Genomic DNA, 72,089 nt, shown 5'->3' with positions numbered 1-72,089 from the left:
AGTAGATTTTTGGGGCCATTCTTAAAAACTTATGCTGATTTATACATGTTTACAAAAGCATTCTGAATTATGAAAAAAGAATCCCAATTATATGATCCAATATTATAAAGTGATGTTTTTCTTTTTAAAAAATATTCATTTGAACATGAAAGTGTTGCCTCATTTTTTCCTCTAATCTTTTTTTATTATAACCTTTACCCAAACTAGACTTTAGAGCAGAAATTCTTAATCTTTTTTATGTCATAAACCCCTTTGGCAGTCTAATGAAATGCATAAAATAAAATGCTACAGGGAATTACAAAGGAAATCAATTACATTAAGATACAGTTATTAAAACATGTTCATGGATTCCATATTAAGAGCTTTTATTCTTTATACATTGTTAGTATTGGGAGGGACTTTGGAAATAACCCAGTATTTCATTTTACAGTAAGGAAATTAAGACAGAAAAAGGTAAAGTGACTTGTTCATGGTCACATAACAAGATTGTGATAGAACTGGGACCAAAATCTGGTATTTTTGAGTCTCAGTGCCATGCTCTTATCTCTACTCCAAGTTGTCTTATTCCAAGTATTATAGTTGTGCTTTGCATAACAAATGTTTAGTTTAAAATTTTCACTTAAGTTAAAATTCTAATCCTATAGCGTGTTTTTTTATAAGTCAAAAAATGTTTAACATTAAATCAGATAAGTTTTTTTGAATTTTAGAGACTTTTATCTGGTTATGAAGAAATCCTTCAACCAGTATTCCTAGAGGACTTGTGAAATCTGCTTCCTTTTGGGAAACTTACATTCCTTTGAACTGCAATGACCTTGTTTTTGTACTAGAAAAATAGTCATTGAAACAACAGGTTCCAGCCAGAGACAGGAGTGGTAGATATTTGTAGCCATTGTTGGGTCTCCAATTATCCCATCACTGATAATTATGCATAGGCAGGAAAAAGAGGTTTTTAGCTGTCAGGATTTCCCCGCCTCCTTTTGGTACCAAGTTTGAAGCAAATAGATGCATCTCATGTGGTGCCTTAGAGGGGATTCCCCTTTGTCAACCCGGATGCAACAAAAATTAGCATTTGCTCATGCAAATTTAGGAACACTAGCACAAACAGAGGGAGAGTCTGAGTACCTGCTGTGCTTCCAGCTAAGCAGCTCTGTAAAGTAATTAACTATAAATTTTGTAACATAACATTCATTTTTATCAATTCAAACAAAAAACCATATATGTAAAATGCTAGGAAACTTGTCTATTGTAAGAATTTTTTATAATAATAACTTTTATATTTTCAAAGCACATGTAAAGATAATTTTTAACATTCTCACCTCTCTCTATTTTCCTCATCTATAAAATAAAGTCTTTGGAGCAGTGAATTTTTAAGATCCCAAATCTAATAGCCACACAAGTTTCATGAGTTAAAGAGCTTCAATTCTTGACCCAGGAATATCTCAATGAAAAATGTTTATTTAAATATAGCTTTGCCATTGCAAATGCCCAAAACTCAAGATTTATTTTATAATCCTAAGAAATTCAACCATTATGGTAATTATCTCATTATTGGAAGCAAATTACATGAAAGAGATCTGTTTCTCCTCTGTTTGGGCGAGATCCTCAAAAGCAAGGACTGTCTTTTCCTATCTTGATATCCCCAGCATTTAACACTGTGCCTGACTCATAGTAGGTGCTTAATAAATGCTTACCGACTGACAATTTCATTAAACTTCAAGGTCTTCCCAATTCTTCTCTCTCCTATCCTATACAAACTTGATATTATAGCCAGAATAATCTTTCTTTTACATTATAGAACCCATTTAGCTCAAAAGTCCTCAGCAGTTTTTTAGTGCCTGCTATTAAAAACTCAAATTTCTTTGTCAGTTCTACAAGATCTTTTACACTGTGGAGCTTTTCTTTCTTTCCAGGTACAATCACAGAGGCAGTCCATTTCACTTCTGTATATATATTCCCCATTCTTAGCACAGTGCTTGGCATATAGAAAAGTAATGCTTGTGGGTTGTTTTGTTTTATTGTGTTTTGTTTTTGCTACCACTCTCCTTCATGCACTCTATGATCCAGATAAATGACATTCTGCTATTATCCCCAAGCCAAAACATGTAATGTAATCATCTGTCTCTGTGCTTTTGCTCAGGCTGCATCCTCTGAGCCTGGATTGTCCGTCCTCTCTCACTGAATTTCTCCCTATTCTTTAATGTCTACTGTCAGTACTACCTGGCTACCTTCACTAATGTCCCCAGTTAGCACTGACCTTCTTCCTCAGATCTTACATATTTTGTTTGATAGAACTCAATGTACTTATGTAATGTGTATATCATAGCTTTGTGTCTTTTCTTGTGAGTTGTAAGGATTGGGAAGTAATGCAGGTAAAGTGCTTTACAAATTTTAAACCACTATATAAATATTATTCTTATCTCCTTACTAGACTATAAGGAAATAGATCTATGGCTTACCTAAAATATTTATCTTCTTCAGCATCTAGAACTGTTCTCTCCACTGAAGAGATACAAAATAAATCTTTGTTACTGTTATTATAAAAAATTTTCATTAAATTCACCAATTTTTGCATTATGGTACTGTGTAAAATAGCTACACATAGCATTTTTTTTCTTTTAAAATCATATTTGTTAATTGGTACTCTGGGAGAAAACAAATAACTGATATTTTGAAATTTTCAATTTTAGGACCTGAGGGAAGATAATTCATGGCATATAATGGGGAGTTATACAATGCTAGGTAAAATGAGAATGCACACTAAACTTCAAATGTGCAAAATTGACACACTACTGAATTCTGTTCAAACAATTTATTTTGTGTCTGCTTATGTCTGAAAGGAATTATGGTGGGAAAGCAAACAAATGGATACTTTATAACATGAGAAAGTGAAAGACAATGAATGTCTAAATTTATTATATGAATGAAAAAGCATTTACTAAATGCCCACTTCATGCTAAGCAGAATTCTAGGTTCTGCAGAAGCAGATGGCAGAGGTAGACATATGCATGATTATTTGGCTTAAGGACAGTTCATGAGCATCAGGTCCTCAGTGGAGTTTAAATTCCCTAAGCAATGTGATCCTGAAATCATAAGATTATAGATGTACAGCTGGAAATGCCTTCTGAAGCAATGTAGGTCACATCCCTTCATTTTATAGCTGAGGAAACTGATACCCAGAGGTCATATAGGTAGTGAGTGAGTTTCAGAGCTGGGATTCAAACCCTAGGCCTTCCTTACTTCAAATCTAGTATTATACCCAGGACAACATTATGAATCTGGCCTCGAGTACCAGAGAAGGAAAATCATCTAGATAGTAGCACCTTTGGAATTTGACTCTTGAGTAACCACAACTTTGTTTCACAAGTTCAAAAATTTGGAGTTCAGAATTTCTAGAAAGAGAAAAAGTTATCTTTTTAAAACTTATACTTTTATTTTTCATTACAAATGGAATTCTAAGCTGTTGAACTCTATATTTTCAAGTTCTAACACTCCATGCCTCTATTATTTCTAATTCATTGCCAATTTGTGAAAAATAAACAATTATTAAGAATGAAAGAAAATCCCAGCACTCCAGTCCTACAAAGTATGGTGATTTTTTTTCTGCATTCCATGTCCTCCATTATATTAAGCAGATGCAGAAAGAATTTAGTATCTAATTTGCATAAAATATTAGGTTATAGCATGTACATTTTACTTATGACATTATTCCTAGAACTGTAGTCTAACTTTACAGCCTTTGAAGCTATATTTATCTTCTTTAAAAGGCTAGGGAAGTGCCACCTAACTTAGTATGGATAGGAATCCAGTTATAATTTACCTTGGTTTCATTATTCCTATTCCCAACTAAGCTATCACTGAAAAAATCAGGAACTCAAGCTGATTTCACTTCTACAAAATTAATGTACATAACTTCAGCTGACCCTTGCCTGTTACTTAATATTCCAGAAATTGCATTATACTGTATCTGAAAACCCCCCAACTATATCTGGAGTTAAAAGACTTGAATTCAAATTCTTGCTTCAGCATTTCCTAACAATGAATGAAGCCAAATCTTTTAACCTCGTTAGGCCTTCATTTTCCTTATCTATATATGAGAAAGTTGGGCTAGATAATATTGAGATAGATCCCCTTCAAACCTAAAATCCTATGATCTTTTTAATCTACTCTTAACCACTCTCATTCTCTAATATCTGCTAGTCCAAATCTTTTATTTTTAACTGAAGTCCCCAACTAATCCCTCATCTTGCAGATATGAACTCTTTATTATATCAAGAAAAACGAATGTTATGAAATGTGAACTTCTGTTATATAGTTTTCACCCCTATCATAAACTTGGGCTTTTTTGTATAAAGCAAATTTAACATTGAAATTCCCACATTGTCCTGCTTATCTATGTTCCTTATACTTAACTAAACTTGCTTATATTTTTCTTCTATTTATTTTTAAAATGATTCATAAGTGCCCCTTTCTTTTCTTTTGTATCACTATCACTTTTGTATAACCACCACACTCCCAACAAAAACAAAAAAGATAAAGAAAAACCCTTTCACATATAAGCATAGTCATAGAAAATAAATTCACACATAGTCTGTGTCTGAAAATAAATGTCTTATTTTACATATCTAGTCCATTATTTCTCAGCCAAGAGCTAGGAAATATGATTAATCTTTAATCCTGGGAAGGTCTGATAGTCATCACATTGATCATAGTTCTTAAGTTTTTTACAGTTGTTTTCCTCTTCAGTGTTCTAGTAACATGCAAATTGTTCTGGTTCTATTCATTTCTCTCTGCACTAGTTCATACAAGTCCTCCCAGGTTTCTCTAAATCTATGCCTTTCATTATGTCTCAGAGTAATAATAGTCCACAATATAAATATACCATAATTTGCTTAGCTATTCCCCCAATTGATGTGGAATTCTTTAGTTTGCAGTTGCTTGCTTCAATAAAAAGTGTTGCTATAAATATTTGTATACATTTGAGTTTTGATCTCTTTGGAGGAATAAGCTTACCACTGCTATTACTAGGTCTCAGTATATATAAAAATAAGTAACTTTTGGAGTATAGTTCCATTTGTTTCCAAAATAATTGAATGACTTTGCAGCACCAAAAATAAATTAGTGTGCTTGTGAACAAATAGCATACTGATTGGCATTTTCCTTTTTTTTTTTTTTTTTTTCTCATCTTTGCTAATCTTATGGGCATAAGATAGATTCTCAGAGTGTTTTAATGGGAATTTCTCTTATAAGTGATTTGAAGCATTGTTTTATGTGACTGTTGATAAGTAGTTTTTGTTTTACATAATTTATCTATTGAGGAATAGCTGGTTTTATGTATTTGTATCAATTTCTTAATATCTTGGAAATTAGGCTTTTATCAGAGAAAATTTTCTTCCTCCTTTGAAGTCTTCAAATAAATTATTTATGTTATAATGAGAATTTTTTTGTATATGGGTTGAACTGGATGCTGCTGACACCACTTCCAACTCCTAAATCCTTTGATTTTGCCTTGTTGCATTTTGAAAATTTTGGTATGCTCTCTGATTATTGTAATTTTATATAATAAAAATATTTATTATTTCTATAATTTATTCTTTGGTCTATTTATGGTCTATTTTTGTAAAGACATGTACAGCGAACTATGCTTCCCCAGCCCTTTTCCTGTCCTTGTCTGCATCACTATTGTCTAATCACTTAATATATTTTTACACCAAATTCTTCGTGTATTTTTGTTATATTTTCATCAGGAATGCTTGAAAAAATTACATTATATTAAAGATTTATTTTCCCTTTACAATATTATATTCAGTTTTGCAAGTTAAGTTATTCTTGGTTTGAAACCTCTGCTTTTTGCCTTTAAGAAGATCATACTCCAAAATTTTCTTTCCTTTATAAGTAATTTCTGGCAAGTTTTATGTGATCTTAATTATGGTTTCTTATTATCCAGGCTCTTTTTTTCTGACTTCTTGCATTCTTTTTCCTTTAGGTTCCAATTGTGGCTATGATATTCCTAGATGTTTACAATTGGGGATTTTTTTTTTTTAGGTATGATCAGTAAATTTTTTCTATGCTCAATTTTTCTCTGGTATTAATAGATCTGGGCAGATTTCTTTTTATGATTTCTTGAAATGTGGTATTCAGATTTTTTGTTTGATTGTGGATTTCAGAGAGTTGATGATTTCTAAACTTAATAAGCTATCCAAATCACTTTGTTTGTTTTTTTATTTATTTACTTATCTCTATATCTATAAGATACTTTACATTTTCTTCAAGGTTTAAAATCCTTTTGACTTTGTTCTAATATAGTTTGCTGTCTCATGGAGTTTTTGAGTTCTGTTTGCTCCATTTCATTCTTTTAGGAATCCCTTGCTGGGTAAAATTTTCTCTTATAATTTTTGGGGGCTGTTATAGGCCAGAACTTGAAATAAGGTGCTAAGTCACTGAAATTGATAGAGACAATGATTATGTACTTAGTATTTATTAAAGTTCACACCTTTAAGAGAGCATATATAAGCTAGGAGCCTCAACCAGGATGCACTTTGGGAGATTCAGAGTCAGGATTCACAAGTAGAGGAGATTCACAAGTCAAGGAGATTCACAATTCGGGCAGAACTATAAACAAGAAGCTCTCAGAGCCAGACCCACAAGCCCACAGAAGCCCATAAGACCACTCTTGGAGGCAGAGGCAGATTCATTCCAACTTCCACCTTTGTGCTGACTAGAGTTTCAGAGAAGGAGAGGCTGAAGCTGGCAGAGACAAAGGACTAGCGGTAAGAGCTCTCGGAACCAAGGAGAAAGATAAGCCTCTTTATTAAAGCTAACTGGGCCCCAGGAAAAGATTCAAGACTTTGAAGGAGAAAATAAAGATTTTGGACTCTTAACTCCTGGCTGCATTTGAGGTGATTATTGAATTAACCTGAAACTAAGGCTGCCTCCAGAAGCTCCCCAAGAAATCTGCTTCCAGAGAAGATTATATTTTAAAGAAGAACATTACATTTTGGCACCCAATGTGGGGCCAATAACCTTCATCTGTGACCCAGAAATTAGGGTGAGCACAACAAGGAAACTTTGTTAAAGAGTTAAAGTAGAATTTCAACTGAAATGGAACAGATGTTTAGAAAATAGCCTTCTGTTTCTCTTCAAGGAAAATGTGTAGAAAACATTGTAAGACCTATGAAAAGCCAATTTGGGATTATAATTTGGGAGTAGATCACTGAACTTTTAAAAGCTGTATAGTGCATATCTCCTTGGTTCTCTCTGGAAAAAGAATTGTATCTAGAGGAGTGGAAATTAGTAGGAGAGCAACTTTGTCAATTTTATAATGATAATGGACCTGACTCCATTTCCAAAGACACACTTACATACAATTTAATATAACTGGCTTTAGGAAATTATATAAGTTATAAAATAAGGAAAAAGAAGGAAGAGCAGGAGGAGGAGGTACCAACTAAACTATGTGAAAAGGATGAAGGATCAGATAAGAATGGAGTTAAGTACAATTCTGAGTGTGGCATTTCACTACAGGAGCATTTCCCATCCCCTGACCTCCCTCCCTCAATTAACCCTTCATGGGTGGAAGGAGAAGGAGGAGGGGGAGAGGCAGTAACACAAACAGAATACCTATTAAGCAGCCTATGATAAGATTACAAAAAGCACTGGTCAAGGCAAAAAATGGACAGGATGTATTGGATTTTATAAATGCATACCCTGTGATTGAAGAGCTTCACCTTTCAGGCCAAAAAAGGAGAAAAAACACTCCTTTTATCTGGAAAAAATAAGGATTTGAAAAATGGGTTGCACTCTTTATGGGGCTACATTGTCTTATGTTAAGATGTTACTAGATAGTTTGGCTTATGAAATCCTAACCCCAGTGATTGGAAATCCATAGCAAGGACATGTTTAGAACCTGGACAAAACTTGTTGTGGCTTTTGGAGTATCATGAATTATGTAGGATTCAAGCCAGACACAATAGGCAAACAGAAGTTAATGTACAAATCACTTATGACCAACTAGCAGGTGAAGGTCAGTATGGAGAGAATTCAGAACAGATTAATTACCCCATAACAGCTTATGAGCAGATCGCAACTACTGCAACAAAAGTTTGGGGTTCCTTTTCCGGACAAAAAGATTAAGGGGAAGCCTTCACAAAAATAGAGTAAGGTTCCAATGAACCCTTTGCAACTTTTGTGGGATGTCTGCAAACAGTTGTCACAAGAACCATTGGAGAAAATGCAGCTACAGAAATAATGACCAGACATCTGGCTAAGGAAAATGCAGAAAAGTTGGACATCTAAGAGCTCAATGTAAATATGGAGATAGAGTGAGAAGACAGTCTGAGAGAAGACTTAAACCTCTATGTCCAACATGCCACAAGGGCTTCCACTGAGCCTCAGAATGACCCAGGGAAATGAAAGGCAGTGCCCAGCCCCAAGATATCATACAAAAGAGAGATGGGGCATGATGGCAGCTGAGTTTACACCTAGAGAGTCTTTAGAAGGTCAGGACTTTGATGTGATCAATCAGCCAAAAAGCAATCACATGGCAGAAAAGGATTACATGAGCAACCAACAGAAAAGCAATCAGATAGCAGAAAGGGATTACAATTGGGGAGAAAACAGGCTTTTTAAACCAATAGGGCAGTGTCCAGTGCAAACAGCTCCAGTGTAATTGCCAGATGATGAGGAGAAATCTAGAAAATGGTAAATAGAAGGGAATTAGATAGGTTAACTGCTTGGGAGAAAGGGTTTGCTTGAATTCCTACAGATGGAGAAGGAAACAGATGGAGAAGTAAACAGATAGGTGGCAATAAGCACCTGGAGAGACAGAAAAAGAGAAAAATCTGGAAACAAAGAAGACCTAAGAACAAAATCTGCAGGAATCATTGGATTCCCCAACACAAGACAAGACTGTTGCAGGACTTGAAAACCAGAAGGTATGATTAGATCCCTTGAGATGAAAAATTGTTGATGAGACTATTACAGGACTTCAAAATTTGCAGGAATTATTGGATTCCTGGCACATGAATTAATGGACAATGGATTCCTTTTAGACTATTTCTAAGACTTATGGACATGTATAATTCCTCATGTTGATTCATGTTATTTATTACATCACTACTAGCTTATGTGCTTATGTAATTTATGTAATTATGTGTAATACCTCCCATATTGATGGGTTTATGTATACCTGTTTTAAGAGTAAGCCCCTTCAGAAACCCGCTAATCTGATTTTATTTCCCATTTCCTTTGGTGTTTTCATCTCCCTTCCTGAGATGTCAGGGAGGGAGTAAACACCTTCTTTTTATGATGTTTTCACTCCTTTTTTGAGCAATCAGGGAAGATGTGATCACCTTCTTTTTTGGGATTCTCACCTCCTTGAGAAGTCAGAGAGGTCATGATGACCTATGTTCTAAATCAAAAGAAAGTGGGAGATGTTATGGGCTAGAACTTGAAATAAGGTGCTAAGTCACTGGAATTGATAAAGACAATGATTATGTACTTAGTATTTATTAAAGTTCACACCTTTAAGAGAGCATATATAAGCTAGGAGCCTCAACCAGGCTGCACTTTGGGAGATTCAAAGTCAGGATTCACAAGTCAAGGAGATTCACAAGTTGGGCAGAACTATAAGCAAGAAGTTCTCAGGGCCAGACCCACAAGCCCACTTTTGGAGGCAGAGTCAGATTCATTCCAACTTCCATTTTTGTGCTGGCTGGAGATTCAGAGGAGCAAGAGCTTTCAGAACCAAGGAGAGAGATAGGCCTCTATTAAAGCTAACTGGGCCCCAGGAAAAGATTCAAGACTTTGAAGGAGAAAATAAAGGAGTTGGATTCTTAATTCCTGGATGCATTTGAGGTGATTATTAAACTGAACTGAAACTAAGGCTGCCTCCAGAAGCCCTCCAAGAAATCTGCTTCCAGAGAAGATTATATTTTAAAGAAGAATTTTATAGAAGGCTACCCAAGGTTTATCCCTTGGATTTTTCTTTTAAAATTGTATTCCTTGCATGCCCATCAGTTGAGGAATGATAAATTATGGCATACAAATATAATGGAATATTATTGTTCTGTAAGAATTGATCAGCAGGCTGATTTCAGAAAAGCCTGGAGAGACTTACATGAACTGATGCTAAGTGAAGTGAATAGAACCAAAAGAACATTACACACAGCAACAGGAAGATTATATGATGATCAACTATGATGGACTTGGCTCTTTACAACAATAAAGTGATTCAGGCTAGTTCCAATAGACTTGTGATAGAGTTATCTCTGTATCCACAGAGAGGATTAAGAGGACTGAATGTAAATCACAACATAGTATTTTCATATTTTTTTTATGTTTGCTTGTCTGTTTTTTCCTCTTTTTTTCTTTTTTGATCTGATTTTTCTTGTGTAGCATGATAAATATGGAAATATGTTTAGAAGAATTGTACATATTTAACTTATATTGGATTACTTGCTGTCTAGAGTAGTGAGATGGAGAGGGAGGGAGAAAAATATGAAACAAATTTTTGCAAGGCTAAATGTTAAAAACTATCTTTGCATGTATTTTAAAAAATAAAAAGCTATTATTAAAAACTAAAATAAATTTTTAAAAATTTGTATTCTTTCACTGTGTTCATTTTTTTTCATCCATGTACTCATATTTTCACCCTCAGTTATTGTTTTGAGACTTTGCATTTAAGCCAGCCCTCTCCTATACTCTTGGATATGATGTATAGGCTTTAATGGCTCCTGATATTTGTAACGTGCTCTCCTGGCAGTTACAATTACTAGTCTGTCCTAGACCCACCAGAGTACCTTTGACCACTGTCCTTTGCAGTGTGAACTCTACCCGGCTCGCCTCCTCTGAGGCCTTCTAAGGTCTCTGGCCACAATCTCTTAAATCTATAGCTTAGTAACCGGTAGCGCACTCAAGAACAACCACATGTAATCTTAAAAGCCTTTATTATACCTACTCACATAATGCCCTAACTGATGCCCTGACTTGTTGGTTCCCGAGTGAACACCTGGTCAGAAGACCCATGTGTTCACTACCAAAACCCTTACCTCTTTTGGCTACCCATCTTGGCTTGGTATTAGTGCCACTGCCCCTCTATATAGGGTGCCTTAATCCTTGTCTTCTGTTTGTTGGGGGTCCACTATCAGTTTTATCCTTGGCCAGACTTTGTCTTTTTGCATGATTCCAAAACTCAAAAGTTGGTTCCATCTTCTGCTACAGTTCTGATAGCTTGTATGTTGAAAATCACACTTGCCTCAGACTTTCTGCATAACCCTTGAGGGCTGACACCAAGGTACTGAGTTGACATCATCTCTTGATGTAGCTTCCCATGCTCCAAAGAATGCATGGTCTCACTTTGTTTTCCTAGGTGTAGTGATTTTAAAGTCCTATTCTTTCTCTTTTTCTCTTCTGAAAGCCCAGGTTGAGGACTTAACTTTGTATTCCCATTAATGAAGTTTACAAGAGTATGAAACTCCCCTACCAATGTAGTCTGGATGATTTCAGGTCTGTTTGGATGAATTCATGTTCATATCCTGCCAGAGATCTTTGCCTATTCTGGTTTCCTTGGCATGTTCCATCTCCCTGACCGTATTACTTCACATGTTTACTCATATTCCTGCTTGTTGTCTGTCCTTGGACAGTGACATTGGGAAAATGATGCTGTGACTTGCAAGTGAATTGGATTTAAGTGCAGGAGTCATTGCATAGTTACTTGCCTCACTTTCTCATCCAGAGTCATCTAGGACCACTGGCAATATATAGAATCAAAACAACTGGAGAAGGCTTTGTTTGCAATAGGAGACCTTGGCCTTTTTAAACTAAGGTCTTTAACAGATCTCAATCTGACTGAGGTAAAGTCCATTCAATGATCAAGATTAGGTAAGAAGACAAAGAATGGCTTCTTTTACCTAGTTTAAAAAAAAAGAAAAGAAAAAGAAAAATCAAACTGGGAGGGTAAAAACCTCAGGGTCTCTGGCAAAACAGAAACAATTGCTATTTACATTATTCTAAGCAATCAGGGCCCAAAGACTTGGATTGGGACCTACTGGTGGACAATCATTGAGAATCAAAGTGATTTGGGTTTACTGCATGGTCCTCAAGAAAGAAATCTAGCAGGATACAAAATAAATCCACATAAATCCACAGCATTTTTATACATTAACAACACAATCCAACAGCAAGAGATACAAAGAGAAATTCCATTCAAAATAACGGTCGATAGTATAAAATATTTGGGAATATATCTACCAAAGGAGAGTCAGGAATTATATGAGCAAAATTACAAAACACTTGCCACAAAAATAAAGTCAGATTTAAATAATTGGAAAGACATTCAGTGCTCTTGGATAGGCCGAGCGAATATAATAAACAATACTCCCTAAACTAATCTATTTATTTAGTGCTATACCAATCAGACTTCCAAGAAACTATTTAAATAACCTAGAAAAAATAACAACGGAATTCATATGGAACAACAAAAGGTCGAGAATTTCAAGGGAAGTAATGAAAAAAAAATTAAGTGAAGGTGGTCTAGCTGTACCTGATCTAGAACTATATTATAAAGCAACAGTCACCAAAACCATTTGGTATTGGCTAAGAAATAGACTAGTTGATCAGTGGCATAGGTTAGGTTCACAGGACAAGATAGTGAATAAAAATAGCAATCTAGTGTTTGACAAACCCAAAGATCCCAAATTTTGGGATAAGAATTCATTATTTGACAAAAACTGCTGGGAAAACTGGAAATTAGTATGGCAGAAACTAGGCATGGACCCACATTTAACACCACATACTAAGATTAGATCAAAATGGGTCCAAGATTTAGGCATAAAGAACGAAATCATAAATAAATTGGAGGAACATGGGATGGTTTACCTCTCAGACTTGTGGAAGAGGAAGGAGTTTGTGTCCAAGGGAGAGCTAGAGACCATTATTGATCACAAAATAGAAAATTTTGATTACACCAAATTAAAAAGTTTCTGCACAAACAAAACTAATGCAAACAAGATTAGAAGGGAAGTAACAAATTGGGAAAACATTTTTATAGTTAAAGGTTCTGATAAAGGCCTCATCTCCAAAATATACAGAGAATTGACTTTAATTTGTAAGAAATCAAGCCATTCTCCAATTGATAAATGGTCAAAGGATATGAACAGACAATTTTCAGATGATGAAATTAAAACTATTTCCACTCATATGAAAGAGTGTTCCAAATCACTATTGATCAGAGAAATGCAAATTAAGACAACTCTGAGATATCATTACACGCCTGTCAGATTGGCTAAGATGACAGGAACAAATAACAATGAATGTTGGAGGGGCTGTGGGAAAACTGGGACACTGATGGAGTTGGTGGAGTTGTGAAAGAATCCAACCATTCTGGAGAGCAATCTGGAATTATGCCCAAAAAGTTATCAAAATGTGCATACCCTTTGACCCAGCCATACTACTACTGGGCTTATATCCCAAGGAAATACTAAAGAAGGGAAAGGGACCTGTATGTGCCAAAATGTTTGTGGCAGCCCTTTTCATAGTGGCTAGAAGCTGGAAGATGAATGGATGTCCATCAATTGGAGAATGGTTGGGTAAATTATGGTATATGAATGTTATGGAATATTATTGTTCTGTAAGAAATGACCAACAGGAGAAATACAGAGAGGCTTGGAGAGACTTACATCAACTGATGCTAAGTGAAACGAGCAGAACCAGAAGATCATTATACACTTCAACAATGATACTGTACGAGGATGTATGCTGATGGAAGTGGATATCTTCAACACAGAGAAGAGCCAATCCAATTCCAATTGATTAATGATGGACAGAATCAGCTGCATCCAGAAAAGGAACACTGGGAAATGAGTGTAAACTGTTATTTTTACCTTCTGAATCCAATTCTTCCTGTGTAACACGGAATTCGGTTCTACACACATATATTGTATCTAGAATATACTGTAATATATTTAACATGTATAAGACTGCCTGCCATCTGGGGGAGGGGGTTGGGGGAGGAAGGGAAAAAATCTGAATAGAAGTAAGTGCAAGGGATAATGTTGTAAAAAATTACCCATGCATATGTACTGTCAAAAAAAAAGTTATAATTATAAAATAAAATTAAATTAAAAAAAAAAAAAGAAATCTAGCTTGAATATCTTATGAGGTTTCAGCAATCAAAATTCAATATCTTTTGGGTAGAGCACCCTCAGGTAAGGGTATGATATCCTATGTGAACAGAGGGAGAAGGGGAGAGAGAGGGAGAGAGAGAGACAGAGAGACAGAGAGAGAGGGAGAGAGAAAGAAAAGGAAGAAAAGGAAAAGAGAGGAGAGGGATAGGGGAGAGAAAGAGAAAGAGAAGAGAGAAAGGAAGAAAAGGAAGGAATAGAGCTGTGTTGCCCAACTAAAACCGGCTAGTTGGGTCTCCAGTGGGAGGGTTTATTTCTACTACTCACAGATTGTTGTATGTCCTTTGCACTTGAAGACTTGCAAGTGAATTAGATTTAAGTGAGGAAGGGCTCTCTCCTCCAGGGTTATCTGAGTTCAGTGGTAAGATAAAGATCAGGGTGACTGGAGAGGTCCTGGAGGCAATGGGAGACTGTGGCCTTTTAAGTTAAGGTCTTTTCCCACATCTCAGTCTGACTGAGGCAAAATCCATTCAGTCGTTCACTGTAGCTTTCTGGGGAAGTTCTCTTTATTTGCCTCTCTCTTTTTGTATAATTCTAAACTGGATTCAGGAGCTTATTTCTCTTTCTTTTCCATTTCCTCTATCATCGGACTTTCTGATGTCATTTTCAGATATTTACTTGCCAGATTTCATTTGGGAAGAGTCTAGCATCTTAGAAGGGGATGTGGAGGTGGGTCTTGAATCACAAGTATTATATGTGCCAAATATTACCAACACAGAGAAGCATAACAGGGAAAAGAAGTTAGGTGTTCCCATTGATTCCTATATAATACTATATGAAATTGAACAAAAATTTGCTGCACAGATCCAGAGCCAATTTCAACCTAAATAAATCTAAAGGCCTAATGCCCAACCTGGTGTAGTGATGCAGTTAGTGGCAGTGCAGAGAGTTGTGAGAATTGGAGTGGGGAATCTCATCTGGACAGTGCACAGGTCCAATGTGAAAGAATTAGAGAACCATAAAAGTCTGAATGGAAAAATGGATTTTTATTGGCACTGAGAAGTCAGCTTTGCTAGGAAGACACTCTCCTTAGTGGCGAGGTCCTGTTAGAGATATAAAAAAGGTTATCACTGAGAAGAGCATCTCTTCACAGTGGACAAGAGACCTGGAAGGCAGCTGTGCCAAGAAGAGAGGTTCCTTGGCAAAGCATAATCCTGCTTCCGACTTTTGCAGAGATTTGGGATTCAGAGTTATCTTTTTTATTGGCAGTCTGGGACTATGGCTTCTATTGAATGAGATTCTTTCAATGTTGCCAATGCCCCCAGACCTAGATTTCCAGTTGAAAAGAGAGTATTTTGGAGTTTCAAGCCACTCAATAGGAATATCAGGCCCAGATCTCCAACTGAACAAAATCATTTTGAAGGCTTTTTCCCCAAAGTCTTGGGAATTTCTTGAAGGGGATCCAGGCCACCCCTCCCCCCTAAAAAAAAAAAAAAAGATCAATGAAGGGTGATTTGACCAAGATCTCCAATCGAATGAAGTCACTTAACTTGTCTGGGAAGATATGCTTTCTCAGAAGAGGGCCTGAGACTGTGAATCTCCCTTCTTTTACAGATTAAAGGGAATACTGTTTCAGAGTTCAACCCCATCAATAGAGTCTTCCAAATCTGTATTAGACTACTTAGCCACAGCTGACCACATTGTATCCTGACCACATCATGATGTTATGGCCCTCTTTGAAAATTTTTTTTTGAAAAAAAAGTACAAACCACAAAATGTTATGAGATCCTGAAGAAAATCTCTCGAACAGTGTATGAATCTTCTTGTATAAGATTTATAGGGCAGAAAAATAGTTACAAAGAAAGAGAAGTTGAGGATAGGTTGCTATCTATAGTAAAAGCATATAGTATTGCTAATATCAAAGATCCTATCTTGTAAAGGCACACAAAAAAAAACAAACCAAAAAAAAAAAAACCTGGGGATCCCCAAGCAGAACTGAAATATACTAAGAACAGAAGATTACTATCAATATTAGTTATAACCTTGGAGCTTTGTCTGTAAGCTAGCAATGAAAAAGCAATCTATGGGTATATAACCTACTTATTCTCATAGAAACTACTCAAAAACTACTGTAGCCTACAATTCATATCTAAGCAGTTGCCAAGTCCTGTTCTACCTTTACCATTTATTCCATTCTTTCCTTTTTCAATATCACCCTTAGGTGACCTAAATAGATTCTTTTCTTCTCCTCTCCTTCTCTCCTTCTCTTCTCTCCTCTCTTCTCTCCTCTCTCTTCCCCTACCCCCTTCACCCCACCCCCACATGGAGTCTCCACCTATTCTAATCCATCCTTCACATTACTATGTTAATTTTCCTGATGAATATAAAAATCATATCTATAAAATTTCGCCATCATATTGATCAAAAACTTTAAATGGATTCAGTTTGACTCTGAACTAAATATAATTTATCTTTTCAACCTTACCTTACACCAATCTGTACATCCCCTATTTTCTTTTCTTTTTTTTTTTCCCCCTGAGGCTGGGGTTAAGTGACTTGCCCAGGGTCACACAGCTAGGAAGTGTTAAGTGTCTGAGACCAGATTTGAACTCGGGTCCTCCTGAGTTCAAGGCTGGTGCTCTATCCACTGCCATCCCCTATTTTCTAAAGGCTTTCTCTGAACCCGCCATTTTTGCCTGTTAGAGATCTATATTTCCTTCAAAATTTGTCTCCAATATCCTAATCTCAATGAATCAGTCTTTCCTGATTCATTGTTGAAGTGATCTCATAATTCTCACAGCACATAGAATTACAAAATGTTAGACCTTAGAGATAATGTACTCTTTCATTTCAGATGAGAAAATAGAGGATAAGAAAGAGTAAGGCTATTTTCTGAAATTTATAAAGTTATTTGTAGCTCAAATTGTTTTAAAACTTACAACATGCTTTCCTCACTATAAACTGTGAAGATAGTGAAAATATTTCCATTCTACAAATGAGGAGACTGATGTTGAAAGATAAATGATTTTCCTAAGGCTCTTGGTGCAATAGAAAAAACACTGGATTTGGAGACCATGAATTGGAGTTTAAATTGTGGTTCTGTTTACTATTTACAAAACCTGGGGCCAAGTAATTTTCTCTCTGAGCCTCAGTTTCCTCATCTGTAAAATAAAGCTGTTTTTTATGACCTTTAAGGTTCTATCTCTGTATCTATGATCCTACATACTTAAGTTTTAGAATTGGCATTTGAACCCAGATCTTCCAACCACAAGTTCAGTACTCTAATATCATATTATTAATGGTAGGACTAGTGCTAAACAGGTTTTTGACTCATACAGTTTCATGTTTACATGTATATGTGTATATCTATCTGAAAGATTTCTTTTCCTCTTCCTGAATCTGTTGATATACCTATAGGGCATTGAAATTATTTTGCTATTATAATAACCAATTATTAAACTAGGATCCAGGTTGTTTTTCTCCTTTATTTCCTAATTTAGGGCCTATCCCTTAATCAGTTTCTGAAGGACTTGGTTGATTGGTTAGATTACTTTTAATTCAAGAAACATGCTTTTCAATCTTGGGTTAGACCCCACCCAATCACAATTTGAAAGGAGGGGAGAGAGTGTAAATAGAATTCAGTCTGGGCCAGTTCTGCCTAGGAAAAAAGCCTTGTCCTTGTACTTCTCTATTAGAATTTAGCATAACCTAGATCATGAAGGAGAAAGTCAACCAGAGTGATTTGGATTAAAATGTATTCTTTTGCCCAGATTGTTGGAGGGGCTTAATCTCGTGATCAAACCATATTCTCAGCAGAAGCTTCTGAAGACTTCTAACCCACCTCCTCATTAAATGTCCCCCAATCAGGAGTGAGTTCCCCCCTCAGGAGCATCCCTTTTTACAAAGGTATTTAAAACATTCAGTGTCTCCAGTCTTATCTTTGGTTCCAGAAAGCAGTGACCACCAATTTATTGATTAGCTAGCATAATTAATAATTAATTTCCTAGAAACTTATCTAGTTTTTTATTCATCTCAATGTAACAGTTAGGACCCAACAAATATTTGTATAACTGAATTGAAATTTATGGTAAACAAATTTAATAATCATGATGTGATTAAGTAACATTTAATTTAATTTAAGTAATAATCATGATAGTGATAAAGTAACATTTGCAACAGATACTATTTCATGTTATTCACAGCAACTATGTGTTGTAAATGTATTATTACTTTATTACAAATGAGAAAACTAAAGCTAAAAAAGGAGATTCTCCAAAGAAAATCAACACTGGCATCTAAGTGACTGACTATATCCAACTACCATATTATACCATCACTAAAATATTATGCAGAAATGTCAAATAAATGTTATTTGTAAAATATTTATTTGTAGGTCATTTCTTTTTTGAAGGAGTAGAGAAGTCCAATCTGTGATTTGATGGGCATATAGAATTCCCTGGTGTGAAATGTTCATTTATAAGTGCAGGCCAACAAATTGTGACTTTTAGTCTTTGGGATTAAAGTTTTTTATCTTATTTGTTTATATATAAAATTAAAATAGAGCTAAAGTGAGGAGGACAAAATATTATGACATCAAATAAAGGAAAGAGTTCTTCCTGTTTGGGGAAGAGGAAATAGAGAAGGGGAATTCCAGGAAACATCATACAGGAAGTGGCATATGAGCCTATCCTTAAAAGACGGTTAGGATGCTGACAGGTAGAGATGAGGACAGAAGACAGACATAAAGAACAATATTAGTAAAAGTACAAAAAAAAAAAAAAAAAAAAAGGTAACTAATTTAAAGTATAATGAGTAATTTTTAAAACTGCATTTTATATTAACATTTTTTTTTGCTGTACAAGGTGAAAATTTTATGTATGATTTACATTTTTCAAGAATTATATAATAAATAGTATTATGAGATAAGATTGAAAAGATAAATTAGAACCAGGTTATGAAAGGTCTTAAATACCATCTAAGGTTTGTATTGTATTCTCAAGGCAAATGACAACTCATAAAAGATTTAGAGCAATGGAGTGATGAGTATAATAGATTTAGAATTAGAAGAGACCATAGAGATAGTTTAATTCAACCCTTCGTTTTAATAATGAGAATACTGAGCCCTGAGAGTTTAAATAACTTGTCTAAGGTCATACATGCAATTAAGTGGCAGAGACAGGATTTGAACTCAAATCCACTATCCTTTCTATAATAAGAAAGCTTACCTGTAAGAATTCCTAGGATAATGTATAGGGAGACAAGAAACAAAGGAAATTGTTAGAAAGTTACTGTAATTATATGTCAAAATAAACAAGATATTAACCAATAGAAAAACTTATAAGGTTTAATGCTGGAACTGTATTGTTAAAAGTTACATTATTAAACAGTTTTCATTTAGCAACTGGCAATTAGGACATAGTCTCATGTACAATCATTCACAACAACTTTGTGTCATTTTACTTAATCACTTATTTTTTCCTTTAGCAGTTTATGGGTATTTTTTTTTTTGCTTATGTATTTATTATACCACATTTGATTCTTTTAAAAATATATTTTAATGCATATGATAGGGGACTTGCTAATGTGAATCTAGTCCTGGGTTCATAGAAGCTATTAGAAATACATAACACAAGATGAAAGCCCATGTTTTTAACTGCTTTCCTTTCAGCTTACTAAATGATGAAAAGTCTTTTGGTTGATTGCTGAGCTGGAACTGAACAAGCATAGAAGACTCTTATTAGCATACACTAACTGACCCAGGATATCTCTCCCTTACTTGTGTTTTAGTGATGAATATGAACTGCTGTGGTCTTCTGAGTGGGGAAGAGACCAGAGCCTCTCTCATCAGCTGACATGAAGCCAGGAGCAGTATATTGTGGGGCTGCTTTTCTGATTCTCTTCTCTTCTTTCCTTTTTAAAAGTAAAAGAAAATTGGAGATATCTGTGCTCTTGTGAGCTTTGCAAGTTTGAAGGGGTAAACTTCCAGAGATCCAGAAAATGGAGTCCATATTAGTTTTGCCAGCAGTCAATTCTAATGTGCCAGCACAGAGCTGGGGAAGCTTTAACACATCTCCCCAGTGGATCTATACTGAACCCTGCAAGCAATGATCAATTTAGTCTAGAGACTATATCACATTCAGAAATGAGCTTGGGGAGCCAAAAACTTTGTAACAACCATTTTAAGTTTTAGCTTTTCCTTCCCAGAGACCAGTGATAGTGTGCCCTTGATTTAGAATGAAGAAGGGGTAGAATGGAACTGTTCTTGCTATATCTTCTCAATATTTTTTGTATATTGCTGTTAAAACAACTGGTTAAATTGGTAATGAGGTACTAAACACTGGAGCAGTTAATATATAAGGAAGCTAATTTGTAATTAGTTGCTGATAAGCAGAACACATAGGAATGGGATTCAAGCTAAAACCTTGAAAAAAGTACTCCTAGAAGCCTGAGGCAGAAGAATAACCAGACTTGTCAATGGCAATGGGAGTTGAAATAAGGATCTTTCCATTCACCTCCCAGCATCCCCATGTGTTAATGGATATCAACAGAAATTTTAAAAAATTGTATGAAGAAATGTTGGAGTCCAGCTCCTGTAGTGAGATGAAAGATGTGACATACCGGGATTAAGCGGAGAAATCCTGTTTATGGAGTTTTCGAAGTTTATTGATCAGACCCACAAATATATATACCTCAAATGCTCATAGATTTGTTATAAAGTACACTCATTTAAAATTCCTATAGCCTAACAAAATTCTACTATGATGTAAATGATTAAATCCTTTAAGCCCTGGATCTTGGTTACTTAGACGGAGATGTAAATAGTTGAGATACTCATCAGAGTAAAGTTTATTATACCATTATCTTAGGTATCTTTCTCCCAAATATCTTTAGTCTCCTAAGTAGACATTTTTTCCTGTCCTAAAATCAAAGCTTTCGCTTTTAATCCAAAGAGTAGTGTTTGCATTTTGCTTCAGTTGCTAGATTATTAATTTATTATATTGACAAGCAATCTCTGCTATTTCATAAGGGAGTTTTGGTGAGCCTATTGATTGTAAGACTCAAAATCTGGAATGGATTCTTACCTCCTGGCCCTCTACAAAGAGAAACATTTATTTTTTAAAAATGGGATATGTCAGACTTTTGAAATTAAAGTCACAATTAAAAAAAAAAAAAAAAAAAGATGGTGCCACTGGTAGAAAAGCAAGGAAGTAGACAAGGTTTAAGATGAGAGAATTGATCATTTCAGTTTTATATATGTAAAGTTTTATATATGTTGATGGTATAATCAAGTAATGCACAACAAAGTTGGAAATATTAGTCTAGAGTTGGGATGAGGTCAGGACTGGAGATATATATTATATTCTTTTGCACATGGATGGCAATAAGAACTTACTGAAAAAACAACAAAAAAATCCCAAGATCTTTAAGAGAGAACATAGAAAAGAGAGCCAAGGTCAGCTATAAGGTAAAGGGAAAATTGTCTCCCCTGTTTATGAGCTCTTTATGTATGTACTTTCTGAATATTCTTCTATTCCAGAAGTCTCTCAAAAACTTGTCACCCAATGAATCCAATTTACATGCTAATATCTATTTCCTAGTGTTTAAACAAACTTCCAATTTTGGATCACAATATGTCAGCTAAGTATTGGTGGATAGAGTGCTGAACACAGAATCAAGAAGACTTGGTTTCAACTCCCACCTCTGACACTTAGCTTTGCAGCCCCAGGGCAAGCCGCAAAGTCAATAAATTATGGATTGTAGGTCCTAGACCTATCAGTATATAGTTTGTTATTTATCTGTGTTACCTCTATTTAAAGTCTTCCATATCTCTATTTGTCTGGACTTCCTACTAAATGGAAATCCTTGGAAGACCAAGTATCTAGAGAAATACAAGCAAAGAAAAAGAATCAGGAAAATATAGGGCTTAAGTAGTACAGTTTAGAGCAATTAGAGAACATGTAAAAAGTAGTAGACTAAAGCTAGAAAGGTAAGGTAGTACCAGGTAGAGAAGAGAATTGAGGCAGATTTTGGGCTTAATAGGAATTGGCAACCTACAAAGCTATGCCATCTCAGTCTCAAGTAGAAGCTAGAAGATCATTTCTCAGTGATTCAATAAAAGTAAAAAATGATTGGCTATGGCTTAGTTCAGATGATCCCTGAATTTACCATCAATTTAGTGATTTTGTGATTCCATGAATACCAGGCAAAGCAGGATTGGAAGTCTTAGGAGGGCTGTGGAGTTACCCCAGACTGTATGGGATCAGCCAGTCAGAAGATGGAAACATCTCACCTTAATCCTCCAGTCAATCATGTTCCTTTGTCCAATACCACTACACCACTCCCTTCACTTGTAACTCAACATTGACTCCAGTCTTTGCTCCCTTGTTCAGGCAAACTTTCCCTTAATTCCAGTATATCCACAATTTGCTCCATAGATGGTTTCATGACTGCCTTGGACTCCCCTTTCCTACCCACACAGTTTTCATTTTTTAGTGGGAATGAGTAGCACAGTATAAGTAAGGACTTATCCCCTAAAACCCACCCCTTATCTGACCTCCCTATTCTCTCTTCCCAAGTATCTCAGTTTACTGGCCTGTTGTCAATCCTCATCCTTCTTCACTCTTCAGCATCTGACATTTTTGACACGCTCTCCTTTGAAATTCTCAACATTTCTGGATTAATGAAAATAATGTGGCTTTGAATCCATTTGTTTAAAATAGAAAAATGTGATACCCTCCATTTAGTTCATAAGAACAACTGAACAATCATAGGAGAGATAGATGGAATTGAAAGATTATCATGATTTGCTAAGCAGAGAAAGGTGCACTTCTATAAGTTAGATCTATCTATATATATATTTGCAAGATATCTTTTTCAGTAATGATAATCATAAAAAGCCAGTATCAAAATAACCTAAACTTAGAGCCAGACCTCTGAATAACTTTCCGTGCTAAATATTTTCTAAAATAATGAAGTATTAAATAATCATTACTTTCATGAGCAAAAAACCTATGGTAGTTTTCACATTAGTTTATATTTATTTCCTTTAAGATTTTAGTTTTGTGTATATAATATGTATTAGTATAACAGGAAATAAACATGTAATTTACAAATAATTAAATATTGGGAGCCCACATCCAATTTTTTTTTTTTCAATTAAGAGGGATGTGAACTCAAAAAGTACTGCCTTAGGCAATAGGAAGCCATTGAAAGGTTCTGCCAAAGAAGGGATACAACCAGATAGATGCAGAAGGAAAATAAATCTCTGGCATCAATGTGAAGGGCGATTTGAAAACTAGGAGAATCGAAGCAGGAAAATCTCTTTGAAAAAAACTGATTTTAAAGAGACAGTAGTGGGTGTAATGAGGATTAGTAATTGATTGGACATGAGATGAGGGAGAAGGAAGAGTCAAATATAATACTAAGGCTTCAAATCTCAGAGATTGGGGGAAAAAAAGAAGCCAGTGCCAGAAATAGAAAAGTTTGAAGGAGGAATTCATTTGGGGGAAAAGGTGTTCCAATTCTAGGGCTTACTAGCAGAAAGACAAAGCAAACATACTTTAATGTCTACAAATGCTATGCTTTTAATATGTAAAACCTATGATACTAACAAAGAACACTAAATGACTGTGTCCTTAAAAGGTATAAGTATATTCTATATAAAGTTTATGCAAATCTTCAGCTTTATTTTTTCCCACAATCTCAATTCAAGCCTCTGACTTCATATTTATATACAGTAAGAATATATATATGTACACACACACATATACTTGTTAATTTTGAAGAATTCCTTGAGGGAAGGTGATAGTTTACCTACTTCTAAGAGAAAACATTCAAAATGATAACTGTAAGATTAGATAATGACACTTTTAACTTTTCCTCTTTCAAAAGGTCATTACAGGCACTAGCAAATGTTAACGAGAAACAACTACAATCAAGTGCTCTATTCCTCAAAGCTGGTAATTTGAAAATTAACACCGGGTACATACCATAAACCTGTAGTGGGTAAGGACTAGTGAGTAAAAACCAGAGAGCAATTTCTCAAAAATACATTGGGGGGTGCTAATCACTTTAAAAGCTTCACACATGCTTAGGAACCTGCCCTTCCCCGGCTTACTGGTTTATATTATTCACCAACTACCTCTTTCTTGTTGTCATGGCAACAGGCACACCAAGGCAACTCGAATCCCCCTTTGGACCAAACATAATCCACTGCACCTCCAGCGTCAACAGACCCGTTCCTCCCCGAAAACCATGACAACTACCACACTTTATTTAATTTGTTCCCAACCCCCAAACCCTCACTCACTCGACCCTACGTTTAATTGTTTCACCCACCACGCTGGCCAGGATAGAGCCAGGATTCTTATTAACCCAGATTCCAGGCTGAATCAGACCTATTTATGGGAGAGTTTGGGTGGGAAGGCCATAAAAGGGGAGAGTGAAAAATGGCATATTAAGAAAAGGCTCCTTCTCAATCTTAGTGCTTTTCTTCTGAGATTATAACTACGCTGAATAAACATCTTATTTGCATGTTAATTTTAAGACTCGACTCTCGTTTTTTTCCTCAGCAATTAGCACATTGCTTCCCGTATACAGATAGCTAGGATTTATACTGCTTTAAGATCTGCAAAGCACTACACAAATATTTCACTTTAAACGTGGGTGTTTAATCAGTGTTGCCTTGACCAGAGGACAAGCCCACCACAGCGGAGGGTGAGGGGAGGTATCAAAAGGAGGCTCCTTAGTCTCACCGTCTGGAGTCCTAGGGGTACATAACGTTCTCCTGGAGGGTAGTGCCTTTACAAACACCACACACAGACAAACTCCAGACGCCCTTCAGGCTCTGCTCTAGTCCTGCTCGCCTGGGTGTTGGTCCCTTCCCCCCACCCCCGGGCCAAGAAGCTACTTTTCACTTGTTCTGAATTATAACGACCACCTGGGAGGTCAAGGCCCTCCTGGAGTTCGGGGGACAGCCTTTGGGGGATTTGTCTTTCACTTCTCCGGCCACTTCCTGCCCGAGTCTCCTCAGTTCCCGGCTGGAGAAGATGATCAGGAAAAGGGGCTGAGATCCACCGCCTCTCGGGGCTGCCTCCCACGCCCTCTGCGCTCGACTTTTCTAGGTCCTAGCTGCCAGCCCACCCACGCTGGCTGAGAGAAAATACTGAGGGAAGGGGAGAGCAAAATCAGATAAAAATAATACGATAAAATAAAATCTTTAGACGCAGAGCCATTTCCTGCGTAGATAGCTATTTAGCATCCTGGGCCGAGCCCACTGCCATTAGTAAAGATGGCGGCCGTTAGGCGGTAGCCCTTCCTCACGAATAGGTTCCCGGGCAGGGCAAGACGAGGTTGGAGAGGTGGGGCGGCCGCCTCAGCCATTCATAGCTAAGAGACTCCACGCGCCGCCGGCTGCCATCGCGACTTGACGCATTGCAGGTACGACGCGACCAATCGGAAGCGTCGACTCTTTCCGGCAAACCACTGCAGGGTTGCCTTGGCCTATCAGGACGCCCTTGACAAAGGGAACGCAGAGAGGCGCCTCGACCGCGCGCCAACTAAGCAACCGGCTTCCAGTGAGGGGCGTGTATTGAATGTTGCGCCTTGTCTCTCTGAAGTGATACCCCTCCGCCGAAGGATATAGTGCCTCTTCCACAGCGCGCTCTCCTTCCCGCGGTACCCTTCCCCCTATCCTATTTAATTCTCGTGCGGGTGAAGTGCTTGCCCCCAATATCCGCAAGCCCGTTGAGCTGTGGGTACCTTCTCCCCCCCCCCCTTTCTTTCTTTCTCTCTTTCTTTCTCTCTTTTTTTTTTAAAGTTGCTTTAATTGTAACTAGAAACCCATGGGCGATTCCCTTCCCTGCCTTCCACCCTCCCTTATTTGATTAGAGTTAGCAGTTTTCTATTAATCTGGCCAGCCGTATCTTATCAGCTGCGTTTGGGAAAAGCTCGTGCTTGCCACCCCCTTACAGCAAGCCCGGTGAAAGAAGAAATCTCTCCCGATTTAGAACCCGAACCCCCTAGCAGTCAGGACTCTTTCTGCTGCTGCTGAGTAATTTCCCCAGCTCCCCATTTCAGAGAGAGGGCTAGTTCTCATTTCCTTCTTGTGGTTTCCTTATCTCTCGCTGCAGCGTTTAGCTCTGGGCAATCGAGTGCTTTCAACTGAGTCGGCGGCAGAAGCTAGGTTTGTTAGTGCGTAATCCATACAGATAGGACCTGTGGTCCTAGGGAAACCGAGTCCAGGAGCCCAGCCAAGCCAACGCCACAGCGCTGCGGCATTACTGCTGGCGCTCTCCGACATTCTTCATGGCAATGCTGTTCCGCGGTTTTTTTTTTTTTTTTTTTTTTTTTATCAAACTGCAGAGTAGAGCAGCTCGAGGCTTTTACTAGATCAGGGAGCAGGAAACGTGGTGAAGGTACCTGCTTATGACTTGGAGAACTAGGAAAGAGTCTGTTCATTCTGAAATCTCTTATTTCCATGTGTGAATTTCCCAGGAAGGAATTTTTAGCAAATGTTCAATTTTAAATCCAACCCAACCCTTTATTTCAAAAGATAAAGAAAACGGATTTAAGGGGCTTGCCCTTGACGGTCGGGTTCTTTCCACGATACTATACTGCCTGTCCTAAGCCAGGTGATGGCCCCTTAATTGTAACTAACATTAAAGGGCAGTACTGATTTGCCAATGGAAGGTCCTTTAATGACAGCAATAGGTCCCTAAGTATAAAGAGACGAGGACACGTGATCATAAAAATTTGAGGGTGTTGGTGGAATACAAGCTCGTTATGAGTCAGTAGTGTGATATAGCACCCAAGAAAACTAACTCCCGTCTTAGGCTGGGTTAGAGACGCGGTGTCCAGAACAAGAAAGGTCATAGTCTCATCATACCCCGTCCTGGTTATAACGTCTGTCTGAGGCGTTATGTTCATTTCTGGGCTCGACATTATAGAAAAGACACACTGTGGAGATCATCCAGGAGAGGACGGTCAGCTCAATGTAAAACCTGAAGCTCTTGCCTTGTGTTCAAGGAACATTGAGAATGTTTTGTTTGGAAAAGACAAATCTCAGAGTTTGAAAGCTGTCCCCAATCAACATGCATTTTTAAAGTGACTTCTATCAGATTCTATGTACTGGAGTACAAAGACCAGCGGTTCTTACCTTCAAGGGGCTTACATTTTACAAGGGGACATAATGTACATACATTCACACACGCACACACGTGTTTGTTCACTGGGTGGGCGGGAAAAGAGGAGGAGGGGTTTTGTCCCAAGAAACAGGGCAGGCAAAGCAAAGGCAAGGAACTAGAGTGTTGTTTGCTGAACACTAAGACGGATTTAACTAGACTGCTGCATTCGAGTTTAGAATGCTGGAAAGAAAGCGCAATATATCTGAGGCTGGGAAAATAGGACGAGGTTGTAAAGGGCTTTAAAAGCCTGGCTTTACAGCTGTGCTTGACTTTGCTGTGCTCAGTAGTACAATCATCCACGGCTACTGTGAAAGACTTATGATGAAAAATCCTCTCCATACCAGAGAAGGAATTGATTGTATCTGAATACAAATCGAAGCATTCTCTCTTCTCTATTGATCTCTTTTTTAAACCTAATTTTTTTTGAGTTATTTTTTTTCATTAAGGTGGGAGATTTATAGTGCTTCCCCTCCCCCCCCAACTTGATTTTTATGGAGATATTTTGCCGAACTTCACAAGTGATTTCTTAATTGTGGATGAAGATAAGGGAGACAATGTATAACTCAAAAATTTTAAGTGAATGTAAAAAAAAAACTACATTATTTTTGTTTTGAATGTAACTGGGGAAAATATTAAATAAATAAAATAATACACACACACACAAGCCTCTGAAGGCTGGATCAGACTCTGTTACATGAGGCATTTGAACTAGAGGACCTCTAAACCTATGATCCTATGATTCTTATTCAAGTATGGGCTAGACTAAGTGGCTTCTGAGGTCTTTTTTAACCCTAACATTTCTGATTCAACTTCCATCAATCAATCAACAAAAATTAAGTGTTTCCTATATGTGGCAGACCTGGTGATGAAAAGAAGGAATGAAAAATAAAAAGTCCTTGCCCTCAAGACGCTTACATTTTAATGAGAGACATGTGCATAACTAGATACATACAAGATACATGTAAGGTAACTTTAAAGGGGAAGACACTATTATCTATGAGGGATGACCAAGTCTTCTACAGGAGACACTGCTTTAAGTCTTGAAAAAAGCCATGTATTTTAAGCAGCAGAAGTTAAAAGGAAAATAATTCTAGGCATTTGGATGGCCAGTGGATAGGCAGAGAGATGGGAAAGCAGCAAGTATTGCTGGATTACAAAGGATATGAAGGATAGTGATATATAAGAATAGTAAAAAGATGGGAAAGGGTCACTAATGAAGCATATTAAATGCCAAACAAAGCAGTTTATATTTGAGCCTAGATAGAGTTTACAGGGAGTTAATGAGTTGTGGATTTTAAAGTACTTGTTCTATCAGGTGGTATTCTTTCCAGGTACTGGTATACAAAAACAAGCAATTCTTACCCTCAAAGAGGTTACATTCTATTAGGAGATACAATGTACATATATTCACACACATATGTATTTCTTCAAAATGAATTCCTGGTAGTTTAAAGAGGGAGGGCACTAGAATTTTTTTGGGAGGGGGGGGGAAGAAATGGAGCAGGGAATTTATCCCTAGAACACAGGACAAAGAAAGCAAAGGCAAGGGGGCTGGAGTATTGTGTTTGCCAAACACCAAGACTAGTTTAATTAGACTGAACATAAGCATTCAAGGGTAGAATAGTTATTGACCACTCTTCCCTTGGAAAGGGTGCAACTCTTCCATACTGGAAGAAAGTGTATGTGTAATATACATAGACAATATATTTGTATGCATGTATATGTGTAACTCTTCCAAACTGTAGCTCCATCATTACTTTCAGACTTTTGTGGCTCTGTTAACAAAGTAATTCACAACCTATAAATATATTTATTCTTGTTCAACTTTTGACCACATCTAGATCCTCACAGAATCTCAATATTGGAATCTTTTTTTCTAGATCTCATAGCCAATAGAGACCCTCATGCTCTTGATACAGGTCTAACCCACCTCTCTTTTTCTAATCATACATTTTCCTTCCTTCCTTCCTTCCTTCCTTCCTCCCTCCCTCCCTCCCTCCCTCCCTCCCTCCCTCCCTTCCTTCCTTCCTTCCTTCCTTCCTTCCTTCCTTCCTTCCTTCCTTCCTTCCTTCCTTCCTTCCTTCCTTCCTTCCTTCCTTCCTTCCTTCCAACTAACTTAGCCAGGATCATATAGCTAGGAAGTGTTAAGTGTCTTTTAGGTTTTTAATCAAAATTTTTGTTAAAGGAAAAAAGCTGTGATTTTTGTTGTTGTTGTTGTTTGTTTCATAGATGGTTAGTATTTTAGGCCTAAAAAGGTGCTTGAAAATAAATTAATATTTCAATAATATCTCAACAATTTTTTCTGGTAGCATTTGTTCTGAGTAAATAAGATCATATATTTAAAATATTTTGTAAAACTCAAACACTATAAAATTTTAAGTTATAATTATTATTAATCAGAAAAATCTTTGTACAAATAAATAATGCCATTCTTTTCTTTTTTCATGTACATGTCATAAGGAATATTTGACCCAAGCCACATTGTATAATTATCTGAGGGCAAATTTGAACTGGGGGTGGGAAGGGAAGGGGGAGACTGATGTAGATTCTGTTCTATTCAACAACTATTATTAAACATGTGTTCTATGCAAGGCTAGCTGCTGAAGATATATTGAAAGACAGAAAGCCCTCAAAGAGTTTGATGGTCCCTAAAGCTGATTTCATCTCTAAATTCTATTGCTCTATGTTAAACTTAGTTTTGCTCACAATAGTCCTTTTGTGAAGGTAGATCAGGGATACAAAAGTGATTTGAAAAATATACAGCATAATAAGTATAAATTATAATCATAGTTTTGTTTTAGTATCATTAACTACGAATGTAGATATCACATGTATGTATGTATATGTGTGTTTATAAGCCAGAAAGCAGAATAGAAATGAGAACTCAATATTATTTGGTTCTCATAACTATTCTCATAAATTGATAGAGTAGGTATGACTATATTATCCCCATCTTAGAAAACAGGCCCAGAGAGGTTGAATTTACTATGGGCATAACAAATATTTACTATTCAAACGTGAATACTACTTCCAAGATTTTATCTCTTCACTTAAAGACTTCACTTTTTTCTTCAACTTAACTAAATATTAGACTGATTTCAGATAATACAGAATATGATGCTTATTTTTGGTTGTCAGTTAAATTCCTTAAGACAAGCATTACCCTGTTAAAAGTATCTTATTCATATGAAGTTGTAATTCAGCCTCCAAAAGAATCAATATATCAGATCAGGATCATTTTTTACATTTCAGTACAATTTGAATTATGAAGTTCTCAATTTTTAATTATGAAAGCATCATGGTAAGGTATTTCATTATTGTCTTTCCTTATATTTCAGAGCTTGCCACAAAGCAATTCTTTATATATCTTCCACTGTCATCCCTTTTTTTTTTTCTTTTGATGGAGACAAAAAAAATTGGAAGAAAAATTATTAGAACTACTGACTCATACAAAACACACTCTCTCTTTTTGTTGTAATTTTTTTTACCTATCCATGATGTCCTCTACTGAACTTTCAGGGAGCCTGCCTTTAGAATAAAAAAAAAAAAGTTGGGTTCTTGCAGCTTAAAGAGGATTAAATTAATGTATTTTAAGCATTTTTAATACAGCATCATTCTCTGGAGAAGGAATTCTTGTGAGCTCAGTTCTCAATCTACATAATTAATACAAGAGGCCAAGATACCTGTTATCTCCTTTCCAGATGATTTTAAGAATATTGGATGCAAAAAATTTGGAACTCAAAAAAATCTTACAAAAAAGAATGTTGAAAACAATCTATACATGTAATTGGAAAATAATTTATTGTTAAAATAAAACTTAAAAAAAAAAGAGTATTGGTGGCTCCCTAATTATTAGGACACTAGCCATATGACCTTTGAAATTCCCAATCAAATCAGGTTAAGATTTGTATCTTATACATTTTTGCATTTAGTCTACTAAAAACTTTAAAGATTTTAATTGTATGGAGATTATTGATTAGAATGCCATTGTAGAACAAAAATTCTTAACCTTTTTTTGTTTGACAGATCACTTTGGCATTGTGGTAAAGCCTATCTCCCATTTCTCAGAATGTTTTTAAGTGAATAAAATAAAATACATAAAATGATAACTAATGTTAAAAATATAAACATTGTTAAGTGTTACAGATTTTTTTTTTTTTAGGCTCACCAATACTTAGTTATGTTCACAAACCCTGTAAAGGAATGTCACAATTCTCTAGGCCTCAAAATGGCTAAGGAAAAATAGCAAGATTACTTTGCTTTTGGACTTTGTTTTCATATAGGGATAGGCTATCCAGAATTGTTCACAGTGCTTAGGCCTTATCTATACTGTTTGTTTAAAATCTTTGACCTTCATTTAAATTGCTGACACTTTCCTGTTGTTGAGCATTATCTTATGTTTCTTTGCTTCTGTCTTCTTTGGGCAATGTTTCCCTTTCAGGTTTCCAGAAATTCTTAGAGGCCAATTAGTGAAATAAAATCCTTATGTAGTTGTGTATTTTGCTTACTCTGGGAGCTTTTGGAAAAATAAATAAAAAAAGTAATGTGGCTATTTAATGTCATGTTTTTAATAGAATTCTGAATTATTGTTGCAGCAAATTGCTAACCTAAGTAATCCTATTTTTCAAGGTAAGACTGAAGTTGGCTTTTAAAAATCTGAACTCTTATAACCTTAATTAATTAAAACCGTTATGACTGGGTTCATTAACTCAGTTGGCTAGCTTATAATGCTGTTGTTTCAGAATCTATGAAACCTTTTAGTTTCAGTGGAAAAAAAATTAAAAATCATTTTCATGCACTCCTAAACAGCCAAGTGATTTCCACTTCTACCCCCTACTCTTCACTCCTAATGGAAGCTGCTGACAAGGGGGAGAAGGTGATAAAGTGAAAATGGCTGAATGGAAATCCATGTCACCACTATAAAAGCCAACATAGAGGACCAGCTCCCAGCTAGATAAGGCACCAAGTATTCAGTGCTGCTAAGTAACTCTTTTTCTATTTTTATTTAAGATTTGAGAATCAGAAATGTTTTAATACTACACCTAGATCAATCTGTACATGAATTATTCTAGTCAAAATATGGAGTGGATCGATATGAGGATTTTATCATGGGCATTTGTATCTGTCAATTCTAAATTAAGGGAGAAAATCAAGAGAAGCTCATACTTATGAATTTTAAAATAAGAAACTTGGCAGAAATATTTGGTTATTATATATTTTAGGGCAACTAGGTGATACAGTGAATAGAGCCCTGATGGACCTATAATTACAAAGATCTGAGTTCAAATCTACCTTCAGACACTTAAAGACCCTGGATAAGTCACTTTTGCCTCAGTTTCCTCATCTGGAAAATGAGCTGGATAATATAATGACAAATCACTCTTCTATTTCTTCCAAGAAAATTCCAAATGAGATCATGAAGTCTGAATAACAAAAAATATTTATTTTAAATGTTGTTTTACATATTTCTAACTTTCTCAGAACAGGTGCAAATGTTAAAATTTTATAGAATTGAGACAGATTTTTTTTCCCCCCCTGAGGCTGGGGTTAAGTGACTTGTCCAGGGTCACACAGCCTGAGACAGAATTTAAACATGAAATTGTAAAGTAAATTAGCTTTCTGAGTCACTAAATGCTCTAAATGTTATCTGATATCTCTGATGATTCAACAGCATTCTGTGACAGTAGACATGGGCATAAGGGAAGGTCAAAGGAGGCCCAGGACACCAGCCTATGGGGGGAACCACACAAAGATGAAAGATTAAAGCTTTACTTGAGTTCTTCAGAACTTTAGAAAGTGTCAGAGACACTTTAAAGATTATCCTTATGTTTGAATTTGACCCTGAATTTCTGTATTGAAAATAATATTTCCTCTATCTCAGAAAGCAATTTAAAAAATTATATTTGTGTAGATATACACATATGTATTTACACACATGTATATGTAGTGTATATATACTTTTGTAATCCCCAATCGTGATTTAATTGGTGTAAGGAAACTGCAGATCTTTTACAATTTATAGTCTTGGAATTATAGATATTATGTGAGTTGCTCTAAATCCCACAGGCAATATATGTAACAGAACTTAGGACCCAATCTTCCTGGTTCATAGAATGGATCTTCTACCAAATCAACTATAGCCGGCATTTAAAGCAGTGTAGCAGAGGACCCCATGGAGCATGAGTAAGAATGGTATTATGAGGAGTCTATGTAGCATATGTAATGTGGAATATATATCTTATTCCCTTCCAGTGACTTGTATGTCTTTTTGCTAAGGCATTTCAGATGGATTATTGAGCCTGCTCCTCCTTTGCTGAAGGAACATGCAAGATCAGAGACTCCTGGTTGATCTCTTGGAGCCTGTGATGGAGAGAGGGACAGCTATGCCAAAAAAGATCGGCCACTTAGCCAAAGAAAACTTCTTTCCTAATATACTTAAAATATTTTTTGAACATGTGTCTGGGACACTGATAGTTCCTAGATTTTTATTATGAGAGGAGAGAGGAAATTTCCCTCTTTCTTCCTCTTTCCAGGGGCAATTATATTAGCTGAATGTACATGGCAGAAAGTGCATATGTTCATTTTGACAGGCCCCCAGATTGGACCTCAAGTCCTTGACTGCCTTCTTCTGATTTGTGGTTTAAAATAGAGGTGAGCAAATAGTGATCCTGAGATAGAGAACCTTGGTAGAAACCTTGGGTTTGAGAAGTTGGTAACTTCTGTGGTACTTTCAGGTACTAGTTACTTCAAACGATGTGATCTCTGTAATAATCTCTTATTGGTGAAATTCATCACTGACAAGAAGATGTACAGATGGAAGGACTCTGCTCAAAGAGGCCCAATCTTTCCAGAAGATAGAGACCATGAATAAGTTCCTTGGCATGTTGATCAGAGGGAAAAGTGAAATGCCTATTCAGCAGTTTCACAAAATATTTCATGTTTTCAGTATTTATTAATGTATGTATTTGCATCTTTTGAGTTTTAAGCATTTTTTTTTTTGTGGTAGAGAAGTAAGTAGCTTTCTTATACTTGATCTTTATATATTGTCTATCTTTTAGAAGGGACATATCTTTAGGGGAGACCCATTCCTAATCTGTTTCAACAATTTTTCCGGTGTTCTACTTAGGGATGGGAACATAATGAGCCATACATATATATATATATGTATGTATATGTATAGTACAGAAATTATTTCAAATGAGTTGTGATTCACAGATTGCCATTCCTACCATAGTAGTAATCTCTGGGTACAAGGTTTATTTAAAAAAAAAAAAAAGATCCAACATCTCTAGTTGGAATAAATGGAAGAAATTCAAGAATAATCTTTAAAGAAAATCAGTTTCACTTTCTCACTCATGTCAAATTCTATTCATTCCATTTATTTCCACTATAGGAGTCAGGGAGAAGATCTGTGTGAAAATGTGAAGAATTTCATAGTAGAGGGAATGTTATGGATAGGGTGGATGAGCAGCAGTTCCCATCCTAATTTAAGCTTGGCCAAAGCTTCAGTATGAATAATGGTCAGAGTAGAAAGAATCAGTTCCATTTCTAAAGAGAAGTGCAGAACTGAATGGCCTAACAGCAACCAGCCTACTATGCTCTAGTTTAGGACTTCTTCAACTTTTTCCCTTTTTAGCCCTAATTTTTTATGTGATACTGGTTATATAGGTATATAAAATAATTATACAAATCACATATTTACTAATAACAAATCATAATTTCTCAACCTCCACTTTCAGTTACAAGACCTCATATGGTCTCATATGCGACCCTCAACTTTAGAAGCTGGGCTCTAAGCCAGTTCTCCATGTATGATCTCATGACTTCCAGTGGGGCATCCTTGAGATCAGAATTATTTTCATAAAGATACAAAATACTTTAATTTATAATATAATAAATATCAATAAGCATATAAACAAAAGTTCTTTAGGGGGTCCTTGGTTAAGCATATAAAAAGATCCTGAAGAAAAAAAATTTGAGAACCATAATCATAAGTATTAAGGATACAAAATTAAGGAAAAACAGAAGTAAAATAATCTCTGTCCTGGAATCATTTACAATGTAGCTGGAAAAAAAACATGTATATATAAGATTATATACAAGATAATTTGGTGGGATGATCTTAGCTGTTAGGGATGTGGAGAGGGATCAGGAAAATCATTGTATAGAAGATAATACTTGAGTTGGGCCTTGAAGGAAACCAGGAATTCTAAGAAGAAGGATGGAATGTATGTGTGTGGGGAAGTAACTAATAGAAAGGCAAGGGAAAAGAAGATGAATGAAATATATAAGGAGTAAGAAAACCAGTGTGTATGGTTATCAATGTATAAGAAGGGGAATAATATATAAGGATAGAAAATTAGGCTGGGGAAGTTTGCAAAGCGCTTTAAAAGTCCAACAGGAATTTGTATTTTATCTTAGCAGTAATAGGCAAATTCTTGAAATTTATTAAATAGGGGAATGGCATGGTCCTACTAGGGTTGTAAGATAATTACTTTGGTAGCTGTATGAAGGACATTTTGAAGTGTGAACAGATGAGGCAAGGAAACCAATTAGGACACTATTGTAAGAGTCCAGACAAGAGATGTTGAAGACCTGGACTAGAAAAAGCTGTGGATTGGAGATAAGGAAAAAGAGCTTGAGAGATATGGTAGAATAATAAGATTTGGCAATTAATTGATTATGTGGAGTGGAGAGAGTGGAGAGAACACAGAAATAGAATACCTAAGATATGTGAAGGATTAGTGGTGCCTTCAAAAGAAACAAGAATGTTTGGAAGAAGAGAGTTGATTTTGGGGAAAAAACAATAAATTCAGTTTTAAGCTCAGACATGTTTTATTTGAGCTACCACTAGGATGGTCAATTTGAAATCTTCAAGAGGCAATTGATTATGATTGACAGAGAACCTAAACTCTAATATTTAATCCAAGAGTCATTAGTATAGAGATGACAATTAAACACATGTGAGATGATGAAGTCACTAAGAAATCGAATATGAAGAAAGAAGAGAAAAGGGTCCAAGACAAAGCCTTTAAGTATACTATAGTTAGGGGGCATATTGTGGATATGATCCAACAAAGATAGATGCAGATTGAGACCACATGTAGGAGAACAATTCTTCCCTTTAATCATATGGAACTTTTTTTCTTTATGTTTTGGAACAGATTCAAAGAAGCATAGATTTAGAACTGGATTCAAAGGCTACATAGTCAGCTCCCTTCTTTTTATAAATGAAAATAACAACAACAAAAAAGGACCCAAAGAAAACAAAAATCTAGAAAGATTGTGACTCATCAACAGTCAAAGAGGTGGCTGTTTGTTGTCCTTCATTCTTGAAGAGGATCAAAATGACATCATTAAATTGGGGTCATAGGATTGTTCTCACAAAAACATTTTGTAAATCTCAAAGCCTAACAGCTAGGTGGCACAGTAGATAGAATGCCAGGTCTGAAATAGGTAAGACTCACCTTCCTGACTTCAATTCTGGCCTCAGACACTAACTGTGTGACCCTGAGCAAGTTACTTGTCCTTGTTTGCCTCAGTTCCTCATCTGTAAAATAAGCTAGAGAAGGAAATGACACTCTAGGATCTGCCAAGATACTGCCAAAAAAACCACAAAATATGTCATAAAGGGTTAGCTAGGGCTGAAATGACTGAACAAAACAAAACCTCAAAACACTATATAAATGTAGGTTTTATTATTATTATACTATTCTCTTAGTGAAACTTTCCTTATCCAACCAGGGTAATCTTTCTCTCTTAATTCTATAGCATTTATTGTTTATAGCATTCATTATATACTTATAACCTTTCCTAATATTTATCCCTTATCCTTCCTAAATTGTAAACTTTTTGTTTAACACCTAACAAAGTGACTTGAATAAAGTAGGCATTCACTATATACTTTGGAATTGTGGTGGATCTATTCTGTTAGCATGGACATTCTACAAATGCACAGCTGAGCTTTTCCATATCTTCTTGTCCTGTGTGATTTGCATCCATTATTACACATAAAACCCACACACAAAAGTGCTACCCCAAAAGATTGAAAACCTTTTATTTTAATATTTTGGGAGGTACCAGTATACCATGTGGGTTGTCAGTCAGTCAATAAATATGTCTACTATGTTCCAGGCACTATGCTAAGCACTAGATTGTACATATTTTTCTTGGTACGTGGCCTAGTCACATTCTTGGATAGTCTTAGAAAATATATTTTACATAGCTTCTTGCATACAAGTTATTTTGGGTTATATGCTGTAGTCGTTTTATGCCTATCGTGACTTTTTTAAAAAAATTAGTCTTTGAACTATTATTTCAGTTTTTCCACGACTATGATGTTTCACAATTTATAGTAATATAGTGCCAGTAGAACATTAGAGTTAAAAGATATGAGCATTTGTGGCAGCAAGCCATTTGAAATTATTGAAAACTCTGCAAAATTTCCCAAATGTGATCCAATCCAACCTTTTACTCCTGTGGACCTAATTTATTGTCCATCTGAAATGTTTGAAAGACTAATTAAATGAGCTATATGTTTAGCTGTTTTGTGGCCTTGAATAAACTCTCTGTAAGGTGTTGTTAGGCAAGCCACCAGCCTGTAGATTGAACTAAATCATTTTTAAGCTCTTTGATTCTAATAAGATTGGATATAACGGAACCTTAAAGGAAAAGAGGTGGGAGGACATTTCAGTTGGTAGGTATGTTATAAGCAAAGATAGAGAGATGATAAAGCATGAGCCATAAATTAAAGGAGAGTGAGTGGATCATTTTTTACTCTCCATTACAATTCTGATTCTGTGAGTAGATAGTTCAATAATTATTATCCCCATTTTATAGATGAATTTATCAAAATTTAAATGATTTGTCAAAGTGTAAGGGGGTATACCTGGGACTGAAATCTGTCTTCCTACTCTTTACTAGGCCATTCTTTATAAGGGACTAATGAGAGGTGAAGTCAGCTTAAGACCAGATTAAGGAGAACTGAACGTCAGTCTAAGAAATTTGAACTTTATTTTGTAGGCAGTAGAAAGCTATTGAAAGTTTTGGAGGGAAGCAACATGTTTTAGGAAGACTAATCTTTTGGGAGATTAATATGCTGAATGGATGACAAAACCTGGGCTTAAGATGACCTCATCAGACTGGAATGATGGTCTAATGCTAAAAGGATGAAATCTTTCTAGCTAATTTTTTGCATGGCCCAGAAATCAAGCCCTAGAGGGCTTTGGAATTCTGTCCCTAGGATCCTGCTGTTCTAATTGAAGAGTACATCACATCATTAACTACATGTTAAGATAAGGTTATCTCTAGCCATACCTCACTTTATATCTTAGCCATCACCTCAGACATTTTGCCTTGTACCCTCCATTTATCTCATTCTTTCTCACACCTTTCCAGTTCTACAATCATAATCAAATTAATGTTAGCATTGTTGCTGGAAAGGTTGTATTGATCTATATTCCTAAGAATCTATGCATCATGCCTGTAACATTCCGAACCAAAATTCTTCCTTGGTATCACTCTCCTCTATTAACTCATTCCAGTAATATATAAATAAGCTCCTTGAGGGAATAAACTGGCTTCATTCTTGGCATGTAGTATATATGTAATATATAGTATATATTATGATATATAATAAATACTTAATGATTTTTATTCATCCATTCATAAATATTTCATTTGGACTTTTAAAAAATTTACAAATATAGCATGAAAGAGGAGATATAAATAAATGAAAAAAATACTATGTGCTAAGCACTGCACTAAGCAATTGAGGGAGATATCAGTAAGTATTTAATCTTTGTTGACTTGACATATCTTAAGATTCAGCATTAGGGTGGGTAGGGTGGGTATCCTCTAGGAAGAAGAATATTCTGCTTGGTCTAGAGAATATAATTAGGACCAGGAAGTAAAAGGTAATAGGAAGACACCATTTGGTTGAATTTAAGATTAGACTTCCTAAGAATTAGAGGTCTTTCCCAATTCAGTTTAATTCTAGCACTTTATCTTTGATTATTTCCCATTTATTCTGTTTATTTCTTGTTTGTTCATAGTTATATGTATGTTGTCCCCAAATAAGATTGTGAGTTTCCTTAAAGTAGAGACTTTTCTTTATGTCCCTAACCATTAGCACAATGCTTGGCACATAGTAGGCATTTAATAGATATTTATTGACTGGAAAATATGCAAGACATTTCCTTTGGAGGTTGCACTGAAGGTCTTCATGAAAAACCTCACTGATGACTTCTTGGGAATGGTGTAAAGGGGATTCATGCTTTCAGTTTGGACTATATCAACTCTGAAGTCCTTTCCAACTCAGATTCTATGAGTTTTTTATATATATGTATATATATATAAAACTTTAAAATATAACTTTAAGATATTTCATTCTGTAATTCAAATAAGAGTGAAAAATCTGGAATGCCAAAGCTTGGTTATTATTCTCTAGCCAATAGTGCTATAAGTAATGATTTTTGTGGCCAGGATAGGCAGCACCTTAATTTCAGTTCATCTCTATTTTTTGGATAATTGGACAAGAATGCAAAGCATAAATAGCTATTCAAATGCAATTTCTTCTAAAAAAAAAAAAAGTGCTACTCTTTATATACAAAGATGACCCAAATGACCCAACACCAATAGGACATGAGCTTTGTAATATTTTCCTAGTAATGGTGAAGGCTGATTTCTCTTTTTCTGGGTCTTCCCTTGTGACCAAAGTCATGAATATGTAAGGCAGCTAGCAGGGGTCGCCGTAGAATAAAGCAAAGTTAGGTGGCCTTTAAAGGGGTTGAACCCATGACTTTGGCTTCATTAGCAGTGTACTTTAACCAGCTGAGCTAAGAAGCCACAGATAATTAAAGGTTTTACAGAATTTAAGAAACCAGAATAAGAATTCACTCTCTAAAATATAAAATAATGACTTTATCATTATTAGTATTATTTTTTGCACATTGTTTATTAACACTAATGTAAAAAAAAAAACTGTAACTGTATAGTTCTAATTAATATAAAGCTCTAATGAATTGAAGGAGTTATATTTCCAATGTGTATCATTATTTTTTACTGTAGATCTAACATGTAGCAACACAGTGTACTTATGTCATAAAGTTGTCTTTGTATCCCCAGAATACCAAAGTGCCCAGCAATTAGTAGGAGCCTCATAAATACTTGTTAAATGGAAGAACGTGTTACATAGAAACAGAGGTACTGTACTTGTTAGATTGTTACTCTTTTTCTACTGGCACATAAACACAATATAAAACTTAGGTATTTCATAAGTATTTAGTAATTAGATTGGTATATGATTGATAACAATAAATTTCAAAGTACAAAAATAAAATCTTATTGATGAGAATAAAGGTTAAAATACATAATGCTATACATATATAAATCTAAGCTAATCTCACATTAAAAATACATATTTCAATATACATGATTTGGATCTAAATACCTACCCTACCACTAGCTAATTTATGATACCTCATCTCTTTACTCATGTGTAAAGTGGACTTGAATGATCTCTGCAAGTCCCTCTGTTTGTCTAACTATACAGAAGCACAGAAAGGATGCTGGATTTAAAGCTATATTAGTTGAACACAAGTCTTATCTGGTTCTATCAGGTCAAATATGGCCTGGTGATGGATCATATCTCAATTATCCTGACTAGTTTAGGTAGGCATGACAGAAGGTTTCACCAAAGGTTTGGCTACAAGGTGGTGATTTTTGGGTTTCTTTTGGCCATGGCTATCTTTAAGAAATTAGGAGCCAGAGCCATATAGATGATATTACAGATCATTCAAAGTTTCAGAAAAGAGAAGAACAGTGATATAAATAATTAAAAGTAATGGGTAATTAAAAAAAACAAACAACTTTTATTTCACTTTGGAATTTTTTTTGGGGGGGTTCAGATTGAATTTTCTAATTATGTATGTTAAGTTCATGTGCATTCTCTGAGATAATTCAAAAAGATTTTGGTTGGCCAGGAAAACCAACTTTTGGATAATTCATCCATGAATAATTGATGATTTACTATAATTTAAAATTTTATTACAATAATAAAATTAAAATAATTATAATACCAACAAATTTTATTGGACCACTTTATAAATAAGGCACAATGTGAGACTTTCCTAACTGAATAATCTCAATGAATGACATTTAAAAGATATATATGAATGTGTGTGTGTATTCCACAGAATCAGATTCACATTCAATCCATAACTGAACAAGAATGTATACTCTTGAAAAACTTCCAGCAAGTTCTCTCTCTCGAGCCTTTGCATGAAAACCTCTTATAATATGTGGGACCCACTTCTGTGTAGCACACAAACTCAAAATTCCTATCTCAGTACATAAAGGAGAATGGTATCCTTTCAATATGAGATAGATGCCATCAGACTCTGAACATTCCAACTGCTAGTTTGATTTTGTTGTAGTTCTAATCATTGCTGTACTTTTGTTTTTTGTTTGTTTTCATTGTTCTTTTGATTCAGTACTTAAATTCAGAGACAGTTTTATGACATTTTCAAGAGTTAATGACAAAATAGGATGCATTAGGCTAAAGTGAAAATAACAATGGACTGGGTGTTATTAGCTGGATGTTCTAGTGGCTCTGCCAATAAACCAGTTGTGTGACCTTGGGCAAGCAAGTCATGTAAGCTCTGAACATTCTTCTTTATCTGTGCAATGAAAAGGTTGGGTTATATTAGCCCTTTACCTTTAAGGTTCCTTTCAGCACTAGCATTTTATGGTTCTGTGAAATAAATATGCAATGCAATAATGCAATGCTATTTACATTGTAGAGAGCCCCTTGTCATAGCATTATACATTTAGATTTAGAATCTTAGAGAACATCAAGGTCAGCCCCCCTCCCCCTTTTTGCAGATGGGGAACTAAGACCTAGAGGAGTTAAATAATTTGTTCAGGGTCACAAAGCTTATAATTATATGAGCTAGAATTCAAATCCAAGTCTTCCTGACTCTCAGGCCAGTGATCCATCTACTATGCTACAATGCCTCAAATACATTACTCTCCATTTATTGGTACCTCTTCTCTAAGTCACTTTGAATTTATTCTGAAAATATTTTATATTTACTATATGGATACGTATTGTTCCCCCAATAGAATGTAAGCTCCTTGAAGACAAAGATTGTTTTGCTTTTTTTGTCTGTCTCTTGAGAGTCTAGGATAGTTCTTGAGATGTAAGAAGAATTTAATGAATTCTTGTTTTTGAACTGAATATAGCATTTAATATTAATAATTAGTTCTGCAAAGAAATATGATATTGAGACAAAAAGTATTATATGGAACAATTCTATAGGAATAATGCTATAAGTAGCTGATTAAGTAAATGGTTTTTCAACTTTAAGGGAAGAATTGATTGTAATGTATCTTACCCATTGAGAATATACTTGCACATTACATGCCCTTCTGAACTTTGTGGGTGTTAAGATTTGTGTCTTTACATTGTTCAATGCATTGTGTTTAAATTACTTTGTTTTCTCTTTTAAAATATTTAATATCATTGCATTTAAACATTGTATAAGAGCAGTTCCACTTAAATGTCTTGATTACATGGACTTTTTAGTCCTCATTGAATTATGATTCATAGAATGCTTGCAGAATCTTTAAAGCTGGAATGGACTTTAAAGTTTACCCAGTATAACTTCATTTAACAGATAAGGACATTGAAGCACATAGAAATGAAATTACTTCAAACACACAGTTAACTAGGAACTGAGCTAGGACTAGAACTCTGGTCTCTTGGCTCCCATGCTTATTTTCTTGTTTATCTTCAGCATCAGGTGGTTGTATTTATTTTCAAGATTCTATTTGACTTTAGAAAGAACTGGGTCCATTGTAAAGAGAAATCTGTGAACCTGAAGAATCTCTCTCTTGCATTAGAACAAACTTTAAAACTACTCTTTGAAAGATGTGTTAGAATTATCATTCTGATTCATTCATATAAAATTTAATGTTGGAACCCCAAAGGAAGAAGCAAAATAGGTGTCAAGTTTAATTACTTTGTGCTCCAGCACTGACTCACTGGAAGATCTTGGGCAAGTCATTTGGACCTTCTTATATTTCAGTGTGTCAAAGTAGCCATAAAACTTAGTAAAGCAAATAAAAGTAAAGTTTAAAAAAATATATAAAACATAAAGTAAACTAAAGTAAAATCCCCCAATAGATGTGACAGCTAAGATAAGCTTTCATATATTAAAGAATAGTCAGAAGTAACTGATATATAATGTGAAGAATCATACTCAGCAAAAAATTATTTCCCTTTTGAATATTAAATTTGAGCAGAAAGTATGTCTCACATATGAAAGTTGTATTGAAATGTATTTTAAGCACAATTAAGGCAAATGAATCACAGAATAGAAGAAAAAATATTGTTAGAGATTGAATAGTTTTCAAGGCTAAAATGACCTTACTTTACAAAAGCATAATAGAATCATAATATCCTTTACATATTAATATTGTTTATTTTTCTACTAATCTTAATTATATCCTATCACTTATCCTTAGCATGACATGAAAAAGTTGCAATTAACTATTCTCAGAAAACTCTAGGAAAAAAAAGATGAGTACAAAATATCTGATGAGCTGAATAAATCATTAAGTAATGGAATCATTCTTAGATATTTTCTCAGACTTGTAAAGCATTGGATTATTAATATTCCTTGAGCTGATTTTATAGCCCCCACTTTGTTTATTTCCTTATTTACAACTTTCTCATTAATATGTACATTTATTCCCATTAAAATTTCTCCTCCTTCCCACATCTACAGTTCCCAATGAACACAGAATAAGGATTTCTTTGTAGATTTTGTAAAGGGGAATAATATATTCCTAAATGAAAAAAGGAAGGTTATGGTAATCTTTAGTTTGTTCGAGAAATCACTCTAGATTGAGCTGGACGATTCAGCCTTTCTCTGGCATTCCAGAAGCAGATCCATTAAGAAATTTCTAATCCTACTCCAATTAATGGCATAGATGGCTTGCATAGGGTTATCCTATTAAATCTTGTAGTGTCTGCATTTATATTCTTTGACAAATATTTTTCTGCAGTCAAAAGCAAACATACCCAAGCAAAACACACTCTGGTCTACAATGGTCAATTAAACACTTTTCAGTGTTCTCTGAAAGACTAAGGGAAGGATAACTTGCAACTATTTCCTCGGCCTTGTAAACAAAAGATCAAATTCTGTGGTCTGTTTTTGCAAAAAGTGAAACTATAGCGTTTTTATCAAGATTTTTTTTTTAAAAAGCTTGTGCTTAAATTGAATGACTGAAAATACAATTTCACTATTTAAAACTACAATTTAAAATATGCTTTAGGTAAAGTAAAATTAAAGATAAAATGTCATTTTAGAAAGCCCAGTCTTAGTTACGAATGTAATTGAGTCATCGTGTGGAGAGGGAATTCTTCTAGATTTTTAAAATTTGTCCCTTCTTATTTTATATATGTGTTGTAAAGCTGCGCTGCCACCCCCCAAAAAGTAAATATAAGTATATTTAAAACATGACTTTGCAAGCTATTAATACGTTAGATTTTGGTGCCCTTAGACCTGAAATACAGTGTTTTTGTACAGATAAAAGCCAAAAAAAGAAGCAGGGAGAAGGGTAAATGTAATTCAGGTTTACTGAAGGGATTATTTCATGAAGAATTAGGTTGTACGATATTTTAAAATGTAATTGACAGGCAAAACAAATCCTTCCCAGCCTTAGCTATTCCTTTAAAATTAGAGGGAAAACATGGAGAGAAATCCTCCAGTCAACTTCTTCCACCATAAAATTGCAGCTTGGTTTTTCTTTCCCCAGCATACCTCTGATGTTGCTTTACATTTGATGCAATTCATTTCTGGCCTGGCTCCATCTTCCTCCTTTCCTCCCCTCCCCCGAGTAGTCTCCATCCCCTCTCCTCCAGTTTTTGTAGCACTTAGGGTAACAGTTTTTCCCTTTCCTTTTTATTTATTTATTTTTTTTAAGAGCAGGTCCCATAAAGCAGTCTGCAATGTCAATGCAAGCTAAGTGAAAACTCCTAGACTCCGAGTTGTACGGAGACCCCCGCAGTAAGGGCATCTTTCCCAGGCAGGGGACAAAGTGTTGTCGCAGGAAGATCTCGAAGGTGCGGAGAGTTTACCTTTTCTGGCTATCGCAGGGCACCTATGTCACCCAAACCTCACAGACAGACCTTCTGCAAAGCGAGTTTCCTATCATTCTCTGCTTCAGTGCTGGATTCCTACCCACATTCTAGAGCTCTCTGCTGCACTTCATGCCAAGGTGCGGTCCCTTCTGCTTTAGCCTGTGGGTACAAGGAAGGGAATGCCTCGCTCTCTCCTACCTCTGGCTGCCCAACCGAGTTGACAGAGCTGGGGAGGAGGAGGAGGAGGAGGAGGAGGAGGGCCCGGCTTCTGGAGGGTGGAGAAGGAAAGGGAGGGGGGCGGGTAGGGGGAACGTATTAGGGGCGAGGCTACGCACCGCGCCGCAGCCACTCTGCCTCTCTCTCGCTGCCTGTGATCCCTAGGCTCCGGCGGAGGGATACATCGCATTATATATAGAGAGGGTTGCGGCGCAGTATCACACCTCCAGCGCTTGCAGTGGGAAGTGGTTTGCAGGAGGCGGCTCCGTTACTCGGGCGGTGGTGGCGGCTGTAGTAGCAGCAGCAGCAGCAGCAGCAGTTTCAGCAACAGCAGCAGCCGCGGTAGCAAGAGCAGCCACAACAACCTTGTTCACAATCTCGGAGGCCGGAGCTGCAGCAGGGCCGGTGGTTACAGCGCTAGTGCAGCAAGCTCCCCACCAAAGCGGCAGCAGCGGTCTCCTTCGTTCCTTCCTTCCTCTCTCCCCTCTCGCGCACAATGGTAGGTAGGGGTGGCTCCTGCTGTCGTAGCAGCTGCTTGCGCTCATTTTTCCTTTTCTCTAAGTTCTTGGTTTATTTCCTATTTTGTTAGTAGCGCTTTTTTTTCTTTTTGTAGGGGAAAGGGGTTGCCTTTTATTTTATTTTTTTCCTGGATCTGTAAGATACGAATAGCAGGGATGCATTTTGGAACTGCTCTGTGTGTATGTGTTTGTGTGTATTTTCCTTGCGAAGTAGTCTCTAATTTTTATTTCCCCCCCCCACCTCTCCCCACCCCCCGCTGAAGTTCGCCGTGGGCTGTGGAACTGCATGGGCGCTGGATCTGCTGCAGCATCTGCGCTCTCTTGTACTCAGCCACCCCCTCCTCTTCCCTCCCTTCCTCCCTCTCCGCCTAGCCCCTCGCAACAACCAACGCACGCTTCCCCCAACTGCCTGCAGTGCCTTGCCTGCAGCGCGCCTCTCACCTCGGGGGAGGCTGTCGGAGGGCAGCAGTTGGGGGAGGGGGAGATGATTGCCTTGTGTGTCTGCGTGCTGGGGAGGGGGGGCGTTAGGGCGGATTGCAGCTTAGCTTTGGGGAAATGGCAACGAGGTTGGAGGATGGAAATGATGTACGCGTTCTCCTCCCAGGCTATCCTAGAGAAAATGAATGAGCCTTTGGCGCATTACGCTTGGCCCGGATCGAGGGCTTCGGGGTTTTTGTTGCCTCCACGGCTGTCGCTACCCTGACTGAGACGCAGAACACGTTCCCTGTTAGTTGCTCCTTGATTACCACCAAGTACACCTCTCTGAGGTTGGACCAGAGGCTCCCACTTCTCTATCCTTGTGCGCGCTGGACGCGAGTTGGGGGGAGGGAAATTAGGAGGCTGGAATGGGTGGAGTGGGGGCAGGAAAGCGAGGAGTGGGGGGGCGGCGATGTAGGAAATTTAGGGGGAAGAGATTTGGATAGCACGGAAGCTGCCGAGCTGCACTGCGCTTAGGGGGGTGGGGGTTCTGCAGTTATTGCAATGTGTCCCTTTCCTCCTACCCCAAAAACGCAGCTGTAAAACCATTTGTGGGCTTCGTTACATCATGAGGTCTCCTCCTTCCCTAGAGAAGCGTTCTCGCTTGCGCGCTAATTGGGGCGGGGAAGGCGGGAGGTGGGGGGAGGAGGTTGAGGGGAGCTGGCGAGCAGCTTGGTTTCCATTAGAGACTGCAAAGTTTCTGCTTTAAGAGGAGGCGGCTGCGGAGTGGGATGGAGGGTATTGGAAGAGGCAGCCGCGGGTTCGCCGGCTTGTAAGACCAGAAGGGGGTGGGAGGAGGAGGAAAAAAAGCAGAGTGGGGGTTATTGGACAATGGTGAACACAGTGACTGCAGTGGTTGGAAAGGGGAAGCTCTCAAGTCCTTGTTGCTATAAGCGAGGGACAAGAAACATAATTATTAGCTTTCTATGCATTTCTAGAATTTTCCAAGTCTCCCACAATTTCTCCTCATTTCAACTTTTCCTAATATGCGGTTATCTCTTCATTTTGTCATGGTTACGATCCTTTTTCACTGCATTTCCCTACCCTGCGCTGTTACTTCCCGGTCTGGGGGGGGGGGGAGATGCCCTCCAGAGTTTCCGCTCTCTCTTTGCAGTTCCTGCCGGCCTGCCGATTGCCAAATGTGATTATGGACGGTGCTGGGTGTGTGTTTTTCACAGCCCCCTTCCTCCATTAACCCCCTCCTCTCCCCCTGGGGATAACTGACATCACTGGGACAGGATTTTATGGCTTGGCTGGGTGGGGTTATTGCTCCAGTGTTACTACCTTTGCCCTGGTAGTCAGGGCAATGGGGTGGTGTCAAGAGGCAGTTGCTTAGGAAAAGCAAACTGCTGGATGCTTTATAAGGGCCATGTACTCTTCAATAGCTCCAATAGGTTAATTTTCCAGTTATTTATTTATTTATTTGGTGAAATGGAACTGGCCGTTCATTTCTTCCTGGCTATAGGATGAGGTGTGGCCTTTTCTGTTGTACAATAAAGACCTTCTGGTAGTGTTACATAAATCATCAGGACTATTTCACTTGATCAAAAAAAAAAAAAAGCCAACTAATTGATTGCTACTGGGGTTGAAAGAGTGTGCACTTTCAAGTTGTTTACCAATCAGAAAACTTTAGGTTCAAATGTGATTATTATTGTGAAAGGCCCTGAAAGAGAAATGTTTCTTTCCTTCATGCATGACGGATCAAGGAAAAGGCTATTAGGAATTATTTTGCAAATATGTCCATAAGTTTTCTTCAATTGAAAGCAAGATACATGAGAATACAATTGCTCTCTAATTGTTTGCTTTACTGGCCTATGAGAATTAAAATTCATGCCATTTATAGACGTGTTTCTTAAAATGAAAATTTTTTTTGATATCCTTAAAAGGGATGAGGTGCATGTTAATGGGGCAAACTGAATAGTTTCTTTCTCCATAAAGAAAGGCAGGTGAATAATTATTGTGTAGGTTTTTATAATCTTAATGGTACTGTGTTCTATAGCAACTAAGTTAAAAACATTCTCTTTGTCACTGAGTCACATGGTAATTTGGCTGGAAGCATTATAAAGTGGTAGGCTTTTAACAAATAACTGCCTAATTAAAATAACCAGAAAGCATTTATTACATTTAAAGGAAGCTTTGAGGTTGGAGGACAAAGCCATTGGTGTACATTCTGTTTCTCTTCCCCCCCTCTCCCCATTTAAATGCATCTCCTATAAATGGATTAACATGCTTTTATATCCAATACAGTATAATTACATAACCTGTATTTAGAGTGCCAGCAGCAATACTCAAGATACTATAAAAACCTAGACCTGGATATGATCCTGTTAGCTCTCCAGCTGCAGTTGGGCTGGGTCACTTCTTGGATGAGAAAAAGTGGTTACTTTGGAAAGTTATATTATAGATTCGGTAGATGGCACTCTTCTGTTTCAGTTCTCTTTGGATACCTTTAATTTGATGCTAAAAAGCATTCTGCCACCAGAGGTACCATTCTTCATATATTTTATCAAGTCAAGCTCTGACCTCTTCTGGTTATTTAAAGTTCTCATAGTATATAAGATAAGCCATCAATTCAGAAAGAACTTTAATCACGTTGTAACCACATTACAGTTGTTACTTTCTTGCAGCAATACATTTTAAAATTGGATACAGGATATTCCTTGTTTCTTGTATTTCTGGCCTGGTAGATAATGACTTTCAGGATTTTACATATTTTTCATTTTAAGGATTTTTTTGGTCACAGGCCATTCAGGAAAGAAACAAGTCTATCAGCAGACATTTATTAGGAACTTATATTGTGCCAGGCCCTATGCTAATTGCAAAGAAGATTGAATCTAGGAGCTTTCAATACTTTTAATGAAACAGGAATGCTTATCACTTAATTCCAAACTGTTCCATCTTTAGATTCTAACATTCTTCTTTTCTTCATATAGGCTGATCAGCTGACTGAGGAGCAAATTGCTGGTAAGTGTCACTGATGATGGGAAGTGCCTAGAATATCAGAGCTAGTAATTATGAAAAACTAAAACCAGTTTTTCTGGGGGTGGATCAGTAATGAAAGAAAGGAATAACATCAAATGTGACAAATAATAAATGCCTACTAAGTAAAAGGAAAATATGTATGAAGATAGTTGGATGCCATTTAACTTTGAATTTCCTGTTTTACCAAGATCTTCTGAGCTGCTTAAGAACAAGCTAAATTGATTAATTGCTACACTGGCTCCTTTTGATTGATCTTTATTTTTTTTTTTAAACTAATGAACCAAATAAGGTAGGATTCAACTGTTCCTCTTTAAAGAATTTTAAAATAACAAGTATACATAAAATAATCTGTCTTTTAAATTTTAGTTTAGATTTCTCCATTTTTAGTAATTGGGAAAGTTTTTGATCTGTCATGAAATAACCTATGATGATGAACATGTAAATGAACATGTTGAATTTCTCTAGTACTGTAATGATTGAGAAATAAAGCTAGAAAGCAGTCTCTGGTGACTGGAAAAAAGTTGGTTTGGTTTTTAACTTTATATTTTGTTGATCATGTATGCAAAGATCATGTCTCCTTATTTAATATAGTCTCATTTCAAGACGTTTCTAAGATTATTTTTTGCAGATCCATGTAAATAATTCCTTGTTTTACTCATTTATGGTCTTTACTTAAGAAATTGTAATAAAGAAAAACTTTTTTTTTTCTTTAATTAGACTTTGTAGCAAGTTAGGGAGTTGAGAGAGATGATCTAGATCTGTTCTCCAATAGTCTGTGAGCATACCTAGATAGAAATAACTTAAACTCCACCGAATACATGTATATATAATATACATATCATAACTCTCAAATCTGTTACTAGAGAGGAAATAATACCACAAATAAATATGTATGCATTTTAGGCTGCTATAAAAAGATAGTATGGTTAAAAAAAAAATTATTAAAGTATTTCAGTGATACTGGAAATTCCCGATTAAGCATTATTATTATTATGATCGATAGACTGAGGTGATATGGATTTTGTTTTCAGAATTCAAGGAAGCCTTCTCCCTATTTGACAAAGATGGTGATGGCACCATCACGACAAAAGAACTTGGAACTGTCATGAGGTCACTGGGTCAAAATCCAACAGAAGCAGAATTACAGGATATGATCAATGAGGTGGATGCTGATGGTAAGAGCTGGAAATCTGAATGAGCTCAAGGGTTGTGTAATTTTCTCCAGTTAAAACATGTTCTAAGTCTATCTTTCAGGACCATAAGTAAATACATAAAAAGGCTTTTATATAGTTGCTTATATCTTCATAATCTTTTATGAGGATAATCATATGGAAACTGCACCAAAAAGTGAAAGTAAAATGTCTTTCTTTGCCTATTAAAGCAGTTTTCAAGGACAGTAAATAGAGGACTAGACTGGAGGATTTTCTGTCTTGACTCTGATACTACGGGCTATGTTGTCCTGGGTAGGTCCCATAACTTCTCAATAGCCCTGGATAAATAAATTGTAGTTATGTATACAGGTGAAAACAAGTCAGAACTAAAATTGAAGTTTGGTTATTTGTTAGTATTGTTTGTGTATCTGAAAGTTACATTTTTCTTGTTAATTAGCCTGAATTCTCACTAGTTTTTTTATTGTTGCTATGACCTATTACTAAAAAATTTTTATATCACACAGAACATTTTTATCAGTCAACATTTGAGGGCTTTTTACTGAAGGATATTGTTCCTATGTCTTTAGGTCAATACAAAAGGAGAAATGGTGTCTGTGTTTAAAAGGAGCGTTTGTCTACTCAAGCTACCTTTTTATTGGGTCACATATCAATATGTTACCTCAACTATAGTATAAACTAAGTAAGCACTGAGATGTTAGGTAATGGTTTGAAATGGGGATGAGACAGGGCAAGGAGAATCAGTCTTGGAAAGCTGCTAACCAGATGAAAAATGAACTGAGAGTTTAGTGTCAGAAGCGTGTATAAGCAATATGTTTGTCAAGTACTACGCTTTCTGTTGTATTCTTTGTGTACATTATTGCTTGTTATTCATAGCAGTATAACTGTAAGGGGAAAGGTGGCGCTGTATTTGGCAGAGTAATTGTGACTCAGAGAAATGAAATGATTTTTCCAATGGAAAGTAAGTGCCTGATCAAGGTCTAAACCTCAGTTCTCTCATTACTTCTCTCTCTATATAAATTCTATTAGAGTCGATATTTGTTCTACTTTATAACTCTGATTTTCATTATAATTATTTTGGAATACAAGCCTAATAAATAGTTTTAAATTGTGTTAGTTGTCTGCTGAGATGCTTAGATATTTAGACTAATTATTTTCCACTCTAAAACAATTTAAAAAAAGAAAAAAGATTGGAAGTTCATCTCTTGAGGTGACAAAAATTTCACCCTTAAAGACACAGACTACAGTAATTGCAACTGATGTGATAAAGGAGTGATCATGCACAATCAAGAATTTAAAGACATTATGAGTTGGTCACTCCAAAATAATTCAATAAATATCTTGGGATTTTTTTATATTGCATATATAAAATAATATTGTGAGTTTTATTCTTTGGAACCCACAAAGTGATAGTTATAGAGAGTGTGTTTTAGTTTTAACTTTATCAGAAAGGATAACCACACCTCAAAATGTTAACAATGTGATACTATTAGTCTCTTGCAATTTTGTTCCTTTCACTTATTGGAACAAATCAATGTTTTTCCCAGTTGAAGTATTAATGTATAAGTATTAATTAATAAATTGAAAAAATGGTTGTAGCAATAAAGTTTTTTTGACAGAACAAGAAATTGTCTTAAATCATAGTCCAAGATATGTGAAATTCACAAACATTCTTAGAAGGAATGATATTATATAAAAAGGTAATATGATAGCTATTGATTGGCAGTGGGGTACAGTGGGAAGTATCCTGGACCAAAAGTCAGATTACTTGGGTTTGAATCCTGGTCTGCTAAGCATTCAAATCTTGCTTTCAGACACTTAACCTTTCTGAATCAGTTTCCTCATCTGCTAAATGAAGGTAATAATAGCACTTACTTTAGGATTCTTCAGAGGATCAAATGAGAACACATAGAAAGTGCTTTTCAAGCACTATGTAAATGCCAACTGTCATTCTGTATTAAAAAGCTCCTTTCAGCTCTAGTCTATGATTCCATTATCATTATCTTAATATTGTTTATAAAGGAGGGTGAGATAGTAGAGGAGTGTACTAATAAGATTTTATGGACTATAGGGAAAAGAAGAAAATTACTTATCTCAGTCCTCGTTCTTCCAAATTTAATGCATGTCACATTAAACACTGTGGTGAGGGAGATGGCATCAAAATGCCTGGTTTTGAAGTCCGTTCTAATCTGTGAGCCCTAGTTTATCAGTAGCATCACTTAGATCTCTATAAATTCCTACTGAGTTGAGTGGATACAAACATGGAAGAAGAAACATCTGTTCCCTGTGGGAAATGAGCTCAAGAGCCAGGCTCTAGGGAACATGAAGACTCAGCTCATATGATATTGTGATTTCTCCTCTTCATTTGTTCTTTCTTGTTTTGTTGCATGAGCAATACGGTGGCATTTTGGAGTCAATTTGGGACTTTATGTATTTCTTTGAATTAAAAGATACTGTCCTGAAATTAAGTGGTTAGTGGTCTGTCATCTATCTAGCAAATGCCTAAAAGGATCTACTTAAAAGGAAATGGTGTTATTGAGTATCTCTTACCAAAAAACAAAACAGAACATTTTAAAATCAAAATTGAGTAACCTAATTTCTGTTTTTTTTTTTGGTGTTTTTTTTTTTCTTTTTTTTTTTTTTTTGAGGTAATGGCACTATTGACTTTCCTGAATTTTTGACCATGATGGCTAGAAAAATGAAAGATACAGACAGTGAAGAAGAAATTCGTGAGGCATTCCGAGTCTTTGACAAGGTATTGCTGATTCCATATTACAAATAGCAGTTTTAAGCAAGACTATCTGAAGATTTTAATCATCTACAAGCTATAACAGAGTGTTAACCTAGAAAGTGGAAAATTGTTTATATGAGCACGGATTGAGTGTAGAACAGTTATGAAAGACTTAAACTCTTTAAAAAACTACATAATCATTGACTGTTCACAGGATGGCAATGGTTACATCAGTGCAGCAGAACTACGTCATGTAATGACAAACTTAGGAGAAAAACTAACAGATGAAGAAGTAGATGAAATGATCAGAGAAGCAGATATTGATGGAGATGGACAAGTCAACTATGAAGGTAAAATGCCCACTTACCAGACCTTTCAGTATGGCTTTTTTTCCCTCATTAGCAAAATAGACAAGGTATTCAACTTCTTAGGCATTAAGTTTTCTTTTATGTACAGTACAATTTAGATGTTTTACTAAGTTACAGTTGCTTTGAAGATAACCAAAAGCTGTGGTTATTTGTCTTTTCAGAATTCGTACAGATGATGACTGCAAAATGAAGATCTCCTCTCACCTTTTTTCCCCCCTCTAGATGAATCAAATTGAATCTTTTACTTACCTCTTGCAAAAAAAAAAAAAAAAAAGTTCATTTATTCATTCTGTTTCTGTATAGCAAAACTGAATGTCAAAAGTACCTTCTGTCCACAAAAAAAAAAAAAAAAAAAATCTGCATGTATTGGTTGGTGGTCCTGTCCCCAAAAGATCAAGTTACACATCAGTTTTACAATATAAGTACTTGTACTACTACCTTAAATGATAAGGAAGCACTTAGTGGACTCCTTAAAGTTCCATTTGCTAATGATTATTACACTGTTTGGGCTGGCCAGTTTTTCATGCATGCAGCTTGACAATTGAGCACAGTCAGACATTTGTATTAAAAAAAAAAAAAAAAAGAAAAACAAAAAAACAAAATTAAAAAATGTACCCATGTGGGTTATCTAGTTCAATTTGTTAGTATAAATTGTCATAGCTGGTTTACTTAAAAAAAAAAAAGTAAATACAATAAAGTAAAATTGGTTTACCTCAGGATGGTATGCAGCAAAATGGTTGAAGGATGCAGAATTTCAAGATGTAGCCCTAATGGTGGGTCTTCTGTACTTAAGTGTGCTCCAAACCCTAATGATGATCTCAAACTCTGGATGGCATGTCTGTGTTTCTATTGGTTTAGCATTGTCTGCATTGCACTATAGCGAAACGGATGTCAGACTGTTACCATTCACACAAAATTTTTGAAAAGAAACCTTCACCAAGGGAGCATCTTTGGACTCTCTATTTTTAAAACCTTCTGTACCATGACTTGGAGCCGGCAGAGTAGGCTGTGGACTTCAGCACAACTATCAACATCGCTGTTCAAGATATTACAATTTATGTCCATTCCAAGTTGTAAATGCTAGTCTTTTTTTTTTTTTTTTTTTTTTTTCCAATAAAAGACCATTAACTTAAAGTGGTGTTTAAATGCTTTGTAAAGCTGAAATTTAAATGGGGACAGGGCAGCTGAGAGCTGTGGGGATTGGGGGAGGAGGGGAAGTTTTGTGCTAGCAGACCAACCTATTAGAGTACCCTCACCTCTGGGTTTTTTCCCTTCCATCCTCTCAGTAGTAAGAACTAATCTCTTTGAGTCCTAAGGTATTTACTAGAGATAGACATACTGATCTTTTTTTTCATATGATTAGAAATCTATCTAGTTGGCTTTTTTACTGCTAACAATGATCAGTTCAGGCAGAACAGCCTGAAGAATAAACATCTAATCTCTAAATCATTTACCGGGGATTCCTTTAAAACATGCTGCTGATAACCTGCTTTATGTAACTTACTGACACCATCTATGGAAAAGACATGATTCACGATTTATTATGGCAATGTAACTCAATCTTTGCTGTGTGTGATAGAAGCAGTAGACCACTTTTCTAAATCAATCTCTTCACACTTAAACTACCTTTCACCGTGCAACTAAGCTAATTTATTCATGCTATTCATACAGCATCCCATTTGGGTTTCTTCTCTTTCTCCCCCCTCCCCCAGTTCTCCCTCTCCCATGTGTTCTACCTTTCTACTTTATTTCCAAATAGAACTGTGCCCTCTGTGTGTATGCTAGTTCACAGCTTGTAAGTAGAACTCCAGCCTGGAGTGAATTTTGTGTCTAATTATAAACCCTGTAACCAAAACTATTACAAAGTGCTGACACCAACCTTTGTGATGGCATCAGCTCATACTAAAAAAAAAGTTTAAACCCATGTTGGATTAAGTGGGCCACACTTTGTTGGGAGACTGTATTTTTCTGTGTGTTAAATTATCCAATTAGTAAGTTTGTAGGTTTTGAGTTCCTGTGTGTTTATTGAGTTTGTCTGGGGCATGGTGGGATACAGCTAGGGAAATCTGAGAATGAGTCTGCTACTTTGCAGCTAGCTAATGTATGAAGAGACTGATCCCTGAAGCATTTTGCAGCTTTTGCTAATGTTTCTGCCAGAGGATGTTTAGGAGCAGTGAAGTGTGGCAAAATTCAAATTGGTTCTTGGTTTTGGATTTGTCTGTGTGTCAGAAAGTTAGTGATCAACCTCAGGCTTAGAGAAACTCTGTTTCAGTTATTCCTGTTAGGTGACTGAACCCTTGAGCATTAAGTATCACTGTTGGTTTCTCCATAATATATGGGGAAATATATCCATATTTGGGTAGGTGATTGTGAATAATGGCTTAGATATTAGATCCCCTTCTAGTGCTGGGAATTTCCCCATACTGGAATTGCTACTGGAATGGCTCTAGCTAGGAATTTTAATAACTTGTTAGCCTATGATTTTTTCCCCTCTGTATGTTTGTGTGTGTGTGAGAAAAGAGGCTAGGCATAGAATAGCCTAATTCTTGGCCTAGGCTCTGGTTTTAAATATGTGGCAAGGTGACTTTAAAATGCCTCAGTTGATGACTTGATGTTTTAAGACATGACTTCAAAAAAAAGAAAAGAAAATTATAAGCCTTTTAAATTCACCTTTCTCCATCTAGCCTCTTTTGTAGTGCTAAAGGGGTTTTTTGACTAAAGTACTAGTGGTCCCTCTGTAGTGAGTATCTGGGAAACTTGATTCTTAGCTTTGGGGTCCTTTTGAAGAGTTAGAAGTTGTTCTGAACCCAGACACCTTCCCAAAGAATGTCTACCAACGAAAAATGTGCAGAAGTGAAGAAAAAAGCTGGTGAGAAGTAGGCAAACATTAAGGTAGTCTTTTCCCTCTTGGTGTTTGGATACAGACAAAGAAATTTTTTAAAAAATTTCTTTTGGTCAGAATCAAGTGTTAGGTGTAAACAGAAATTGGATATGGTGAATGTTTTTGAGTGAGTTGTAAGATGGTGATATTGTTCTTGGATTTGTTAGCACTTCCCAACTACTTTTGCCCCTAACCCTTCCTGCTTTAAAAAGATATGCATATATTTAGTCACTAGTCTAACTGGCATCCTGCTTTAGCCTAAGACATGCCATAAAACCACTCAGTACTTGGCAAACACTTTCTCATGGTTTTGTTCTCCATCTGTTTGGGGGTAGGTGTTGAGAGAGAAGCAAACATATCTTGATATTTCAAATGGGTTTTTGATGCACTATTGCCAAGGAAGGCTTTTTTGATTTTTTTTTTTTTTTTTTGACAAATGAATTTTTTTGCACACATTTTAATTGGTGTCCTTCGGCAACCTAAAACATTGAAAATTAGCTACTGTACATATTTTTATATTCTCTTTATAAAATGCATGTTTGATTGTATTTGTAACAATATTGTAATGGCTGTCCAGTAGACCTAGAACTAATGTATTTCTTGTTAAAGCAGTAGCAGATGATCCCCTCAACATATTGGGAATTTAATTCCTAATCAAAGAATGTAAATCTGGTCAAGCCTGTTTTTCCTTTACTCAATTATTATCTTAAAAAATTTGATTTTACTGTGCAACCCCCAAACTGCTTGCTCATTTTGACAGCTAGGTTTCACTAATTTGTCTTAATTCATCCTTTCATTTAGCATTTTACCTCCTTGAAATTGACTTTTAGGAGAGTATATGCTCTCCCATATGTATCTTTGCAGTGAAAGGTAGTGAAATGTGTGGAGTGATATTTTCGCCTCCCCAAATTCAATATTATGTCCATTAAACACTTCTGTAGCAAAGCTCATAATAGTTCTTTTGTTACCAAAGTTGCCCTACATGATGACTTTTGGGAAAAGATGTGATTGAAAGTTTCTGTAATAGATCAAAATGTGTGGAGGTTTAACCTCCTCTTTGATGGGGGACCAACTTATGGAAATATTGTAAATAAGTTTATTTATAAACCTGGCACTGTACTCAATAAACATTTCTGCAGCCTTTCATCTCTAACTGTGAAGTCTATAGGTTTTTAGATTTTTTTTTTTTTTTTTTTAAAGCTGTCACTCTTTCCACACTGCACAAGCTAGACATGTACTCTGTGAAGTAAATGCCAGAGGCCTCTGACTAGAAAGGGAGAATAAAAAAACCTTTCTTACATCTATTGTGGCTTTTATATTATAGACTTAATATTTACAGTATCCTGTTCTTTGTAGAACTGGATTTAATGTGTATGCAGCTGAAGCAAAGCTTGTTTAACTATTTGCCAGTTATTGCTGACCTCATACTAGAAACATTCTTTGGTCTGAGCCTGATAAGCAGCTGAGGTATCAGCATAGGGTACAGTTGGGGTCAAGGTTACTTGGGATGGGTGAGCTACCTTTATGTTCAAGAAGAGGAGAAAAAGGTCTCTTGCACACAGACTACATTTTTAAACCCATTCTTCCATGCTTATACTGTTAGTCCAAATATAACCTGTAATCAAGTTTGTTGACCTGTAAGATTAAAAAAAAAAAAAAAAAAAAAAAAGGCCCGATCATGTTTCTGCTGTAAAAAAGTGGAAATCTATCTGCCACTAATTGTCAAGTGATCTTGGGCAAATAACTCCGGGGAAGAACCTAGACTTGGGTGATCCTCCATCACTTGGCTGGATGAATTTAGAAGAAGTAGCAACATGGTTATCTGGCATTTGAAGTATTCACTTCTTTCTCTCATTCATATGCAGTCTACATTAAGGTAGATAGTGGAGTGTTAGAACATTTAGAGCAGGGGTTCTCAAACTACAGCCCACGGGCCAGATGCAGCCCGAAGGGTATGGTAAATGGGCTGAGGGGCAGAGACAGAGTGTGAGCTTTTGTTTTTACTATAGTCCGGTCCTCCAACAGTCTGAGAGACAGTGAACTGGCTCCCTATTTAAAAAGTTTGAGGACCACTGATTTAGAGTCATAAGATTTAGGTATGAATCCCCAGCTCTAAGTTACTGGGTTTAGAGTCAGAAGGCTGAAGTATGCATCCCAATTCTACTTTGGAAAAGCACTTCATTTTTTTTCAGACCTCAGTTTTCCTTTCACTTCAAAATGAAGAGTTGAACTAAATGAGGTCAGCTCCTTTGCAGATTCCTGTGATCCTACTTATTACTAGCAGCTAATTGCCCCAGGCAAGTTATTTTGCCAGTCTGAATTAAATCCACAAAATGAATTGTTGATTAGTCTTGTCTGACTCCTCATGACCCTATTTAGGTTTTCTTGGCAAAGATACTGGAGTGTTTTGCCATTACCAGATGAGGAAAGGTTTCGAAGACTTGGCATTTTGGGATGTTCTCTTAGAATCCTTTTTATTATTATTATTATTATTACAGGTTTTAGAACTTTAAAAGATCATAGTGATTAAGTAGTCCAACCTCATTATTTAGAAGAGAAGATAAATGACTTATTCAACATCACAATTTGCAGACCTTGAATTCAGTGAGATTGTTACTATCTATGACATTGTGTACTCTGCACTAAGGGATAGGGCTTTTCTGGGTCACTGATTCTGGGTGTCCTGAGCAAGGAGAGGTCATTTTCCTCTTTTCAAACCTTCTGCAGCCCTGTGACTTAATATCCATGTTCTCCTTCTCGTTCCAAGGCAGGAGTTGGGTGCTCCATTTCTTTCCCACACACACATCAGGGTAGTTTTGGAGCTTGCTTGTCCACCTCTACTGTTCAAAAGATTGAGTGCAGGGAAAGTAGTTGCCATTTCTGGAGGTCTCCTGGAAGCTGACAATTCAGGAAACTACAGAAAGAATTTGTGCTTGGGTTGAGTTTGAACTTGATGATCTCTCTCAGATGTCTTCCAGTCTTAGAAACAAAAGAATTATCAGAATTAGATTTCAAAAAGACTTTAAAGACCATGTAGGTGGCCCAAAAAGTAGAGGGTCTGGAGTAAAGAAAACTTCTTTTCCTGAATTAAAATCTGGCTTCAGCCACTTACTAGCTGTGTGGTCCAGGATAAGGCTCAACCCCATTTTCTTCAGTTTCTTCATCTGTAAAGTGAATTGGAGAAGGAAATGGCAAACCATTTCAGGATCTCCCAAGAAAACCCCAAATGGAGCAATAAAATCAAACATCTCATTTTACAGATAATAATAACAATGCTAGCATCTATATAGTACCATAATGTTTACAAATACCTTTACATGTTGTCAGTGACAACCCTATAAGGCAGGTGCTATTATTCCCATTTTACAGATGGGGCCACACAGCTAGTGAGTGTTTGAGGCAGGATTTGAACCTGTCATCAGGTCCAGTATCCTGTGTATCCACTGGACCACCTAGCTGCCCAAATGAGGAAACAGGCTCAGAAAGAAGAAGTGACTTTTGCCTGAGGTCACCCAGATAGCAAAAGCCAAAGCTAAGATTTAGACCAGGTTTTCTGACTGCATTTTGTTTGCTCTCTACCATGCTACCTCTCTCTTGGTTCAAGAGTTTAATCTGGGACACAAAGAAAGGGAACAGCTGAACTCTGGTTCCAATTCTAGTTTGATCACTGACTTTTCTGTGTCTTTGGAGAAAAATACTCTTCTGCCTCTATGATCTCTGGATCAGATCTAACAATTCCAGTCTTTGCCAAGTTGGAGTTTGGTTTTAAAGTTCAATAAATTGTAGCCCCAGATAGCGCAGCAATGTCACAGAGTAGAACTATCAAACTCAAATGCAAAGGCTACAAATACAACCCCTACATTAGGATCTCTATGGGCTGCATGTTGACTTAGAAAAGCATGTACTGGATGTTATTTATGTTCTACTTTATTTTGGGGGAAGCTAGATGCTCAGTGGTTAGAGCACTGGGCCTGGAATTAGGAAGGCCTGAGTTCAGATCCAGCTCACTATATGTGTTATTCTTTATCTCTCTTTATTTACCTTAATCTACCAGGAAGTAACCAACCACTTAAGTAACAGCCAAAAAAACCCTATGGACAGTATGGTCTTTGAGGTCATGAAGAGTTGGGCACAGCTTAACAGCAACATTGCATTTTGATTTATTTTGTTAAATATTTCCCAATTTCATTTTGTTCTGCTTTGGGCTGCACCCAGAAGTATATGTGTCCCTTGCTGCATGAGGGCCTGGTCACCTATGCTATAGGGGATCTGAGAAATCATCTAACTTAACCCCTTTTTTTTTTTACAGATGGTTGAGATTAGAATTTGGAAGATTGCTCTGAGCTGATGAAATTATTTTTAAATCTACACTGTTACACTGGGGGTAGGAGTGAGTGTGGGGGGGTGTGGGGTGTGGGGGGAGAATGTTCATCTTGCTATTAAAAGTGATACAATATTGGAACAGAGGACAGAAACTGGTGATTAAAAGGCTGGTCAGCTTACTTTCCATCTTCGTCCCAGGAATCCAACAGAAATAGAAAGCTCTCGTGGGAGCTGGGTGAGATCAAATGAAGTGACCACGTCATCAGGTTTCCAAAGCTCTTTTTTTTTCTTTAGAGGGGAGAAAAAGGGAAAATATACATTTCTGCTTTAAGCAGAGGCTCTGAGCTGAACAAGGTGGCACCAGAAATCAATGAATCGGGGGCCTTAGAAGGAAATGAAGATTTCTATTTTCTAGCAATTCAAATCTCATCTTGAAGCCTCAAGCCAAGGAATCAGAAAAAAATCCTATCATCCTTGCAAATTTTCCATTTGAAATGGATTTAAAGGGGGGAATTCTATCTGCATTTAATATTTTTTCCTTGAGTAACTCGGAGACAAAAAAGGGAAAAGTTATTGTCTCCTCTGCAAGGATGGATTTTTAGGTCATGGTTATTAGAGTGGACTTGTTCATGTACATTTATATACAATTAGGTAGTGACCTGAATAATTCAAATGCAATATTCTAAAATCTTGTTTTCTTATTAATAAAGATAGGAGGAAAAACTTGTCCCAAATCACACATTCTACAGTAAAATTATTTATGAGCATCATATTGTAACCTATTAATGTTTTTATCTTCTTTTTTATCTTTTTGTGCATTAAAAAAGGCAATAATTTTTCATTTTTTTCAAATTATTTTGCTTTTCTTCTTAGGAAAGATATCTTATAAGTAATTTTTGTGGGGAGGGGACATTTTTTGTGAGAAGAGCATCACTCTTCAGGGATAACAGCAGCTCCTCTAGGGTATGTATCTCTTGCAGATGCTACTTCTCAAATTCCATTTTCTTCTTGATTAAGCTTGTTCTACTTTTTTTTTTTAGTTTGAAGACCCATACTTGATAGAGAAAAGAGGAGAATGAGGAGAATAGTTCTACTTTGTCTCTGTCATCTGCTAATATTATACCATCTGTCCTAAACAGTGGGGGATCATCCTTTCTTGTTCTTTTTTTGTTGTGAACACAGTGGATAGACTCAGAGTCAGAAACACTTGGTTCAAATACAGCTTCAGACACTATGTGATTCTGGTCAAATCACTTAATTTCTCCTTGCCTCAGTTTCTTTATCTGTAAAATGAAGATAATAATAGCATCCACCTCTCAGGGTTGTTATGAGTATCAATGAAATAATATTTGAAAAATACTTAGCACAAAGCCTAGCACTTAGTAGGTGCTTGTTTTCTTCCTTCATGTAAAATGGAGATAATAATAACAATACCTACCTTCCAAATCTGATGAGATAAGATTTGCAAAGTACTTTGCAAATCTAAAAGTGCTATATAAATGCCTGTTATTATTAGGAGTACTACTAATAATTTGCATTTCCATAAGGGTTTGATGCTTGCAAAATTGTTTTCCTTATAACAACCCTGTGAAATAGGGGTACAAATACTACTACCAGATCAGGAAGAACATGAGAAGCTTGGAGAGATTAGATAATCTGTTTCTCTTTACCCACCTAGTAAATTGTCAAAACTGGGATTTAAATTCAGATTTTCTGACACCAAGTCTAAGAAAAACTCTTCCAATTATAACACATATCTCTTTAAAAGTTTTTGTTATTGTTGTCTTTGACACACCTCAGCTCAATCTGAGCTTCTACTTTTCCTGAGATTATTTGTGAAAGGCTAAATCCTTATATATGCCTTTGCCTCTATCTTTTGTACATATTATTTTTACAGTTTGAGCTTGTCAGAGACTCTTGTGCATCCATATTGTTTTCTTTTGAAATGCCCTTTCCTAACCTTCTTTCTGATTAGGAGTATTTGTAGTTGTATAATCAGAAATTCATATTTTAAAATTTTCATTCTCACTGGAGTCTTCAGTTGCGGAATAATACTCTAGAATGTGCTAGTAAATGTTTGACTACTGGCTGCAGTTTTGTTTAAATTGCATTACTTTAACATTTTCTCCATCACTTTGTAAAATTCTGGATAATCAATAAAACAATAAATTAAGGTCTGATTTGTGGCATTTGATGATTTTTGAGATATAAATGCTCACGCTGAAATTTCAATAATCTGCTCTTATGAGCTGGTGTGACTCCATCACAGTAGTGTTAATAGACTTTCTGAAATCTTTCTCATGTAGATCTTTAGTTGTTTTTATTATACTCTACAGTAATCTGTAATCTCTGAGATTATTTCTAGTTCTAAAAAATTCTATGTTCCCATGGCAATTGAAATTTTAAAAATCATTAAATTCAGCAATATTTTATATTGATCACAATATTTTTCCCCACCTAGTTAGAATATGGAGAGAATATCTGAGGATTTCATTTCTTATGGTGCTTAAGGCCAAAAGGAGATCATTCTTCATTGGGAATTTTCTCTGGATTCTATCTTCTACAATACTTGAGAGGGGCATGAACCCACAATGTGGCACACTCCTTGGTGAGGGAATGCACTAAGATGTAAGACCCTTACAAAGACAAAGTGGAGTGGATAGGTGAGGCAATATATGGATTTCTAGTAAGAGTGAGGAGAGAGACACACAGTAGGCATTTAATAATTCTTGTTGATCTGGAATGCTATGAACATGGTGTCCTTGAACCATGGTGTTGAGTATAGACTTTTATAATTCCAGAACAAAGGTAAAGGTTCTTTCTTCCCAAACTCCCCTTCCCTTCAGTAGTAGTTGATTTCTCTAGAGTTTTCCCATTGCATGAAGCAGATGGAACAATGTTACCAGGTAGGTGATGCAGTGGATAGAGTGTTGGTCCTCAAGTCAGGAAACCTGAGTTCAAATCTGCCTTCAGATACTTATTAGCTGTGTGATCTTGGGCAAGTTACTTAACCTTATTTGTCTCAGTTTCCTCATCTGTGAAATGAACTAGAAAAGGAAATCGTAAATCAAACCAGTGTCTTTGCCCAGAAAACCCCAAATTGGGTCACAAGGAGTGGGACATGATTGAAATAATTGAACAATATAAACAAATAAGGATCTACCACTGAAAATGTAAGGAAATTCATTATAATTATATATATATAATTATAATTCTCCTGAAGGTACAGGGTATTGAACTCTTTTGCATCTGAGTGAAGAGAATGTTTTATTACTTCATTTATATACTTACATTTCTTAATTAAATGTTTTTTGTTTTTTTTTCTCCATTGTACTTATTTGTTTCTGGTAATTTGCAACAATAGAGTAATACAACATATGGGGTTTGGGGCCATGAATTTTGAAGAGTTTTATTATTCTCAAAACAACTGTGCTGAACCTGGTAGTAGCTAATGGGCACTATATGGGAATTCTTCCAATTTACCCAGATCACCTGGAACTATAATCTAGGCCTTCAAAATGCTCATAGCTCTTGCCAATTTTATATCTCTTCCAAATATGTTAAGTATCTTTCAACCATATTTTAGTAATTGTCCAGTAAGTAGATCATGCAAACCATTACTAAAAGTTTTTCAAAAGTCAAGTTATACCCCATATACTGCTTTTTCCATCTGCAATTCAATTACTTTGTCAAGAAAGAAAATAAGGTTTGGCTGACCTGATTCCTTTCTGACAAATTGGTGTAGACTCTGATTCAGCATCCCCCCAACCCCCATCTGCTTCCAGTTGCTTGCAAATAGATATTCTCCCCAAACAAATTGCTACCAAAGCTTTCTAGACTTGTAATTTTCCATGTATGTACTTATTTCCCTTTGAAAAATAAGTCAGACATATTGGACATTCTAGTATCTCTAATTTGTAGCATTCTGTTTCATATATAGATCAAAAAAAAGGATGTGAATTTTAAAATTGGATCTTGGTATTAATAGAAACAGTCACCCTCAAGCTAAGTAAGAGTGCCAATCAGCGTAAATGAAATTGGCAGTCATGGAATTGTAGAATGTTAAAGCTGGAAAGGACCTTACAAAATAATAATAATAACAATTCACATTTCAACAGAACTTTGTGATTTATAAAATGCTTTCATCACAACACCCTTATGAGGTGGGTAGTGAAAATATTATTCCCATTTTAGATATAATTATCACCATCATCATAGATGATAACTGGATCATATTTCATGATAAACAAAGCACTCAACAAACATCATCTCTTTTAATTGTCACAAATGTGAAGATTGTGAATTAGATAGTGCAAGTATAATTATCTTTGTTTTACAGCTGGGGAAACTGATTCTCAGAGGAATTAAATACCTTGCCTGGGGGCACACAGTTAATGTTGGATCCAGTTCTGCTGACTCTAAGTTCAAGGTCCTTCCCTTTGAACATACTACCTCCTTAGGATGCTAGAGCTGGAAGGGTCCTTAGGATCCAAGGACCTTTGTCAACTGCCAGTCAAAACCCTTCACTATATAGATGAAGAAACTGAGATCCAGAGAAGGAAATTACTTGTACCAAATGACAAAGCTAGGATCTAGAAGAAAAGCTGTATCTAGAGCTCAATTCTCCTGACCAGTTAATCCAGTACTGTATAAATCTATGTCAATCATATAACCTATTTTTCTTGAACTGCAGATATATAGACCTGGAGATGGTGATTTTTGTAGCTTTCTGTCTCTAGAAGTTCTTTAAAGTCACCAAAAATAAGGTGACACTTTATACCCTTTATATTTTTGGAGCATGAAAAGCATCAGGAATCTTAGAATGGTCAGATGCCAAGAACTCCCCAAACTCTGGAGAATCGAGAAATATGAAACATTGACTTTGGGGCCAGAGAACTCTACAGAGTTCAAATTCAAATTCTGGAACTTACTATCTGTGTGACTTTAGGCAAATTATTTAATTGCTCTGTATCTCAGTTTCCTCATTTGTAGAATCGATTCTAGATCTTCTGTTCTCCTTGTTCCATGCTAAATTTTATCATTTTTCTCTACCATTTACCAAATTCGAGTGAACTGAATTTTTATTTTTCCCTGAGAATTTTGCAGTCACCCTTTGAATTCACTGGTAAAAGCCCCTACCTAGTATCACAAAATGTGACTAGGGAAAATTGATCTGTTTTCATTGTTACTTAGTTACAGCTGCCAAAGCATGGCAAAAATGAGGCAATCAGAACTACTAATGGCAAATAGACACCCAGCTATTAGTATTAAGGATGGGGAGGGGAGGGATTGAGCTATAAGAGTTAGGGTAGAGGCAGCCCCTTTTCTCCTCCCCTTCCCCACCTCCCAGATTGTGAAGTAATCAGAGTTTGTGTTCAGTGTCCCAAGTATCCTTTTTTTGTACCCCTTTCCTTGCTTCACTAGTGGTGTTCCAATACTTAAGACTTTATGGTACCCCTTAGAAACCTATTCACAAGTCTCTGAGAAGCATATAAGGAAGGTGTCAATGAATGATTAAAGTCCTAGTCTGGGGTGAGGGTGGGGTTGCACTTTTACCAAGGACCAAAGGCTTATGTTAAAATCAAATAGGATTTGACCTTGGCACTGAACACTCCCAGGAGAGGAAACTTTCTAAACGAGGGCAGATTGGCAATTTCTTTGCAACTTAGAGAATCTTGGAGATTTGCTCTGAGTCCTGAGAGCTGGTGACTTGACTAGGGTCTCACATTCAGTATATATATATATATATATATATATATATATATATATATATATATATATATATATATATATATATATATATATATACAGACACATGACTCAATTCTAAATTTGCAAAGACTGTTTATCTATCCATTAACCCACATTGCTATAGCAACACAGTTTAAATGGAGGAACTTCAGGCATCAGCTAGTGTGTGGGCGACTTTTGAGGGGATATAAAAGCCTTCACACTTGACATCATACCAAGCTTCTTTAACCCACATCTAAGCTTCCCTGGGGAAGCTGGGTGCAGTGGAGAGAGTATCAGATATGGAGTCAAGAAGACATGAGTTCAAATATGGCCTCGGACACTTATTAGGAGGGTGATCTGGACAAGTCACTGCCTCAGTTTCCTCATCTGTAAAATGAGCTGGAGAAGGAAATGGAAAACCATTTCTGTTATCTCTGTCAAGTAAACCCCAAATAAGGCCACAAAAATTCAGACACAACTGAAGAACAACAATAATCTGGTCCCAGATAGGGGATTTTTTTCCTCTATTTACTTCTCTCCCACACACTTTTCAAGAAATAAAAACTTGAGGCCAATCACAAGTAATCCAATGACGGTGATAGGCTGGGCAAAATAAGGTAGCCACAAACCTGACATTTTTACCTGGTTGGGCCTGCTTTAGAAAGGGTGACTGGTTATTCCCTTGCATTCTCACCTACATCTACATGTATAAACAATAATCTTTAAGATATGAGGGAATGAACCCTAGACTTAGTTTCAAAAGATCTGGGTTCAAATCCCAATTCTATCATTTTGCAATTACCTTCAGCACGACTTTCTATATTTGGAAACAGAAGTAATAATCCTTGCCTAAGTTGTATTGTTGAGAAGAATGCTTATGATAATGTGAGTAGAAGTGTGTTTTTTATACAATTCTACTATTATTTATTGGTTTGTTTCTCAGACAACAAGGATGAAGAAAATGAAGCTTAAAGTGAAGTGATTTGATTCAGGCATAAATGACAGGTTTGAATTACAAACCAAAGTTGGAGAAAAATTCTCCTTTTTCTTCTTTAACTTCTTGTGAAAATTTCTGATTAAGGACATCTAGTCTTTTGTTGAAGGATTCCCCTCAAGGTCTCATTTTGGTGTGTCGGGGACCCTGGGTTTTGGAAGTCTATGCCAAAGAAGTGCAAATTTGGGCAGGTACAACCAAACTGAAAAAGATTTCAATGTCAGCTAAATGATAGTCTGCTTCTATTTTCTAAGAACCAGTTTAGCTAAGTCTGGAGAAGTTTGTGAACAGATGATTAACTGCAAGACAAGAAATTATTTGGTCACAGCAACTCATGATACTTTTTACTAAACTATGGAGGGTCTGTGCCAGTAGACATAGTAATTTTACCAGTGGAATTATATCTATTTTGAAGCATTACTAAAACAGTCCAGAAGTATAGTACAGGCATACCTTAGAGATACTGCAATTCACTTCCAGATTATGGCGATAAAGTAAATATTGCAATAAAGCAAGTTACAAATATATTTTGGTTTTCCAGTGCAAATACAAGTCATATTTGCTGTAGCGCACTGTGTGCTATAGTGTCATGTCTAAAGAAACAATGTACATATCTTAACTAAAATATGCTTTATTGCTAAAAAATACTATCCATCATCCAGTCCTAATCTTGCCTCAATGTTGATTGCTATTAATTGATTAGAGTGGTAGTTACTGAAGGTTGGGATGGCTGTGGCAATTTCTTCTCCCTCCCTCCCTCCCTCCCTCATTCTCTTCCTCTTTCCCTCCTTTCCTTCCTTCCTGCCTCCCTCCCTTCCCTCCTTTCCCCCCTCCCTCCTTCCCTCTCTTTCTCTTTCTTTTTTTCTCTTTTTTATTGACACTGTATGAATCTTAGCTTTAAATTTTTTTTTTGTTTAAACAAGAGATTTACTAAGAAGGCAGAACAAGAATAGTTGATACAAAAATTTCCCCACAAACTTGAAGTTCCTGCCTTTTTTGACTCACAAAGTTCCTTATAAGAATGGGTTCAAACTTAAACTAGACAGGTACTAAAGCAGGCTCTTAGCTTTTGATAGTTCTGTGAGACATTTTCTTAAAATAAAACAACGATGAAGTTCTCATCAAATGAATCTTCCCTTCACTCGAACATTTAAAAGTCATTGTGGAGTTATTAATTGACTTAATTTCTATATTGTGTCTTAGGGGGTAGGGAGGCCGAAGAAGAGGGAGACAGATATGGGAATATACAGTTAATAGAACAGTAAAAATACACATAGTATTTATAAATTAAATATTCTGTCTCAAATGGGCACAGTTTGTGGTGTCCTCAAACAATTACAATAGTTACATCAATAATCACTGATCACCATAACAGATGAAACATCACATAATGAAAAAGTTTGAAATATTGTGAGAATTACCAAAATGTGACACAGACACAAAAACTCAAGTTTTTGGAAAAATGATACTGATAAACTTGTTCTAAGATTCTCACAAACTTTTAATATGTACCCCTCCAAATCCCCTCCATAATCTCTGCAAAGTGCAAAAAACTCAAAGCTCAATAAAATGAGATATGTTTGTACTTATATGAGTGTAAGGGATGGAGTTCTGACTATTCTAATCTCAATTAACAAAATTCTCTTCACTCTGTTACCTTGATCAGGTAGAAAAATGCCTCTTTTGATTGAGTTCCAAAATTAATCAAGGGATATGATGTGTAAACTCTGAAATGCAACTTCTTTGGCTTGAGGAAAAAAAATATTGGCTAAATGAGCAAGCTAATAACTGTCTAGAAGCTTTAACCAGAAGGAGAATTTGAGCAATTTTCCAGGCCATAGGTGTCCATCCCAATGATAGAATATTTAAATTTATCAGTTGAGAATTCCAGTGAGAGCAGACCTCTAAAATGGAATCCTCTCTTTTGAGGAGAGTTTCTCCATCTCTTTCCTTTCCCCTTTCACTATGTCATTAGGGTAAAGGGATCAGTAGGAGATAACCCATTTAATGTTCTTTCTATGTATGCCTTAGCATTCTCATACTTTCAGTAAATGTCCTTCTTCTCCGAGACGTTGAATACAAAATGTTTTGTGTCAGTAATTCTTATTTACACATTACTTACACACACCTTAGTAAAAACCTTTTTCTAAAAGCTAATTAAGACTACTGGCTGATAAAGAATGGGAAACATATAGCTGAGGGCTCATGAATGTAAATGTTAGAAAAAAGAAATCCCTTATAGGCAGCCAATAAAACTCAAAACAGAAATATTCTGGTATCTTATGTAGAATCTCACCTACTCACCCAAAAAACAAACAAGTAAACAAACAAACTGAAGTGACTAATGCTGCACCAGAAAGCTCTGCTAGGAGGAAACTTTGAGGAACAATAGACATCCAAAGTAATATTTGGAGCAACCATCTAAAATTAAGTGGACAAATCTTCCTGGTTTTAAACATTGCTTAGCCTAAGCATAGAAGGATTAAGCTAGAAAAAAATTGAATCAGTTCTATTTACCATTGGTCACAGAACCCTAGAATTTTAGATCTTCAAGGGTCTTTAGAATAACATCCATTTGGAGTTCTAGTTCTTTGCCCATATTTGAATTAAGAACTTGCCATGTCTTTAGATTCTTTGCTTTCTTGCCTAGTTATAAGACCACACCTGTGAACCCTGATCCACCTGTCAAACAGGTCATATAAAAAAAGATCAGAGCAAAGAGCATTTATTCTGGGCACCAAATCTTATCATAGGATATAGAGCTATAAAGGATCACCCAGATAATCTAGTCCCATCTTCCCATATTATAAATAGGGAAGCTAAAAATCCAGAAGAGAAGATTGGTTAAAGTTACACAGGCAGTATATAAACAATATAGTACTCTTATCAAACCTACCTTTATAACCTTTCTCCTCTGTGCATTCTTTTCTCTGACATTGCCACCATCTTGCTACAGGTTTTCCTGACTTATTGCAATAGCCTTCTGGTGCTTCCCTGTACCTTAACTTTCTCTCCAGTCCATGCTCTATTCATTTGTCAGATTGATATTCCTAAATCATAGATCTGACCATGTCATCCTTGCCTCTCTACTCAATTAACTCCAGTGGCTCCCTAGCATCTCTAGGATCAAATAAAAAATCTTCTAGTTGGCTTTTAAAAACTCTTCATAATCTGATCCCTTCTTGTTTTTGCTGTCTTCCTATACCTAACCCTGCCTGCCCCTCAAACCCACAGCCCTCCACTCTTCATTCTGTGATATAGAGGCACTGCCTCCTTGCTATTCCTTCCATAAGATTTGCTCTTCCTCACTTGACTGGGCATTTTCACTGACTATTAGTCATTGTTGGAATTATTTTCCTTTTCATCTCTGTCTTTTGGCTTGCCTGGCTTCCTTCAAGACCAAACTAATATCCCATCTTATATAAGAAACCTTTCTTTATTCTCCTTAGTATAAATACCCTCCCTCTATTGATTTATCTCCAAATTATCCTGCCTTTACCTTGTTTGTACACATTTGGTTGCATGTGGCCTACCCCATTACACTGTGAACTTTTTGAAAACAAAGATTTTGGGGGGGCCTTTCTTGGTATTTCCTAGCATTTAGCATTGTACCTGGCATATAGTAGGTCCTTCACAAATGCTTCTTAACTTGACTTTAGCTAAGCTAGGATTCCTGCCCAAGTGATCTGATTCTCCTTTTGGTTCAGGCTGCTCTCACCACTTAGATTCTGTGCTTTGCTAAGTCTTTGAGACTGCCTAAACCCTTTCCCAAACCAGTCTTCAAAACAATTCTAATGGCTCCAGTCCCTGGCTGGGGGAGAACTATTGAGGGAAATACCTGCTGATATTCTTACTTTAGGCAAACAAATAAAAAGGTCTTACAATGGGCACCATCAAATGGCCTTTCCTGTGTTTTTCTCCCCCTCCTACCTCCCCTCATCGAGGGACCCATCACAATTCTCATGGAGGGGCCAGGGAATGAAACAGCCTGGAATATTGCCCCTACCTCCTTTCCCTCAAGCCCTTGAGTCTTGGAAAACAAAGTAAACCATAGAGTTCTTTGCTTCTATGCTTATCCCCCAAGATCAGAAACTCTGGCATATGATAAAATTTCAACTGCCTCCTCCCTCCCTCTCTTTCCATTTCTTTTTGGATAGGGCTCCTAGGCTGATTGGTAAAAAGAATGATAAAGATGCAAGGTTCCCTGGAATTCTATCAGACAATGGGCCAAGTATCTCATTATGTGAT

General features: G+C 36.3%; 1 protein-coding gene across 1 annotated transcript; it reads left to right on the top strand.

Moving 5' to 3' along the window:
• Positions 1 to 45,766: 45,766 nt before the first annotated feature.
• Positions 45,767 to 55,044, top strand: CALM1 (calmodulin 1). The gene is made up of 6 exons (XM_074289732.1): positions 45,767 to 46,164; positions 49,594 to 49,624; positions 50,674 to 50,817; positions 53,460 to 53,566; positions 53,757 to 53,892; positions 54,072 to 55,044. Exons 1-6 carry the CDS (start codon positions 46,162 to 46,164, stop codon positions 54,098 to 54,100), a joined length of 450 nt encoding a protein of 149 aa, XP_074145833.1. The 5' UTR covers positions 45,767 to 46,161; the 3' UTR covers positions 54,101 to 55,044.
• The last annotated feature ends 17,045 nt before the right edge of the window (positions 55,045 to 72,089 follow it).

Source organism: Sminthopsis crassicaudata, chromosome 2, assembly GCF_048593235.1.
Source record: "Sminthopsis crassicaudata isolate SCR6 chromosome 2, ASM4859323v1, whole genome shotgun sequence".
In the NCBI taxonomy this organism is placed as follows: Eukaryota; Metazoa; Chordata; class Mammalia; order Dasyuromorphia; family Dasyuridae; genus Sminthopsis; species Sminthopsis crassicaudata.
The sequence above is the reverse complement of the archived record's forward strand: the minus strand, read 5'-3'. Positions and strand labels throughout refer to the sequence as shown.

What these genes read in the sequence shown, in the direction of transcription:
- CALM1 (XM_074289732.1), top strand. An exon ending in CAATGAGGTGGATGCTGATG is followed by an intron (nt 50,818 to 53,459) that starts GTAAGAGCTGGA and finishes TTTTTTTTTGAG; the next exon opens with GTAATGGCACTATTGACTTT. An exon ending in CATTCCGAGTCTTTGACAAG is followed by an intron (nt 53,567 to 53,756) that starts GTATTGCTGATT and finishes GACTGTTCACAG; the next exon opens with GATGGCAATGGTTACATCAG.